General features: G+C 37.0%; 2 protein-coding genes across 2 annotated transcripts; both read left to right on the top strand.

The window, feature by feature from the left end:
* The first annotated feature begins 13225 nt into the window (after positions 1-13225).
* On the top strand, positions 13226-16089 carry LOC115925578. The gene is made up of 3 exons (XM_030989721.1): positions 13226-13497; positions 14546-14835; positions 15089-16089. Exons 2-3 carry the CDS (start codon positions 14599-14601, stop codon positions 15278-15280), a joined length of 429 nt encoding a protein of 142 aa, XP_030845581.1. The 5' UTR covers positions 13226-13497; positions 14546-14598; the 3' UTR covers positions 15281-16089.
* An 11553-nt stretch (positions 16090-27642) lies between these two features.
* On the top strand, positions 27643-45809 carry LOC105437780 (ankyrin repeat domain-containing protein 17-like). Its single transcript, XM_030988953.1, has 4 exons — positions 27643-28669; positions 32469-32595; positions 37849-38165; positions 45766-45809. The coding sequence occupies exons 1-4, from the start codon at positions 27643-27645 to the stop codon at positions 45807-45809; spliced, it is 1515 nt and encodes a 504-aa protein (XP_030844813.1).
* The last annotated feature ends 20541 nt before the right edge of the window (positions 45810-66350 follow it).

Below are 66350 nucleotides of genomic sequence, written 5' to 3' on the forward strand. Positions count from 1 at the left end.
AGGGTGCAAGTCTGCAATACATGGCTGCTATTGAAGCAGCGGTTTGCATCCCTAAGGGTGCTCTTTTGCACCTCTAAGGGTGCAAGTCTGCAAAATTGCACCCTATAGGTGGCTGCAATTGTAGCAGTGATCTGCACCCTATAGGGTGCAAATTTGTACCATTATTTTTTAGTGTGTAGTATTGTAAATGTCTTATCCTGTGATTGAATTGTACATAGACCATGTATACTATTTTTTTAAATGTTGTAGAAAGAAAATATGTCAGTTCAGTCAGATTATTATTTAGTTTTAAAGGTTATTATAATATTTTTAAAGATTATTATTTATTTTGAAAGGTTATTTCTTTGTTGTTCTTTCTTTACGTTTTCACTTCAATTATTTACATTGTATATTGTTTATATAGGCCTTTATATTTACGGATTAATTTTATGACAAGAAGTGAATGATATATTCTGCATCCATAATTCATAGTTTCATATGTAATCAGAATTTCTATATATAAGGAATTACAGCGTTATTTCACGACAAGGAAAAACAGATTCAATTCTATAAATGACACGATCGCAAATTTCTTTAGAAATTCCAATACCCTATTGTATGTCCCATGGAAATCATGTTCAGCTTACTTAATACGTCATGTTCGTACATTCCAATAGGTGACGCACAAGGCTATTGAAATTGCCTTGGGTTGATATTGCTATCGTATTAAAAGTTGATACAATCACAAGATAATTATATATTTAGTCGGTTATGCACAAGTTGCAGCCCTTCATCTTTTTCTTATTTTGACATCTTGATCAATACAATCACATGGACAGCTGAACAATAGCACGTCCATTTTGACTCTGAATGAAATGGATGCTGAACCCAAGATTTACTTCAACGGTCTTCTTCCTAGTTGAATAATAATGAAAGTAACTCGTGAACATTATTATCACAAACTTGGGCAATGTCGATTTTCAAGTGCTTTTTATACTGACCAGTGCTCTGTCATCCATGAACGAATTTCGATGAGTAGCCTACCAATGAAAGGAGACATTATTACGATAACTTTATATTATATTCCAGCAAAGTTTAATATTGGCTCTCAAATCTATCATAAACACCAACCTAGCCATTGTAAAAAAGAAACCTAAGGACATTGTATTCTTTTAAGAAGGCGGTTAAAACTACGGTTGTCCGAACAGTTTCTTTGAATACAGTGCCTTATTTGTAAATTATTGTAAATTTCCTCTATTCTAACAGGGTTGTAACAGAAAATAAGTCACTTTTTATCAAACCTATAAAAATGAATTTTGCCTTTAAACGTGGTTTAATTTGTGTTGGTATATTTCTTTCAATCGTTTAAATTGTAGACCGTCATACAAGTTTTTGTAATCCTTGTTTTTTCTTCTATTTAACCATTTATATTAAAAAAACAGGTGATGGGTTTAAACTTCATAATTTTCTTTCTGTGCATATCCGACATGTCCGATGAGCAATAAGCAATATACCTAATTGAACATCAAAGTGGAACGGGTGGAAACACTTACTCAGAATTGTTATTTCAGAGTGTTTTAAGCTTATTTCTATGTTTTTCTTCAAGTGTTAACATTACATGTATTAATAATTAAAACAAATATCTGTATCTTTCTACATTATCAGTCTAGTGCTAACATAATCATGATGGGGTAGTTCTTTTCCTATACTAGGTGTACATTCTTATTCATATCCAATTTACGATGATATACATCGTAATTAATGTATCCCTAAACAAAACATGGTCAAATAGATCACGGAAGCAACATAATTATGCTGTGAAACTAAATTATAATTTTTTTTTAAAGAAAAGCATTTTGAAATTATTCTCTTGTGAACAATGTATAAATTTACTGTTGTAAAATGGTGTGAGTTTAATACAAAATAATAACGTATGATTTGTGTCTGATGTAAAATAATCAAAACATTGCTAAATTTATCAATACCTTAGAGGAATCTTTCTTATTTTTGTTAACTTTGTATTACCTATACGCATTTGACCGAGAACGTATACGATTGTCATATGTAAGGTTCCTGATTTATATTTGCTTTGATTTTCTTTGAATGTCAAATTTAAGGCAAGTTCCAAAGAGCATGATTAACTGTAACATTATCAACTTCAAAGATTAAGCTGCCTTTCTTTCAAAAATAAAAGTTAATTTGTGGAACTGAAATTCATCGACTCATCTCTTCTTTTATCAGTTCTAATTACCCATGGTCTTGTGTGGTTGATGTTCGAGGGATAATAGAGCCATGCACAAAAGTAGACTGAGAGCAAACATTAAGAGAGACTGAGTGTTTACATGTAGTTACGAGAGCAGTGAGATAGTTTCCGTAACAAATATCCTAAAGCCTACATAATCATTTACATAAAATTCATGGAAGTCACGGTTCAAAAATAGATCAATTTTTAAAAAGCATTGTAAAATTATTCAGTTGTGAGTGGATTACTACATATACTGTTCTCAAATGGCGTCAGTTCAATCACAATAAAAAAAAAATTAAATTACACATGTATATCTTAATATATAATATATAAATATACATGTATATAACTGTATATATAGTGCTTCCCAACATTACATTTAAAGCAATTTTGGGTAGTAAAAGGGCACTAGAAATGTCATTAAGAAATATGACCAATAATTATGCACTTTTAAGGCATTGGCGGTCTTATAAAGAACTGAACTGTCTCTTTAATTAAGCAATACCCATTTCCAGGATGACAGGGGCATTAACCCTTAGTTTTCCCGAAAATCAGTTACTAACGTTAGAGCAATACAAATGTGTCCGTTCTGTTACTGAAAAGAGTACCAAACTGAAAGAAGAACAAACATATTCCGATTATTCATGTTGTGCCTACATGTGCCTATTGGACCTATACCTTTCTCCTCCTTACTTTGGTTATTGCTGAAATTTCACATTACTCCATGCCTTGCTCTTCTGATAAAGTTTCATTTCTGAAAAATGCAAAAACCTCTATCCATAACAATTAATGACCTCATTATTATCTTTATTGGGCTTGAAATTGTTGTTTAATCAAGTCATGCTTGCATGTAATCAGACATTTTTTTATTTTTCCCTCCCAAAGGAAGGTTTACATGCATTTTTCAATATAATGGTACTCAGTGCAGCGTGTTATGGATGGCTGTGGATAAATATATCATATGAAAGCACCCCGGCCCCTGGATACGTCACAGATGTCTTTCTAGTGTTCATGCATATCGATGAAGAGATTTTTCTCTACCTGCTTTTCAACTCGTCCACAAAAGCTCTCCTAGGTTAAAGTTCAGACTACAAGCCAGACGATTGGAATGATTTCATTCTATTTTTTTCTTCTCTTTCATCAATAGCAAGTAGTGCCTGAATTGCTTACACCAGGCATTACTTCAGTGGAGCGGTAAATTCCCACATTTAGGCAATTTACAAGGTTTATAATTTTCATGTCAATCTAACACTTGTCATTAAAGTAATATAAGCGCAGGAGGGCGTCCTTATTGTACTGTCCATAAATAGAGATCCAACCTTCATAGTAAAGAACTTTCAAAGAAAGCAGACAAATCAGGGAAGCAGACAAGTGAAAATTTGAATAAAATCGGACAAAAACTAACAAAGATTTGACTTTTGGAAAGTTGTAATCAGTATACGTATCTGAACTTATATTTTTCTGAATTGATAATGTATATGTTATGCATTGTTAGACAATTTTCTCATTTATTCCAAAACACAAAATTACTGAAATTTAAATTCATCTCTCTAAATGTATGACTCGGGATGGTCTTTTCCCTTTAAAAGGACCTATCATAATATATGATCTATAAGAGGCCTATAAGACCCAAGCGAGACGACGATTAGAACAAAAAAGAAATCAATGATATTTGTGTACTCGACTAACGGGAGTATTGTTAATCTATTGACAACATTGCCAATTGCCATCCGAGAGGGGAAATTATATTCCGAGAGAATGCCTGGCTCTACTGAAAAAGTTCCCATTTTTGAAAAATGCAGAAATGTTTAGTCATTACAATGAATTCCATCATTATTTAAAAGAAACGTATGAGAACTATCACTCATTGGGTTTTCATAGTTTTTATTTTCCTCCAAAATCTGGCTCAAATGGATTTGTACATGCCATGTTCAATACAATGGTGCTCCGTAAAGCGTGCTATGGAATTCTGTTATAAATATATCACGCAATAGAACCCCGGCCCCTCGATACGTCACTGATGTCTTTCTAGTGTTCATGCATAACGATAACAATTTTTTTCTTTACATGCTTTTCAATTCGTCCACAAAAGCTCTCCTAGGTTAAATTTCAGACCACAAACCAGACAACTGACTTAGTTTCTTTCGATTTTTTTCTTCTCTTCCATCAATAGATAGTAGTGCCAGAATTGATTACACCGGGTATTACTTCAGCGGAGCAATAAAATTCCATATTTAGGCAATTTACAAAGAGAAAGCAAATTTGATCTCACGGTGGGCAGGCGCGCCGGAAGCAGTTTGGGATTGGGGGGGGGGGGCAAACATTCCAGGGGGCTCACCTTCCAGGGAAAGTGACGTAACGAGCAAAAACGTTTGGTAGGGGGGGGGGGCAGAAGAAAAATCTGCATCACCACCACCACCAATTGGCGTTTTGTGAGTTAAAACCTAATTATTCTCAAGTTGAATTAATAGAGTTCGTGTATCTTCAGGAGCTTACATGGGTAAAAAAAAGTGGGGAACTATGGGTCCGATTAATGAGGAATTTTGAGCTGTTCCCCAAGGCGAGTATTCCGTAGTTAAAATAAGGTAAGATTAGTGTAGAGTTCAAGGTAAACAAGACATGGATAGGAAATGTGATTTTAAGTTAGCCGATGGCACCTGTATTTCTCGATATAAGCTAGTATGCTAATTGCATAAATGAAAAAGGTGGGTACACGGTACGGATGGATAGGTTGTGCAATTACAGCGCAATTGTTCTACCGAGGGTTCTAAAAATAATATGAGAACATGTGGCAAATAAAAGTAAATCTAGGGCGGGCAAAAATACTGAATTTAAACATTTTTCATTACACATCTAGCATTACATGAAATGATATATTCTTTTGGTATCGTACCCCAACCCCTACCCCTACCCCGGTCCCTTCCCTCCCCCACCGAGAAGAAAGTTTTAAAATATTATATATGTGTCCATTTTCGCTAAAAGTGACCATTATGACAGCAACACAAATTGCGATGGCCCTTAGACGGTATTCGTAGACTAGACACATATAATATAGAACGAAATCCTAAATTATGATGATGATGTGAATATAATGCTCCGTGATAAAAATAATAAATAACATATAAATAAATATAAAAACATAAATGAAAACTTGGGTGAATTCTAAATGGAAACAAACCTACACCATTAAACTTCAAGCTCACTCACACAAGATATAGTGTGACACTTTCAGGGCTACTTATTATTTCAAGTCCATATACAAACGGCAACAGCTTCATTATTAAATGTAAGTTCTTCTCACGTAAATCATTGGTCTGGAAACAATTATTTGCCCATTGTTGTATATTGTATTACGTTTTCACTAACGATGAATTTACATTGTAATGCAATTTTCAGGTTTCCCATGTTTATTTAGGACAATAGAAGATTGATATTGTTTAGTTGTTCGATAACATCACTCAGTTTGATTTGATTGGAGATATATCTCTTTAATGAAACAGTGTAAAGGCTATATAGTCTCAAACATACATACACCATTAAACTTCAAGCTCACTCACACATGATATATTGCGACACTTCAGGGCTACTTATTATTGTAAGTCCAAACGGCAACAGCTTCATTTTTAAATATAAGTTCTTCTCACTGAAATCATTGGTCTGGAAACAATTATTTGCCCATTGTTGTATACCATACAACATTTTCCTTAACGATGAATATACATTTTCACGAAAACCATACATGCCATTTGTTACATTTGTTATATGATACTAAAGAAAATCGTTAGCTTATCGATAGGATAATGTGAAGTACTTGTCAAATTAAAAAACATCATTACGTGCAATTATTAATCGGACTAGACATTTAAAATGTATGAAAGACGTATACACTTTTGCCAACAAGCAAGTTTTTTAACAAAGAATCCAGAAATTGAACAACATTGCATAGTTTAGTCAGGACAGAGTACAAGATGCTTTCAAGCAGGCGCGCCGGAAGCAGTTTGGGATGGGGGGGGGGGGCAAATATTCCAAGGGGCTCACCTTCCAGGGGCAGTGACGTAACGAGCAAAAATGTTTGGAGGGGGGGGGGCAGAAGAAAAATCTGCATCACCACCACCACCAATTGGCGGAAAACCAGGGAGCAGAGCCCCCGGAAGCTCTGACGTTTTGGGCATTTAGTTACGGTCAGATGAGCATCCAGGGCACCGCCTTATGGCCCTTGGTGGGGTCCAGGGGGTAGAGCCCCCGGAAGCTTGTTTTTTTTAGGTATTTAATAACGGTCAGATGAGCATATAGGGGACCAACTTAGAGGGCCCTTGGTGGGGTCCGGGACATAGACAGGTCACTTATTTTTTTTCTCTCTCTTTCTTTCTTTTTCTCTATAACAATTTTTTTTCAAAAAGTGAGGGGGGCTCGAGCTCCCGAGCCCGGCCGTTCTGCAGACCCTGACATACAGGTTTATAAATTAGCATATTTTTCGCCCGACTGTAAATTTGGGAATTTCTAATTTCCAACAAACTTTCAAAAAAATTGAGAAAAAATATGGGAAAATCATGTCATTTCAGCAACATTTGTAAATCACTGGTATCGAATAAAAATTACCCCCCCCCCCCCTATCAGTACGCCAGCGTTCAGGGGCTCATGTCTTCTCACCCCTATAACAAAACACAGACACGCTTTCCCATTCTCTCACAATATGTCAACGATATGCGCGCGCTATTATAAAAACCTCCATTGATAAATATAGGTAGCATGCGCAATGTTTAGGAAATTTAATTCCTGTTAACTTTCCTTTTCTTTGAATAGAATTGTATAAGTCATTTAATTCAGGTTTTTATTATTGTTATGTTCTTTGGGGTTAAAAATACAAACCATCTTTACTCCTTTTTTTTTTTTGAGGGGGGGGGGGGGCGTTCGGGGGGGGGGGCAAAATGCGTTTTGCCCCCCACTTTTTTTATTGGGGGGGGGGGGGGGCAACTGCCCCCCCCCCCCCACTTCCGGCGCCTATGACGGTGGGGGTCACAAGGTTTATAAAATTCATGTCAATCTGACATATTGAGTGTCGTCATTAAATTAATTTTAAGCGCAAGAGGGCGTCCTTATTGTATTGTCTATGAATATAAATTCAACCTTCATAGTAAAGAACTTTCAGAAAAAGTAGAAAAATCAGGGAAGAAGTCAAGATTTGACTTTTAAAAAGTTGTAATCAGTATACGTATCTGAGCTTAACATTTTTTGAATTGGTAATGTCTCTGTTATGCAGTGCCAGACAATTTTCTCATTTATTCCAAAAAACAAAATTACTGAAATTTAAATTCATCTCTCAAAATGTATGACTCGGGATGGTCTTTTCCCTTTAAAAGTACCTATCATAATATATGATCTATAAGAGGCCTATAAGACCCAAGCGAGACGACGATTAGAACAAAAAAGAAATTAATGATATTTGTGTACACGACTAACGGGAGTATTGTTAATCTACTGACAACATTGCCAATTTGAGAATCGCATAGTTACACTGATCTCATATTTCAAACATTCATAACTCTCCTATTATTAAGCTGATTGATTGTAACTTTCGCCATTCTGTTTTTCTTATTTTGTTTCGCTTTCATGCAAAGGGACTAGTTATAAAGATAGGAATGCCCTAATTAATCGTATGCATATGACCATTCGAGAAGGGAAAATTATATTCTGATAGAATGCCTAGCTCTTCTGAAAAAGTTCCATTTTTGAAAAATGCAGAATCTTTATTCATTACAATGAATTCCATCATTATTTAAAGAAACGTATAAGAACTGAAACTTATTGGGTTTAATAGTGTTCCTGTTATTAAGGTATTACTTGCATGTGATTTTAACATTTGCAGGGCTTTTTTTCTCCAAAATCTGGCTCAAAATGATTTGTACATGCCATGTTCAATACAATGGTGCTCAGTAAAGCGTGCTATGGAATGCTGTGATAAATATATCACGCGATAGAACCCCGGCCCCTCGATACGTCAATGATGTTTTTCTAGTGCAAATGCAGAAAGATGAAAATATTTGTCTTTACAAGCTTTTCAATTCGTCCACAAAAGCTCTCCCAGGTTAAAGTTTAGACTACAAGCCAGATATTTGCTAGTAGTGCCTGAATTAAATACACTGGGTATTACTTTAGCGGAGCGATACAATCCAGTTTTTTAGGCAATTTACAAAGGGAAAGCAAATTTGATCACACGGTAGGGGTCACACGGTTTGTAATTTTCATGTCACTCTGACATTTGTGTCGTCATTAAAGTAATTTTAGGCGCAAGAGGGCGTCCTTATTGTATTGTCCATGAATAAAAATTCAACCTTCATAGTAAAGAACTTTCAAAGAAAGCAGAAAAATCAGGGAAGCAGACATGTGAAAATTGGAATAAAATCGGACAAAAACTAACAAAGATTTGACTTTTGGAAAGTTGTGATCAGTATACGTATCTGAACTGAACATTTTCTTAATTGGTAATGTCTCAGTAATGCAGTGGCAGACAATTTTCTCATTTATTCCAAAAAACAAGATTACTGAAAGAGATTCATCTCTCTAAATGTATTACTCGGGATGGTCTTTTTCCTTTTAGAGGACCTATCATAAAAAAGGCCTATATTTTGAGAAGTGACCTAAAGGAGACGACAATATAAGAACAACACAAACATTAATGATATTGATGTACACGACAAACGGGAGCATTGTTAATGACTTATAATAGACTGTATGATTATTTAACAAAAAATGAACTGTTGTCTGAAAATCAATATGGTTTTAGAAAATTTCATTCAACGGAGTTCGCATTGTTACAATTATTTGATAGAGTGTCAAATGCCTTAGCTGATCATAAGCATGTTATTGGGGTATTCATGGATCTGAGCAAGGCATTTGACACTCTTGACCATACAATACTTATACGTAAATTGGAATACTATGGATTGAGGGGTGTTGCTATACAATGGTTTAACAATTATTTAACAAATAGAAAACAATATGTATGTTATGATTCAAATGAATCAGAATTAGTATATATAACTTGTGGAGTGCCACAAGGGTCAATCCCCGGCCCTTTGTTATTTTTGATATTATGTAAATGATATTTATAAATCATCAAATGCACTACAGTATATTTTATTCGCTGATGACACCAACGCATTTTGTTCCAATTCAGATTTTCAGATCCTTTTAAGAAATATTAACGCTGAATTACCAAAATTATCAAAATGTTTTAGAAGTAATAAACTGTCTCTTAACTTAAAGAAAACAAACTATATATAATTTCAGAACAGAAAAAAATTAACGATATTCCTGACGTTGAAATTACTTTGGATGGTGAATTATTGGGAAAAAAAAGGATAGTACACAATTTCTTGGTGTTTTGATCAATGAAAATCTGAGATGGAATAATCATGTGCAATATATTTCTAATACTATTTCACGTAATATTGGTATTCTCTTTAAATTGAAACATTATGTCCCTTCAAATATCTTGTTTATGTTATATAATTCATTAATACTGCCTTATATTTCATATTGTAACATTATATGGGCAAATTTGAAAAGAAACGTTGGCGCCATTTTACTGTTACAAAAGAAAGCCGTGCGTATATGTATTAATTCTTCCTATCGCGACCACACCAATCCTTTGTTTTCAAAACTAAAAACTCTAAAAGCTGATGATATAAATTGTCTACAAATAGCACTTTTCATGTTTCCCTTACAAAATGGTCTACTACCTTCATACTTTCCCGCATTGTTTAATTTAAATAAAACCATCCACTCTTACCCTACAAGGCAAACTGAAAAATTCCATTTAAAGGCCCACTGCACTACTTGTAGCTACTTGCGCCCTCTCTAGCCCTTACAAAAAAAATCTATGATATTCCTATGGTACGGCTCTATGGTGAATGGTATTTCTATGATATATTATATGGTAGAATATATTTCTATGGTATACCACACAATTGCTGAATGGTGGAGTTCTATGGTCAATGGTATATCATTGATGCCGTCCTATGGTGTATGGTATTTCTATGATATATTATATGGTAGACTATATTTCTATGGTATTTCTGTTGAATGGTATCCCTATGGTGGAGGATATTTCAGTGGTAGCTCTATGGTGGATGATGACTTTATGGTATATCTATGGTGGTTATATGACTCTATGGTGGCTCTAAAGTGAATGGTAGATCTATGGTAGCTCTATGGTGGCTGTATGGTGTATGGTATTTCTACGGTATGTTATATGGTAGACTATATTTCTATGGTATTTCTGTTGAATGGTATCCCTATGGTGGAGGATATTTCAGTGGTAGCTCTATGGTGGATGATGACTTTATGGTATATCTATGGTGGTTATGTGACTCTATGGTGGCTCTAAAGTGAATGGTAGATCTATGGTAGCTCTATGGTGGCTGTATGGTGTATGGTATTTCTACGGTATGTTATATGGTAGAATATATTTCTATGGTATTTCTGTTGAATGGTATCCCTATGGTGGAGGATATTTCAGTGGTAGCTCTATGGTGGATGATGACTTTATGGTATATCTATGGTGGTTATGTGACTCTATGGTGGCTCTAAAGTGAATGGTAGATCTATGGTAGCTCTATGGTGGCTGTATGGTGTATGGTATTTCTACGGTATGTTATATGGTAGAATATATTTCTATGGTATTTCTGTTGAATGGTATCCCTATGGTGGAGGATATTTCAGTGGTAGCTCTAAGGTGGATGATGACTTTATGGTATATCTATGGTGGTTATGTGACTCTATGGTGGCTCTAAAGTGAATGGTAGATCTATATGGTAGCTCTATGGTGGCTGTATGGTGCCCGGCCCCCCCCCCCCCCCCCCCCACTCAGGGGTCGGAATGACCGCATGCGTGTTGCCAAAATGTCCGGTAAAGGGGTACTTTTCGTGCGACAAAGTCCGGCCCGAGAATTGTAAAGAAAAGGGGTGTATTTGACTTTTCACCCGGAGATTTCTTTAAAAAGGGGGTGTTTTTTTCTTTTTTTCTCTCATCTCTTTGGACTCCTGAGAAATTATTACGAATTTAGGGGGGTACATTGAGCATTTTTCCTGATTTAGGGGGGTCTCCAAGGCAGGAAAAGCCCGCGAAAAGCCCGCGAAAGGGGGGTTCGAAAATGTTGGCAGTCCTCAGATAGGGGGTGCTTTTAAAAAGAGGGAACGAGCATATGCGTACCCTAAAAACACTGAGTGGGGGGCCGGGGTATGGTGTATGGTATTTCTATGGTATGATATATGGTAGAGTATATTATATGGTATTTCCGTTGAATGGTATATCCCTGTGGTGTAAGATATTTTAGCAGTAGCTCTATAGTGGATGATGACTTTATGATATATTTCTAGTGGTTAGTGACTCCATGGTGGCTCTAACGTGGCACTTTTTACATAAAAAGGGCCCCTTTACTTTAAAAAGTACCCCTATTATTTTTTTTAAAGTGCCCCTTTTCCTTCGATAAGTTCCGGTTTTCCTTTGCAATAATTGTCCATTTTCCATTCTCATAAGTGCCCTTTTTCCATCTCTAATAAGTGCCCCTTTTCAAATACGAGAAGTGCCCCTTTTCACTTTTGATAAGTGGCCCATTCACCTCTGATAATTTCCCTATTCAAATCTGAGAGGGGCCTTTCCCCTTTTAATAACTACCCCTTGTTTAACTCGGATAAGCGCACCTTATATTTTCACATGTGCCCCCTTTCCTTTCTAACAAGTGCCCCCATTTAAAAGATAGCCCCTTCCCTTTATCATAAATGCCCCCTTTTCATCTATATGAAAACAGTTACTTTTCATTCTTAAGTCCCTCTTCATTCTCATAGTCCCGTTCCATCTCTAGTAAATGACCCTATTAAATTCTGAGAGGTACTCGTTTTATTTTGACAAGTGTCCCTTTTCCTCCTGATAAGTGCTCTTTTCATCTTCAATAACTGCCCCTTTTATTTTGCCCCATTTAAAAGAGAGCCCCTTCCCTTTATCATAAATGCCCCCTTCCCTTCCTAATAAATGCTCTTTTCCCTTCTTTTAAGTGCCCCATCCCCTTCCCATAATTACCCCCTTTTCATCTCTCATAAGTGCCCCGTTTATCTTGAAATGTGCCTCTTTTCTTTTTAATAATAGCCTGCACTTCCCCCTTCTCATAAATCCCCCCCTTCCCCTCGTATTAAATGCCCCTATTAAAAACTGATCGGTGCCCCTTTTCGTACAACAAATGAACATTTCCCCTTATTATTAGTGCCCCTTTTTCATTCTCATAAGTGCCCCTTTTCTTTTCACCTCAGATAATTACCCTTTAACAATGATACGTACGTGCCCCATTTTCACCTTCTGATATTTACCCGTTGTAACTTGACATGTGCTCCTTTTTTTTCTAATAAGTGTCACCCTTTTCGATAAGTGTCCCCTTTTCCTCTCATCACGTGCCCCTAATTTCCAGCTACTAAGAGCAATATCACCCAAAGCACACCCGCATTTCTAGATGTTATAATTATGGTACTTATCAAAGGTCTTTTCAGTCTTCTGTTATGATAATGTAATAAACCCATCAGGATTGGGTTTTTCTTCTTTATAATTGATGTAATTTTTCGCACTGCGACCTCACAAATCTTATTTATAAAGATAAAAAAAATATTGAAATCATCCCTGATAATCTAATCACAATATAGGGGGTATATACAAATGTTTTTTTTTTAAATATATATTTTCGCTTTGAGATTTCCCTTTGTAGGTGCCCTATTTATTTTCTCCAGAAAGTGCCCTTTTTGTTGGTGCCCCCCCCCCCCCACTTTGGAAGTCGCTCCACTGCCTCTGTTTGCACTCAATTAGTCTCAATCAATTAAAGAAATCATTAAATGAAAAATTCTAAACCAAATTGTAACAAGTAATGTATATCAGCAGAAAGTAGATAACAAGGGCTGTTTGCTGCCACCTTGTGCCCAAGATTTGAATAACTCTTCTAGCCGTTGGTCTCCAATTTCTATTCACTGAAAATGCTTCGCAAAACTCCAAAATATGTGAGGAAGAGGAAGGTGTTCAAAGGAGATCAATACCAGATATTACAGAAGAGTAACATGAATGCTGGAGAGGTGCCAGAAGAACTAACAGCTAATTCAGAAATCGAGGAAGCTTTCCCTGAATAAGTGTTTGGACAGCCCTATTTTTGGCCCTGGTCCCACATGTGAAGATCCGCGTCATTAGTGGCCCACAACTTGCAGCTGCTTTGCAAAAGGCTCACGTGTGTCTGGGAGGTATGTACTTACTATCAAACAATATTTTTAGTTTGCAAACTGTTACTTTGAGATTGTATTGCATGCTCAAGGGGTGAATGGCTCAAAAAGCCAAGTCAAATGATTAAGAATAGAGTAAAGGAGGGGGTAATCGACCATCACCAGTTTTCGGCCGATCCGTTGGATGCATGGTAAAATCCCTGTAAAATCCATCGCATAACAGCATATCATATATCCCACTGGCCACACATACCATACCATGCCAGAGTCACTGAAGAACCACATTTGCAATGGAAAATATATCCTAAAATATCACATTTTAGCGATGTAATCGGCGGTCCCGCTCCCCGAATCTGAAAAATTAAGTATCTTACGCGTGTAAGGAATATGGGTACCATAAAATGAGCTTTATTTCACGTATTTTTCAGATTTAGAGTCCGATTTTGTGTGAGTCGCAAGCTCAAAAGTATCTCATCGCATGTATTTAATCAATGCAGCCGGATACCGCAGCGCACACACGATATCTCTGTCTAATTCAGATTCCAATTTCTGATCACCGCAGAGGTAGTTTCCGGCACGGGAAGCTCCGGCTTGGGATACCTGCTCCGGCCGCTAGTGCTATAGATCAGTGGTGAAACGCATGGCGCGCTTGCTTGCTTCCTATTGACTTTGTACATGCGGCCGAAAACTGCCTCGCTAGGCCGAAAACTACCTCCGAAACAGTGAAAATTGAAATGAATGTTGTCATGGCAATTCATAATTTTTTTCTGGGATTCTTTCTTTGTTTAAATAATAATAGTATTTGCTTCATGATTTGAACAAGAAATGATAATAAATAGGAAGTAAAGAGTCCAAAAAATAGGATTTTGTCTTAAGTGGCCGAAAAACCCCTCCTTTACTTTATGGTGAATCGAAGTGGGGCCATCGGAATTGTCGTGAAATCTGTGAAAATGTGTATTTGTGTAACATACTACATGTATGTCATAACTAGCACTTTGTTATTATTTGGGGATTGTGCTTTTCAAAATATTTTCCCTGTTCCATAAAGTGTTTTGGATATCTTTTACAGGGCATCTCATTCCTCTGGAGAATTTGTCAAAGAGGAATGAGTTGAACTGCGCCATGGTCCTTGGTTGCTTCATTTGCAAGAAGGAGAGGACATTCTCTTCATCAGAAAATGAATGCGAAGGACGTGGAAAGTCTGCAGAAATAAACCGCAGAGCTACTCTGGCAGCAACGGAGGTTGGTTTGGCACGGGATAGCTTGTGCGACTTGCTGACCATCCTCGGAACAGCCCCACTAGTCGAAGCCCCTAGCTACAACAGGCACATAGCCACTTTATCTTCCTTATCCCAAGAGGTTAGTCACCAGCCTTGTTTTTTCTTCATTACATTATCTTAGCTGTACGTACATTTAATCCAAACATATTTTTATTTCTTAGTTATGGTCGATAGACAGTATAATACATGTACATCAATATCCCTTCTTGTCAAATCAAGCCGGGATGAAAATTAATGAAATCTAAATATTTGTAATAGGGTCTAATAAGTAAGGGGCCTGAGGGAACTTGAAATTTACTTGTTATTTATTACAAACCCTTTTTTTTTTGCAGACCAGTAAGGATCAGAAGAAGAAGGTGGCAGCATGCCTACGTCAAAGGGCCATGGACAAGGATCTGACCATCAGGGAAAATGATCATGTGGACGTGGCAGTGCCCTACGATGGAACATGGCATAGACGAGGTTACACATCGAATCATGGGGTGGGGGTAGTGATACCGATCGATACAGGGGAGATTGTTTGACACAGATGGTCTATCAAAATCATGTAAACAGTTTGAGTATAGAAAGGGTTGGGCCTTCAGTGTTCTCAGCCAGAGGGACCTTGATCGCCTTCAGAGACTCCAAAAATGAGCAGCAAGGCTTGTATTTTCTGCTCCTCTTCGAACTCACATACAACCTCTTTGACTTGAACTTCATTGTACATGTTTATACAATGTTTTAGAACATTTCTGTGCTGCAACTCAGTGCCTTAGTTTTTATTGTACATGTTTATATATTTTTAACTTGCCTTTCATTTTAGTCATGTTTACATACACACTATATATGACATTTTAGTTATTTAGAGGAACTAGGGTGATATATATGTGGGTATTTATTACACCTTAGTAGAATAAGTCCAAGTAATATGTGTTGCAATTATGAACTTGCCTTTCATTTGAGTTTTTATTGTACATGTTTATACAATGTTTTAGAACAATCCTGTGCTGCAACTCAGTGCCTTAGTTTTTATTGTACATGTTTATATATTTTTAACTTGCCTTTCATTTTAGTCATGTTTACGTACACACTGTATATGACATTTTAGTTGTTTCTTTTTAACTTGCCGATTATTTAGAGGAACTAGGGTGATATATATGTGGGTATTTATTACATCTTAGTAGAATAAGTCCAAGTAATATGTGTTGCAATTACGAACTTGCCTTTCATTTTAGTTTGTAGTGTACATGTTTATGTGATATATTTTTTACTTGCCTTTTATTTTAGTTTTTAGCATATGTACATGCATACAACTTTTGATATAAACCAAATACATCCTGCCACTTTCATTCAATTCATTTTTTTAATAAGCATCATGTGTGTATTGTAAGTTAACATTTAAGTTTAGATTTCTCAAAAATTCAATATATTATAGTCACCATTCTGTGTACTATAGAATGCACTACAGCCATCATTCTGCTAACCATAGATCAAGATCCAAACTACCATTCTGAATTTACCATTTCAAAATGCTACAATTAAGCATAACATTTTGTTGCGTATTTTGAATGGTAGTGAATGGTAGATGAATGGTGGCTCTATGGTAGATGAATGGTGGCTCTATGGTAGATGAATGGTGGCTCTATGGTAGATAAATGGTGGCTCTATGGTAGATGAATGGTGACTCTATGGTAGATGAATGGTGGCTCTATGGTAGATAAATGGTGGCTCTATGGTAGATGAATGGTGGCTCTATGGTAGATGAATGGTGGCTCTATGGTAGATGAATGGTGGCTCTATGGTAGATGAATGGTGGCTCTATGGTAGATGAGTGGTGACTCTATGGTAGATGAATGGTGGCTCTATGGTAGATGAGTGGTGACTCTATGGTAGATGAATGGTGGCTCTATGGTAGATGAGTGGTGACTCTATGGTAGATGAATGGTGGCTCTATGGTAGATGAATGGTGGCTCTATGGTAGATGAATGGTGGCTCTATGGTAGATGAATGGTGGCTCTATGGTAGATGAATGGTGGCTCTATGGTAGATGAATGGTGGCTTTATGGTAGATGAATGGTGGCTCTATGGTAGATGAATGATGGCTCTATGGTAGATGAATGGTGGCTCTATGGTAGATGAATGGTGGCTCTGTGGTAGATGAATGGTGGTTCTATGGTAGATGAATGGTGGCTCTATGGTAGATGAATGATGACTCTATGGTGGCTCTATGGTATATGAATGGTGGCTCTATGGTAGAATATGTAGGTGTGGCCTAATTTGAATAAATGAATAAATTTGTCCCAATTATTTTAATTAGTTCTATGGTAAATGAATGGTAGATCTATGGTAGATTTGCTATGGTGTTTGTATGGTAGCCTATGGTAGATTTGCTATGGTGTTTGTATGGTGTACCATAGAGATTTTTTTGTAAGGGCTATATTAAACAATGCCTAATCGGTGACTATTGGTTCCCCATGATCCTTTCTTTCTTATGTTAACTGAAAGCTGAGTTGATGAGATAACCACCTGTCCAGTGACCTTGTAGGGCGGTCTAATCTCTCCTTTAAATAGTACTGATAAGCTTTAAGAAATCCAAAAACCGCATTGGCTCTCAAATCCATTAGACACGCCGGCCCAGACATCTGGAACTCTTTGCCCATTGTAATAACAAACATTAGGACATTGTATTCTTTTAAGAAGGCTGTTAAAACTATGTTATTCTCTAAGTATTGATCCTGTCGTGTGTAAGTTCACTGTACTCATGTTCGTGTGTACATTGACTTTATATTCAACAATGATGTGTAATCGTCCATGACCTACCACCGTTTATCCATTCATGAATGAACCTGCATTCAATCAGCAGATGTATGAGATTTATTGTATTATTACCAACACTCCTTCTCTCTCTTTGCCATTTCTTCTCTGCAAGTCACACTCTTTTTTATTTATATTTTTATTGTTGTATCTAAGTTGAGGGCTGCGGGCAAGTCAAGCTACTATAACAAACCAGTCTGTTACAATTGGTTATCTTGCAGAAAACGTAGAGGGCGCAGTAAGCTTTTGGGGCGTAAGAGTTCAGAGCGCTATTACGGACGGACCATGCGTAAAACAGCTCTCGGAGACTATAGATAGCGGTGTTCTACGGTGATTTCGCTACTCCGACGCTGGCTCTCGTCTTGGTCAGACAGCGAACTCTCCGCTCCGCTCCAACTGACCTAAAATAAGGAAAAGGATTGGAAACGAGGAATAGAGTTTCTACAAAAGGAAATCCCTGCTTTCTACTACTTCAGAGATTAATCCAGGTTATTGGTGTCGGTGTCAACTATGATAACGTGTTGGAGAAGTTGACTTATGTTTGTATTATTAAAGTATACAGTTAAACAATCCATCGTTTCATAACGAGTTATTAGTTGAGTCTCCATAGACTGACGTAATATAACCCTGTCATAGAGAATACGCATCCAGCTATTCAAAACACCTCTCATCTCCACACCCATATACTTTGGGAAAACGGAGCCACGTCCGGGCCTCTAAACCACAAGCCAAATATAAACCGCTCGCATTAGTCAGGATGGCAAACTCTTCGTCAGATGACGGTGATAGAGGCAAGGGACAGGCCAGCCCTCCAGCATCCAGGACCCGTTCTAAGATGGAGGGCCGTGACACTACTTTGCTCATTTCTGTAGCCCTCCTGCATCTAATGTATGTTAATTACGCATTCAATATATTTGTTTAATTTCGTATATTATCTGTATAAAATTATATACACTTAAAATATTTGATCAAACCATATAATCGAAAATAATATCGCTACTGAAATTCGTTTGTCTCGCAATGTGGTCAATAAGGAATCTAAAAGATCACGACGTTTCGTGCGCTTCTGCAACACTTCGTCAGGTGATAAAAACTAATGTAAGCAAGGGTCTTTTATACTGTTCGGGAGGACCGGCGGAGCGGTCAATAATTCGATCGATAATTGGAACAATAACGCACAATGCCTATTGGTCGACGCACACGATGATCGACTAATCACCAGGCCGCTGGTTCGGTCGCTGGTTTGGCTAATGCACCAGGCCTATAAGCCAGTTCACGGTTATAGTCTGAGCATGAGCAGATAAAGGTCATTGCAGAACAAATTGTGAAATATACAGAGACAGAAGACTGGATACGTGCTCATGAAAGTTATGTAATCATTATTCATTTATGCACAAGTAGAGCACTCCATGATATACAGGTGGAAGTATTCTTTGTAAAGGGGAAACAAAGGCTAAGTATGTAGCATCTCCGTCGCTTTAGGAGTGATTATTTCAAAATGTACAAAGTAGGACCTCTTCATGTTTTGAAGATCTGTGGATATTCGGGGTCATTGCAGCCATGTGCTAACCGTGAACTGGTCTATTGGCCGACGCACAGGGTGCTCAATTTTTCAACGGGCTGCTGGCCGGGCCCGTCTGCTGAATGGAATCGACCGGTGCTGGCCGGCTGGACGGGGAGTGTCATGGCGGCGAATCGTACGCATCCAAAATTCGGGGATATCGATCCCGTTGTCTCTGTTGAAATTATTGGGATTGAGACAGATTTTGATAGCTTCTTTTACCCTCTGTGTGTACCAATGCCGTTCCTGGGAAAGGCACTGAACCCCGTCCCAGTCTGGTTGATGCTGGTTATCCCAAGCATGTGCGGCTACGGCTGAGTTGTCAGTTCGGCGGAGCCTGACGTCCATCTTATGCTCAGTGATTCTTTCTTTTATCGTACGGGCAGTTTCACCGATGTAGGATCTATCACATCCTTTACAAGGGATGTTGTACACAATGCCGTCCCGTCTATGTGGAGGAATTGGATCCTTCGGGCGTGTAAGTTGTTGACGTGGGGTGGTATCTGATCTGAAAACCGTTTGAATGCCATATGGTTCTTTAGGCGGCGCTTGAGTTGTTGGGAGACACCATCAATGTACGGCAAGACTGTAAATGTCTTGTATACCTTCTGATCCCTGGGTTTCGACGATCTATTCTTGGTATTGTGTATAAAACGGCGTGGGTAACCGTTGAGACTCAGTACACTGTGAACATGGGTCCGTTCTTTGCATGGCTGTTGTGGACTTGTCACAATGCGTGAAGCTCTGTCAAATAGACATTTCACTAGACCTATTTTCACCGATATGGGATGGTGAGAGTCAAACGCTATGTACTGGTCTGTGTGGGAGAATTCCTATAGATTGAGGTGGAGAGCCTATGGTTGTCGTGTCTAGTAATGCTATCTTCCCTTTACACTCTATCTCTGATGTGAACTGGATGGTTGGTTCAAGACTATTCATGTGTGCTTACATTAGTTTTTATCACCTGACGAAGTGTTGCAGAAGCGCACGAAACGTCGTGATCTTTTAGATTCCTTATTGACCACATTGCGAGACAAACGAATATCACTAGCGATATTATTTTCAATACTACATCCGCAATGAATAATATATTTAGCATTATTAAACCATATTATGTTCATGAAAATGTATGATGAAAAAGAGAAAAAAGTTGCAGAAACCAATAAATCAAATCAAATCAAATCAAATCAAAATCCACTGACAAAATTGCCCATTTGAGAATCTGATGTCATATTTTAAATATTCATACATTTCCTTAAAGCTGATTGATTTCTAACATTTGCTATTCTGTTTTTCTTATTTTGTTTCACTTTCATCCAAATGGACTAATTGCAGAGATAGGAATGCCCGAATTAACAATTTGCATATGACTCATGCTCCGGTGACCATTGCCCATAGGTCAATGTCGTACACTTACTGAAGTTCTAACTTTAAATATAAGTTTCAAGATCCAAATAATTTTATTTTTCATGGAAAACATAATACAATACAATTACAGTGTTATTTGCAATCATACCTAAACGTGACCCTAACTCCTTTTTACGTATAGCTTTGTTAGCATGAAACGTCTTGGTATGGAATAATGTAATCGGAGTAAAATAAATGTTTCCCAGGGAACAGGTAAAATGCCCGAGGTAAACATTGAGAGGTAAAATGTTGCATGTAAAAATGTCACATGTAAACATGTCACAGGTAAACATGTTACATGTAAAAATGTCACATGTAAACATGTCACAGGTAAACATGTCACAGGTAAACATGTCACAGGTAAACATGTCACATGTAAACATGTCACAGGTAAACATGTCACAGGTAAACATGTCAAAGGTAAAAATGTCAAGGCAAATATGTCAGAAGTTTAAAGCATTTTCCATTTGTTGGTCATTGCACCGTCAAGCGGGGAAGAAGTTAAAAAAGAAAGAGACGAATAAAGAAGAGGCGTAGGGGGGCATTGCTTGTCATCTTTAAATAGGTCTAATCACATACATATAGAAAGATATGAATTAAATATCGAATTTTGGACTCTATAAGCAATTTGAATATGGAGAATTTGCTTTTAAGTCTAGTATTTTTTTTCTGGTAGGTAGTTGCATCTTAAAGCTTAGGTGTATAGAAAAGAATTCTGATAACAAAAGATGGTGTGGCATTTTGTGAGTCTGATAATCTTCTTGTTTAAAGGGATAGTTGAGTTCTGTTTTCAGACCGCAAATGCCTTCAAAGTGCATGGTTATTGCTCTTATTCTTATCTATGACATTTCTAGTGCCCTTTTAGAACCTAAAATTTCTATGAACGGTTAATTTTAGACCACAAAATGTGTGAATTTAGCCAATACGATCATACCAATACAGCTCCATTTTTAAAAAAACACTGTGACCGTTAATTAATTTTTTAATTAAAAATAACAATACACGGTCCAGCTGGTTGTGCGTAATATAAGCAACACGAAAATGCCAACAAAAAAGATACAGCGGCATTGGCTGAAATACGACGTAAAAGCCGTTATTTCGTTTTTTTCAACGGTTTTTTTCAAATTTTTCAAAATATCCAATATTTGTGGTGGTACGAAATCGTTATATTTATGGATATTTCAGCCGTCTCTGAACCGATTTTGATCAAACAAATATGAACTTGTCATTTTAATATTATGTTCTTTCAAATTTGACACTCAGATTTTCATTATTTTTGTTTTAAATGATATTTTATTTCCTTCCTCATAATTTCATATAACAAGAAATTCACATAACAATAAATTATCAAATTAAGCAATATAAAACAAGATCTTTGATACAAGACACTTCATGAGTTACATCAATCAATGAACATAGAAAAAAAAAAAAAATCTTGCATGTAACAGTGTATAATCAAAATAACAGTAGAGGAAGGTTTAAAGTGTAGATTTTTTTGTTTTAAATGATATTTTATTTCCTTCCTCATAATTTCACATAACAGGAAATTCACATAACAAGAAATCATCAAGATAAGCAATATAAAACAAGATCTTTGATACAAGACATTTCATAAGTTACATCAATCAATGAACATAGAAAAAAAAGGGGGAAAAAAGTCTTGCATGTAACAGTGTATAATCAAAATAACAGTAGAGGAAGGTTTAAAGTTACATATTACCATCCTATCACAACACTCTCACACCCCCCCCCCCCCCCCTCTAGCCCACCCACACCACACCCCCTTTCACACACATAAACAACCATGCAAACACAAACACACACTGCATGCAACCTGTTCCCTCAACTCACACCAAACAAATTCTTCACCCCCCCCCCCCCCCCCCCTTCACGCCGACACACACGCTGCATGCAACCTGTTCCGGTTTGTCCACCTGTACACGAGAGAGAATTAATAATACTACTACTAATAATAATACCCACATCCATTAAAGTAAAAATGCATCGATTTGTTCCCATTTCTGTAAGTGCATCCCCAGTTTCTCCTTTTTGAAGGCTATTTTGTATTCCTCGTCTTTGTAATTTTTAAGCATATGTACTGTTTTCTGTACAGATGGCAAAGTTCCTTTTTTTTTCTAGAAATAAAAATGATATACTTTACTAAAAATATGATACAATTTATTACAAATATTCTAGCAGTATTGCCGGATATTCCCATAAATATGGGTTTTCAATCATCAATGTCAATTTCGATTAAATGTAACTTTTGAATTACCTCCTGCCATAATCTTTTAACTTTAAGACAATCTAAAAATAAATGTTGGTATGTCTCTACTTCTAGTCTACAAAAGGAACAAAAATGGTCTGACTCAAAACCAAATTTAAAGAGCTCTCTTTTCGTATATACAGCCCCTTGTCATTATTTGTATTGAAACTCTCCATGTTTATTACAAAGCATTGCACATTTTATCCTTGTGAATGTTTTTTTCAACTCCGTCATTCCAAGATCAAATTGACAGTTGCCATCTGTAACATGTAATGTATACTCTTTTTGAAGGTCTTCAATGAAGTAATCATATACCCGCCTAGATTTTATATCACATAGTTTCTGTAAACGTCCAAATATCATCAATTCTATTTCAAAATTTTCAGTGTCCACTTCCATAAAATCACTTTGTATCCATTCGTTTTTTTATTGCTGAAAGGATATTTTGAATTCTAAGCAAGCTTTTAGTTGCAAAACCCAAATTTAAAAAATGTAAGATCGGTTTTAAATGACCTCTAACAATTATTTCTGATGCTTGAAGTATACCTTTTTGTAATAGTTCGACATCAAAAAATGTTTTATTGCTGAGACATATACACTTATTGCTAAATATAATCGGATTATTCTTATTTTCTCCAAAGTGTCTGCATTTGTCTAATTTTTGCCATGCCTTCAACATGTCTTTATAAAAAGATGGTATACCCTTCAAGTCCATTTTATTTATATCATAATTACAAAGAAATATAATTCGACCCCCCAGTGATCTGAAAAAGTGGTCAAAGGTTACTTTCCAACCTGAATACTTTTCTCTATGGAGCAACCGTTTGATCCACATTATTCTCTGAGTCTTGATAAATATCTTAAAATTCGTTACTCTGAGTCCCCCAGCGCAGTAATCTTGATATAATATTTTCCGTTTTATTCTGTCTCTCCCTCCCCAAATAAAATTAAAAGAAATCTTTTCGATTTTTTCAAAAATGTTTTGTGGGACTGTCATAAGAGACGAAACATAATTTAGTTTTGAAAATACATATATCTTCAACAATTTAATTTTGCCAAACATCGTTAAATCTCGTTGCTTCCACCAACCGATTAGTCTTTTGATTTTGCTCAAAATTTCCTCATAGTTCATTATCTTACAAAAAAATTATTTTGTATAGCGCCCTCTGCAACAGAACTCAACTATCCCTTTAAGCTTCAGCAATTCATTATAGTTATGGAGTCAAGACGGCTTTCTCCTTCTTCTCCTTTTGGTCCTCCTTCTTCTTGCAAGGGCCGGCATAACTAAGATTTTGGTCCTTTAACGCTGGTCTTCACAAGACCTGTTCTCTATCTTCTTCTGTTTTCATACTCTGAAATAAATGTAATTTCTACATTGCAATTATACATTATTTGTTTTCGATTGAATAAACTCTGACTTTTTAACTATTCTGTTTGAAAGTATAGTTAGGGCAAGAATATGAACGAGTTTGCATATAGGACAACAAGCTGTTGTTTTTTCTTCTAAAAGAAAATATCAACAAACGGCGAGCTAATTATTTAAAGCACCAGACGAAGCTTCCCATGTTAATTTTGTCACTAAAGTAACATGCTGCCCTCTTGTGGAGTTGATTTAGAATGTCATACTTTGTGTCATTTCTCCCTGACAATCCATTACAGAAAAACAAGATTTGGGGCATGATTAACCTAGTGCCGTGTAGAAAATACTGTTTTTAGTCTCCTTGTAACACCTGGGTTATGTTTCGTCTTCATTAACAACTAAATTTTATGTCGCTCAAACTGCCGAAAACTCGAAAGCATCTGAGGGCTCTACTCTGCCCCTGGATCCTATCCGGAAATGCCCGTGCGTTTTGCATAATTTGGCTGCAAATGTTCAAAGTAGTTTTTCTTCACCAAACAAACATTTTCAGCCAAAACATTTTATATAAAATGCATACAAACAATGGTTTGCCCCTATGATATAGACCTACGATTTTCGCACATTTGATCAAAGTTGACATTTTCCTATGGAATCCATGATTAAACATAATTGTGAACACCGTTTCCCTGTTGGAGCAATTTATGTACTTTACTATCATGTAAGCAATGCAGGCACTAATTTCTAAAAGTACAATAGTCTGGCTTTTATTCTGGAATTTAACTCCGGAGAGCTTTGTTGGAAGTGTTGAATAGCAGGTAAAATAAATATCTTCATCGTTTTGCTCGAATAATAAATATACATCATTGGCGGATACAGGGAGCAGGATGCACCTGCTTATAGCCCCCCCCCCCCCCAACATAAAAAAGAACGAAACTAAAATGGGGATTAAAATAATAAAAAGATGAGTTGATGATGACCATTTATAATTGTATTTTATTTGTTTATAGTTTGCTTGATTTTTGGACTTAAGACCACCACCCCCCCCCACCCTATCCTGAATCCAACACCAGGAGAGACATCATAATAAAAATGATTAATGGGATATAGACCACTTTGCATTCTATTAACAAAACTGTGGCAAACTGAAATATCTTGATTGTATAATTCCTCTTGTTTCTCTCTAATATCACTTAAAGAACTCTTAATGCAAATTTGGTCCAGATTATTTGCTATTACGAATATACACGACTTTATAAAGGGAATGATACAAAATAATATAACTTAATACGTTAAATCATAACATAAATGCCATACCTGATTTTTTAATATCTTGAATCCATTAGTTGTTGAGAATTGTGACAAACTTAAATTAGTTGACATTTATAGGTGGTGAAAATATCTTTATAATGCTACCAAAATACTACAGATATGTTAATAATTTCCTTTAAAGGGATCCGGTAACTTTGTCTCAGATTCTGAAACAAAATTCTGGATTTAGCTCATGATGCAATGATAATTATAAACCTTTAGGTCAGTCAGGAACACCATGACTTTTACAAGCCGATCGCCTGTCTGATTATCAAGATATTTATGATTGGAATTACAAATTTTGAAAGCCGTTCCCCTGGACGGTTTTCATACCACTACAGTCTATTGGGGAAAACGAGTATGGTAAAACTGGTCACTCAATTTTTTTTACTTTTTTGAGGTACTTCTTGATCATTTTGAGGCGCAATTTTTTTAGGGCTTCAATATTACACCATATCACAGACACTGATAACACGAAGGGCCGTGTATCTCAGATTTAACATTGTTACATGATCCCTTTAAACAAAACAAAAAAATATTTCGAAATCTCACATCTATGTTCATTGCAATCGTGTTATCTGCGATTGCTAATCATTAGTATAGGTGCATCAATTCATGGTGCTACTTTATCACTAATCATCATCGTAATCATCATGTGTTTTGTGTGAATGTGCGCGTGCGTCAAAGTAGTCTGCAGGCACAGACTCCGAGTTGACACTTTACAACCATTCCTAATGCATTGAGCAGAGCCATTCTCTGTCAGTGTGTGTGTTTGTGTGTGTATTGGGTTTTTACAGACGTGTATCAATCAGTCTATGGCACCCAGCTTAAGTACAGAGCCTATAATAATATAGGCAATATAATGTCAGCGCAGATGTTATTACGCACAATTTGTATACAATGGATTGTGCCTGCAAACGATGCGTGAACCAGTTAATTGGACAGACGACATGATACAGAGGGATATTGAAAGAGTAAAGGAGAGACAACACACACATACACACACACACAAACAGAGAAATGTAGATGAAGACAGAGAAGAGAGAGAGAGAGAGAGATTCCTGCGTGAACGTAGACATAAATTATCGCTATGTGCGTATGTTAGGTTGTGCCATCATAGTTTTTCATTTGCTTATAATATCTGTGGTTGTGGTTGCCACAGCTGTAGGAACATCAATGAACCAATATCTCAGCTTTTACTCTGGAAGCCTAAACACGGGAAGAAGAAACCTGGAAGACCTCATCTTACTTATACAGACCTACTCAAGAAGGATACGGGACTTGAACTGTCAGAGATAAAAGCAGCCATGCTGGACAGGAATGTGTGTATGGCCATCACAGCTCGGGCAGTTGACCCGACTTAAGCATGTGCGTATGCTTGTGCTTGAGTGTGCGTTCTCTTCATGTACTTTTGCATTACCAGGGATTTGAGAGTTTTTTGGCATTACATTGCAGCGAAGCTTAGAACAGGTCACGATGACGCACGTATCATGATGATGTTCTACAACACAACGCCCGTTTCTCACAAAAGGATCCGCCATTTTCTCCATGACTGTTACGTCGGTTAGTTTGAACGGGAAACTGTGAGCACATACAAATAACATATTTAGTTCTTACCTGTGTGTCATATGCCATCGAACACAAGGTAAATTATTCGGATAAAAAGTAAAGAGCTACATTTTAAGAAAAAATATTTTTTATTGTGGAACAATTTTATGCACCGATTTGTGAACTGATTTGGCAATCTACAATTCATTTTTGAATCAACAGACCTTTCATGCATGTTATATTTGGATGGACCGGAGCACGTTGGTTATATAAAGGAAATCAGACCAATAAGCTGGGTGAAAATATCGAACTTGTACTGACACCGCCAGGACTGTCCGAGACGGATTCTTTAATCATAGAATTGGAATTATGCTCGCAAGTATTAATTTATTAGATTAGAATTATTGCTCTCCCGTAGTTTCCAATGTATAATCATTAGTAGGTTTGAACAGTTTAAACCTGCAGGGTAACATAAAACAAATATATACCTCTCAGCCTGTAGAGCGGGTAACTTCATTGACGTATTTAGTCTATTTCAAGAACGATTCACAGAACGCAAAGGTGCCTTTGACAATTACGAAATATAAGCTTTAGGACGGGTTAAGAAATATCCATAAGGATTGCCCCCCATACATATCAAAACATGGCTGAAAGAGCAGCAAATAAGCCTACTGAGGCCGATAAAGCCCTGGTCTTGGCAGCTTCTAATGGCTATTTAGATGTAGTTCAGTTTCACGTTAGTCAAGGAGCACAGATTGACACGTGTATTAATGATGGTGAAACACCACTTCAGTTTGCATCACACAATGGTCACATCAAAGTAGTTCAGTATCTCGTTGGTCAAGGAGCACAGTTTGATAAGCCTAGTAACTCTGGTAACACCGCTCTTCTTCTTGCATCACTCTCCGGTCATCTTGATGTAGTTCAGTACCTCGTTGGGAAAGGAGCACAGATAGAATGGGGCAATATGACAGGTCGAAGACCCCTTCATAATGCATCAGCCAAAGGTTTTCTTGATGTAGTTCAGTACCTCGTTAGTCAAGGAGCAGAGGTGGAGAGTGGTGATACATATGATACCACACCACTTCATCTTGCATCATTCTCTGGTAATGTTGATGTAGTTAAGTATCTCGTTGGTAAAGGAGCACAGATTGATAAGTCTAATAATAAGGGTAATTTGACGGCAATTCACATGTCATCAACGGCAGGCCATCTTGGGGTAGTTGAGTACCTCATTGGTCTAGGAGCACAGGTAGAGATTGAGAATAATGTTGCTATGACATCACTTCATATGGCATCAATGGAAGGTTTTCTTGATATAGTTAAATACCTTGTCAGTCAAGGGGCACAGGTAGAGAAATGTGATAAATTTGGTTTCACAGCTCTTTACTGGGCATCAGTCTATGGTCATCGTGATGTAGTTCAATACCTCTTTGATCAAGGATCACAGGTTAATAGCGATGGCCTGGACGGTTCCACACCACTTTATGCTGCATCACAAAATGGTCATCTTGACGTAGTTGAGTACCTCGTTGGTCAAGGAGCACAGGTTAAAAGAGGTGCTAATAATGGTTCGACTCCGCTTCTTGTTGCATCAAGCAATGGTCATCTTGATGTAGTTCAGTATCTCACGAGTAAACAAGCAGAGAAGGAAGAAGCATCACCTGAAGGTATGATTCTCATTTTAACAGCAATCACTATTTCATTTAAACAAGTGATGTATTTATAGGGACGAATCTGCCATAATACTCTTGTTTTTAAGTTTGATTTTATTCCACATTTAGTTTAAAGGTATATTTAAATTTTCCCATTTAAATTAATACAATGTAATATTTTCTTCTTCAATCTTTTAAATGAACTTTTTACCCCGACTTACCAAGATTGCAGAACCAAATATTCCTGATCCTATAACTGAACGAGTTGTATGCAAAATAAATTATATACATGTATTACCGTTTGGTCCAATGCCACTTGGTCCTATAGCCAGTTTGTCCCACTTCATTTAGTCTACACCCAGTTTACATGAGTGAACCCTATATATACCCTCTATACATGGTCAATCAACGTTTCAGCCAATCATCATGCCAGTCAATTTACCGGCAGCGACTTTGCGTTTTACACCCTGGCCTGGACATTTTCCCGGTAAATAGCAATGAAACTGCTTGAATGAGTCTAGTCTACGCTAGTCTAGTCTAGTCATGAATTGAGAGCTAGAGAGAGAGAGGTCTTAGAAACAAATATCAAGAAATGAGAAAGAGAGGGGGGGTCTTAGAAACAAATATGAAGAGAGAGATAGAGGCCTTAGAAACAAATTTGAAGAGGGGGTTAATGAGAGAGAAAGAAAGAGGGGTCTGAGAAATACATACGAGAGAGAGAGAGTGGGTCGAGAGACTGAGAGAGGTCTTAGAAAACAAATATGAATAGAGGGGGGGGGGGGCGGGGGAGAAATGGGTCTTAGAAAACAAATATGAAGAGAGATGAGGGGGGGGAGGTCTTAGAAAACAAATATGAAGGGAGAGGGGTCAAGAGAATTAGAGAAATTAGGTCTTAGAAACAAATGACATGAATTTAAAAAATGAAAGACGTGATCCCACAATAATAGAAAATGGTACGAGTGCAATATTTAAATCACAGTTTATGTATTACATTACCATTACACATATTATGTCGAGTGTAGTCTGTGTATGTGTCGATATGTGTACACGTGTGTTAGGGGGGGGGGGGTCCGAATCAGCAAATGGTTTGAAAGTAGGCTACACGTCAAAAATTGAAACCCTGAAGAAGGCGGAATTAAACCACAAAAACCATAATATTATTTGGTTTCTCTCTTTCCTTACTTTGATTAATTCCTTCTCTAATTTCTCTCTTTCTTTCAAGTTAGTTTTTGTTTTCTCTCTCTGCTTATGACATTCTTTGTTTCCTCTCTGTTCTTTAATTATTTATTGTTTTTCTCTATTTCCTTCTGTTGTTATTCGTTGTTTTTCTCTCACTCGTACGTCTCGATACAAAAGTACATGTACCGCGTACCGCGACACTGGACATATATAGGACGTACGTTGAGCATTGCAGAAGAGCTACGTGCGCGCGCAATATCTTGTCATGGATAGACTTTTCCCAGTCGGTTCCTTGAAATTTATTGGGAAAAGGTCCAGGCCAGGGTGTAAAACGCAAAGTCGCTTACCGGCATGGCCAATAGCCACTTGTCTGTAACAAATTGGTAGAATGGCCGCTTCATCCAATATTTCTTTTCATTCTGGTCCCATAAACATTTGGTCTATTATAATTTGGTCCAATTGCCTTTTTATCTATATCTATCTAAACCAAATTAGTCCAGTTTCTATTTGGTCCAAGCATCATATTCCCGTCTGTCTATAATTTCATTTCGTGTAGGCCTATCTCGATTCCTTCTAATCCCATTTCGTCTAATAACCATATGGTCTAATCATCATTTGGCTATAAATATTATTTTGTATAATTGCCAATAGGTCTATTTCCCAGTTTTGTCCATTACTGTTAGCCTTATGTCTAAATGAACGATTAGTCATGGATTTTGTTTATTTGTTATTGTTGCTTTGTTGACCAAGAAGAAACTTATAGGTTCCATTAAAGTTCCACAGTATTCTATAATTATATTCGGATTAACTTTCTGTGTTCTTTCTGATTCTGACAGTGTATCCGGGGATGGAGAGGAGTAGGTCATGCCAAAAAGCTGCATGTTCTGACAATAAATGCTGGGACTTGTTTCATAAAACTTGTTATCAATACAAAATGCTAACCTTCTATGACAATTTTGCTCTCAGCCAATCAAATGCGATGTTTTCAGTAGCTTGTAACAGTTATTGTAACTTGTTACAGTCCTGATTCGTGTACTACTTTACGAATTAAGAACGAATTAAGATTTAAATACAATCTTTGTTGAAGAAATTGGATTGTTTAATGTGCATCTGTGACAAAATGAATTGATATTTGAAAGTATTATACCTAATGGATATAGTACTCAGTGACTATTCCCGATTGGGGGGGGGGGGTGCCTTCTAATTATTTGTTCATATTAGCACGCGCGAGCCACACGATAACAAGAGAGAGACAAAGAAAAACAACTTTTTTTGGTTAAAACGCATAACGCTTACACAAAATTAATGATTATTGGACAAAATAGTTGATGGAAAAAATGGAGTTGGACGAAATGATGTAAGATCATATGAAACTGGGACCAAATGGTAATTTACACCAAATTTTCTTTCTGTGTTCATAGGGTCTGCAAGTGTTTCAGAGGCGTCTACCGCGATGGAATCAATGAATTTGAATTTCGTTACTGATGACAATGTTAAACAGAAAGGTACACAATCTGTAATACACCTAAATTTAGTCTAAAAAACACGAGACTAGAAATGACAAGATATCCGAAGGTAGAGAATAAAAATAAATAAAATACAAATTCAATAAAAATTTGAGTGTATATCTTTTGCAGTAAAGTGTACGTTTGGTATGAATTTCACGGTAACATTAAAAAAAAACATATACATGTATATAGTTTTGTTATTTTTTCCTCAAAATTAAGCACAATTAGTTGGATAAGTGCACAATAGTAATCACCATAGCGTATTTTAGAAAGATAGTTGTGACACGCGCACACGTACTCGATCAAAACTCAATTTATTGAGCTCCAAATAATTCCCTCTCATATACAATAATGTGGAAGGGGACTACTTTAGCGTTCTATGTCTTGAACCTTAAGTGCGTACACGTGTGTTTGCCACAATTATCTCTCTCAATACAGTTTGGTAATCGCTTCGTCGTTCCATAATAAACATTTCCGTTAACTCTTATCATGCCACAGGGCTAATCCCCATTGTGCCAAGCCCCAAATCATCCCATGCCAGGTTGTTTTGGAAATAATCTAATTAACGCAAGGGTTCTGTGAATAGCGAGTGCAAAATACACAGCACATTCCAATGAGCATGAACAATAACTGCTATTACGAATGCTGCATTGCACGCACATGGCACTCAAGCGATAGCTCTCTCGCATGGACAAAGCAGTATAACGATAGCGTGCATGCAGCCTCATGGCAGGCTATGAGTTAAAAGCCTTTCTCGGGGAAATTACTACCCAAAGTGTTCAACTCATACAACTCGTCATATTTTTAATTAGCATGTAAGCTGTCTACTTTAGGAAACAACTAGCATTTTCCCTATCTTAACTTTCTAAATTATTCGACTCCTCAAATAGTGCAAATTTCAAATTAGAAAGCAAACATCTACTACGATCCTTCAACTTTTTTTTTTTTTTAATTTAATGCATTTAAATTAATTTGGTTACTACGGCCTCTGAGAAATTTATGATTTATTAAGTAACCTTTATTGCATTGTAGATGCAGATAAGGTGACAAACGAACATATCAAGAACTTGTCAAAACTACCAGATATAATCCATTTCGACTCGATCGTTTCCCATTCTTAAACTTAGGAATAACCGAGGCATCACTTGGAAACACAAATTGTACATCTCCGAGACCGTTGGCATTCAAAGTAGTCGACATTCCTCTTCAAGCTGCATCAGCAGCAGTCGGTGAAGTATCTACTTCTACAGCAAGGTTAGATTTTTTCTTAATTGCTAATGTGCTTTTTGATCATTCTTGATTAAAATCTCATTGATGTGATAGGCCAAAACTTAGGGAACAAATCGATATTGTTCTTAGATATCAACCATATGCCAGCCTAGATCAAAAGGGTATAAACGAGATCTTTGTTACGTTCTGGTACAGCGATTATGCAATGTCTCTATCAGCGCCCATTGTGACTATAATTCTGATTTATACTGAAAGGTGTATGGGCTTATCCCCGTTAAAACACAGAAGGAAAAACAAAGTGCGGAATAAGATTTGTAAGAATTCGACAATATTCAGCGTCCATTTCCAGTAGTATATTCAACGTAGTTGATAGTCTTTGACCAAATGACGACACTCTGAGCATGTCAGAGTACTGAAACCAGGAACGTGATAGAGAAGGACTGGAATCAAGCCGCTCTCCTTTGACCCCATGCTCCAAGCCGCCTAAAAGCTATGCGCTAATCTGCAACTGTTGACCAGGTGGTGGGATAAAGAGCGCATGAAATTTCAGGATTTTGAATTCCTATATCACAAAATGGTATCACAGCAACTGTCGCTGTCCCTTAAATGATTTCTCATTCATTGTTGAATGTGTAAAGAGTAGAACAAGCGAACACAAACTTGTGTAATTTCATGCTTTTTCCAACTGCAAAAATACAAAAAACACGCATTAGCAAATGTATAGCTATCGAAGATTATAAATCTTGAATAAAACATGCATAAATTAGCGCATTATCCTATAAGATTGAGTTTTTGTAAGGTTCTAATTCTCCTTTTACCAACTGTGGCACACAAATTATAGAAAGGATGGAGTCCTAAATTTGTAATATTGTTTGATGCACTTTTCCCCATACAATCCCCATAAAAACTTTATAATTTACACTGAAATTTTGCCGGTAATTTAATATTTTGTAATAAATGTGAAACTGGTGCCTGGCCTCCAGAATTCACCGCAGTAGAAGCGTGGCTCGGAGCATGGAACTTCAAAGCCATGTGGAATGTTACACATCCCATTGTTACGCTTTAGAACTCACGAATGCGTTTGAATAAATTACAAGAGTTTCCACTCCTTTCTTTCACCTCCCTGCTGAAACACACCAATAGGTCGAGGCAGGTCTTAATTAGATTGAAGGGATATCCCACCCAATAGACAACTATTCTAAACGAAAGCAGACAAATCAGAGAAGCTAACTGATGAAAGTTTCAATTACATCTGACTAAATGTAATTAAGTTATGAATTTGTGAAAGTTGTAATCACTATGGACACTTGAAATTGGCTGAAGGGGTATATAACGTCAATCTGTTCCAACATAAAATGACTAAAAAAATTATTCTTTTTTGAAGACCTACACTTGCATGCTATCTATAATATATTTTAAGTAGTGCCCCAAGGGAGAAGGAATTTACGAGAACAAAAACAAAAAATTATGGATATTTGTATACACGGTAAATGGAAGAGTTACCCACGTCCTACGTTATAATATACTAACCAAACTACCAATTTGAGATTCGCATAGACTTAGTGATGTCATATTTCAAACATTCATAACTTCCTTACTATTGGTCCAATTCATTTCAAACTTTTGCCATTAAGTTCTGTTATTTTTCTGCTTTCATACAAATTAACTTATTAATAGGGTTGGATTGCCCTTTAAGGTTTCCCTCACGAAAAAAAACTGTTATTTTACAAGGCATCTAATTTTTGAAGAGAGGAATGAGTAAGTAATTAATTAATACTTAAAAAGGGAGGGAGGAGGATGGGGGTGTATTCAACCCACTCCCCCTCTTATTGTTGTGGGTAGTACATTTTCGAAGGAAAACACATCGTAGCACCCCCCCCCCCCCGGCACTGTTAAGGTTAAAAGGGAAGTCCACCCTGATATCAAGTTGGTTTATTAGAAGCAGACACATAAGAGAAATAGTCGGGGAAAGTTTGGGCGAAAACAGATACAAAACAAGAAAGTTATGATTTTTGAAAGGTGCGATCGTTCAAATCCAAATTGGCCACTCTGTGACGCATATTGGGAGGTCCCCTCCCATTTCCCCTGTACTCTTTATAATGTGTAAACAAATGTTTCATTATTTAAACATTGTTGTAATAACTTATAAATTCAATAGTAGGAACCACTTGAGCCTTGCCCTTCTCCAACAATACTGAAATAATACCAGGGGCGTAAATCCGTACCGAGGAGTGGGGGGGATGATCGGCGATAGCCATCACATACTAGCAGTAGCACACGCCCACACTAATTTACGCAAGCGCGCGAGATCGCGCGCGCACAAACACACAACACACACACACACACACACACACGCACTCACACGCTCGCTCATTAGGGGTGTGTGGGTGATAGGCCTACCGCGCGTAGCGCGGAAGCTTAGACGTTTCCTTAAATTATTAGTAAAACAAGGCGATTTATTGTACCGTTCTCTACTGTTAACCCTTGTCTGAATAAATCAACCCCCCTCCCGCGCGAAGCGCGAAACCTTATTATAAATTATTATAAAAAGGGGACGATTTGCTGTACCGTTCTCGACTGTAAATCCTTATCTGAATTCAGTTCCCCCCCCCCCCTCCCGGGCGGAAGTTTTGGCGTTTAATTAAATTATAAGAGAAAGTAGACGATTTGTTAAACCGTGCTCGACTCTTAATCTTTGTCTGAATTCGGTTTTCTCTTAATAAGCCTTATTTCTCTGAATTCAGTTTCCCCCTCTCGCGCGAAGCACGGAAGCCTTGACGTTTCCTTAAATTATTAGAGAAAGCAGACGATTGGGTGTACTGTTCTCGACTTCTAATTCTCGTCTGAATTCAGTTTCCCTTTCCCGCGCCAAGCGCGAAAAGTTTAGACGTTTGATTTAATTATTATAGGAAGAAGACGATTCGTTGCACCGTTTTCGGATCTTAATTAGCCCTATTTATCTGAATTCAGTTTTCCCCTCTCGCGCGAAGCGCGAAGGCCTTGACGTTTCCTTAAACTATTAGAGAATGCAGCTATTGAGTGTACTGTTTTCGACTCTTAATTCTCGTCTGAATTCAGTTTCCCCTTCCCGCGCGAAGCGTGAAAAGCTTAGACGTTTGATTTAATTATTATAGGAAGAAGACGATTCATTGCACCGTTTTCGGATCTTAATAAGCCCTATTTATCTGAATTCAGTTTTCCCCTCTCGCGCGAAGCGCGAAGGCCTTGACGTTTCCTTAAACTATTAGAGAATGCAGACGATTGAGTGTACTGTTTTCGACTCTTAATTCTCGTCTGAATTCAGTTTCCCCTTCCCGCGCGAAGCGTGAAAAGCTTAGACGTTTGATTTAATTATTATAGGAAGAAGACGATTCTTTGCACCGTTTTCGACTCTTAATAAGCACTATTTATCTGCATTCAGTTCCCCCCTTTCGCGCGAAGCCTTGACGTTTCCTTAAACTATTAGAGAAAGCAGACGATTGGGTGTACTGTTCTCGACTCTTAATTCCCGTCTGAATTCAGTTTCCCTTTCCCGCGCCAAGCGCGAAAAGCTTAGACGTTTGATTTAATTATTATAGGAAGAAGACGATTCGTTGCAAGCCCTATTTATCTTAATTCAGTTTCCCCCTCTCGCACGAAGCGCGAAGGCCTTGGCGTTTCCTTAAACTATTAGAGAATGCAGACGATTGAGTGTACTGTTTTCGACTCTTAATTCTCGTCTGAATTCAGTTTCCATTTCCCGCGCGAAGCGTGAAAAGCTTAGACGTTTGATTTAATTATTATAGAAAGAAGACGATTCGTTGCACCGTTTTCGACTCTTAATAAGCCCTATTTATCTGAATTCAGTTTCCCCCGCTCGCGCGAAGCGCGGAAGCCTTGACGTTTCCTTATTGTGACATACTGGATACGTGTAGGCTATACATAAACAAAATAACTCATTTCTCATGCATTATGCTGCAATTGAAACAATCACATTTTTTCTTCTTCTTCTTCTTCCTTTTTTTCCTCTCTTTTTTTCCTCTCTTTTTTTTGGGTAAAATCAGGGAGGGATGATTGTACAGGCCATCCCCCTACTTCAAACCAGGGGGGGGGGGTGCAGCCCCCCCCCACCCCCCGGGATTTACACCCCTCAATAATACAGTGCGACCCAGAAAAACGAATTCGTTTTCACTAGCTGCCTGCCGTAGCAACAAACGGAATTGATAAAAGACTTAACTCCGTTTCGTTGACGATCACACATAGACGAAATACTTTATACATGGCTGATCGTCAATGAAACCGAGTTAAGTCTTTTGTCAATTCTGCTTGTTGCTTTGCCACTGAATCATGACTGTACGCAGCGGGGGCTAGGGAAGCGGGCAACCCCACAAATAAATAAAAAGATTGAAAATGCAAAAAAAAATCTCAATAAATCATTGCATTTTACCCCGGTCCCCGACAGGAAAATTCCTCTGGACAGCCATGCATTATGGTTAAAAATAAGAATCGAATGAAATAATTTCAATTGTCTGGCTTGAAGTCTGAACTTTAACCTAGGAGACCTATTAAGTGATACTGATTATATTGTCCATCTATTTGAAATATACTGACATTTCTGTTTTGTATTCTTCTTGTTCATGTTGGTGTTGCTGATGTTTGTATTCATGTTCTTCTGCTCTTGTTGTTGTTATTCTTATCCTACTACTACTTCCTCCTTTTCTTCTTCGCGTTCTTTTTCTTCTTCATTTCTCTGTCGTCTTCTTCTTCTGTTGAAGTTTTTAAGAGAGCGCTGAGAACTCACCTCTTTGATGAATGCTTCGAGTAATTATTATGTAAACATACATTGTACATTGTAAAGCGCTTTTAGAGGGCATTCGGTCCTGAAATGCGCTATAAAAGAACGAACTATTATTATTATTATTCTGCTTCGTCTTCTTCTTTTGTTTCATCATTATCATCATCACCATATACTATCTTCTTCTTTAACATCAACCTCTTCCTACTATTCCTCTAACAATATTCTAAAGGCTCTGCAGCACTATCCCTAAGATGACTACAGACTGCAAGTAATACAAGGAGCATTATGCATTTGTTTAGCTTCAGAGTAAAACTATTACATGTCTTAGGAGTACTTCCTTGATTTTCTGAGGAGTTTCGATACATGTGCATGGCTCCCGGAATCTCACTTCATAATAAACCATTAGTGTAACTTCTAGACAGTTTCAGATCAGTTAAACTACTAGAATAGTTCAATACTTAGTCCACATACTGAGTAATGTTATCTACATGTCTTTAAAGGAGTCATCTCGAACGAGAAGAGGATTTTGATGAAATCTTGAAAAACGTGGCGCGTCTCATCCCAGACAACACGAAAATAGATTCTCTCGGCAAGGCCCTTGGTTTTGATCCAGCCGATATTGGGAGGTATATAGCCACGAATAGCCGTTACCAGCATGTGACGTATGATGGTACATTGAAGATGCTCCGCGATTGGCGAGATACCCAAACAGATGCAGAAGAACGACCAGCTCTTGCAGATGCCCTGAAGCTAACAGGGCTTGAAAGACTTAGTGACATGTTCTTGAGGAATTCTAAGGTTCCAGATCTCCAAACCGGTGAGTACTTTCGAACAATTTGTTTTTGTTCTTTCAAGTAATTCGTCAAACTCATGGGGAAAAGGGCCGCCTATACAAGCCTTGAAATTAGCGGCCAGGAACAAGGGGGAATTTATTTTTTAAAAGTTACCCCTCGCCCACGGGGATTGAACTAGAACCACGGAAAATTTTCAAAAACAGATAATGAAACCAATTACGAAAGTTAAATAGGCTTAAACATACAATGTTAATTTCATAATGTGAATACTATCAATTTTAATAACTTCTTTATCTTAACAAAATTTACCCCTCGCCTACGGAAATTTAACCAGAACCAGAGACAATTTTCAAAAACAGATAATGGAACCAATTACGAAAATTAAATAGGCTCAAACCTACAATGTTAATGTTATAATGCGAATACTATCAATTTTAATAACTTCTTAATCTTAACTAGATCAACAGTAAATATTATCATCACGATTTAGAACATCAAATTGCACACCAAACAGTATTTTAATGAAACTAAAAATACCGAGGAGCTAATAAATGAATAAATCGTCAATTTAACGCACATTGGAAGTCGGAAGGATTTGACAAGTCTATCCCAAACCGAAATCGCAACTTCCACACAAACCTTCCGCCACACTCTGGGCGGATCACGAACAGTTTGTGGTGGCAGGCAAGCAGGCTGGCAGTTTGACAGACTACACCGCGAGATCCGCTGCACCCATAATTGTACATTAATGCACACAAGCAAGCAAAAAACACTATTTTGGTTCGCCCCTGCAATTACTTATTATTTTTCCACCGTAAAACGAGATTTACAGAGTTGAACTCAATGTGCGGGAGTGAAGAAAAAAAATAAAAATATAACAGGATTGTCCCTTTGTTCTTCCCCTGCCGGAATGCAATGTATCGAATGCATTTTGTTTGGTGTGTATTGTTCCTGTTGATAGTGTAGTACTAGAATAGTTACTGTAGTAAGTATTATTTGTGATTGGTGCTCCTATTCGAATCTGATAGGTGCTCCTGTTAGTTGGACAATTGACTTTTCCTTTTGTAATAAGTGTCCTGTTCCCTTCCGATAAGTGCCTCATTTACTTTGACACAGTGGCGGATCCAGGGGGGGGGCCCCCCCCCCCCTTGAGAAAAAAATCATGTAAAATCACGTGATTTTTACCTTTTTTGGGGGTTGGGCCCCCCCCCCCCCCTGACGCTCAAGGGGGGGGGGGTGCAAATTGAAATTTTTTTGAGGATCAAAAAAAAAAAAAATGTGCTCACTACCCCCTTTTGATAACAACCCATTTGCTCCCCTTGATTTTGACTGATGTAATTGCCCTTTGCTACGTGCCACTTTTGGCCTATATCTCCCGCTGTTGCTTACAGACTGTGCCATTTTGTGGTCGTCTGAAGTAACATATCTAGCCGGGGGGCACAATTATCAAAATGTCATACAAACTAACTGTGCCCCTTTCCGAAATATAATCGTGCTCGTTTTAAAAGCTATCGAACCTCCCTTTTCTAGGCTAATGTAATCGATAACCCTTTGTTCCATAATATACCTATTCATACTACATTATCATTGTGTGTCATTCGTGTAAAACAGACTGAGATATGTAATTATTTTACGTGCTATATTACAAGATGTTGTTATCACCCCCTCATTTCCCCAGAAACAATATATTTACCATAGCCCCTTCCCTAACTTGTACTCTAATTCACATGGACTAATCGGTTGCAATGTGACCACAATTGTTTTTTAACAGTATTGCTCGCTCGTTTGACTCGCTTGCACATGAACAGCAAAGTATAGCCTAGATCAAAAAGGTATAAACGAGATTGTTTGTGTTTTGGTACAACTGTTTTGCAACGTCTCTATCAACGCCCATTGCTACTACAACTCTGATTTATACCGAAAGGTGTATGGGCATATCCCCGTTACGACACAGAATGGAAAAACATAGGGCGGAATAAGATTTGTAAGAATTCGACAAAATTACATCGTCTTTTTCAGATGTAAATTCAATATAGTTGATAATCTTTGACCAAATTACGACACTTTGAGCATGTCAGAGTATTGATACACACTAATAGGTCAAAATTGATCTTAATTAGAGTAACGTTTCCCTCGCGAAAACAAACTGATGCTTTACAAGGCATATAATATTCGAAGAGAGGAACGAAGTCGCAACGAGGAAGGGTTTGATATTTTCAATGAATAGGTAATGAATGAATCCTCCAAACGCGAGGGGGAGGGAGAGGGGAGGTGGGTGTGTGGATTCAACCCACACACCTTTATATTTTTGGCTGGTACCTGTTCGAAGAAAAGAGAAACGTCGAACGTACCGTAGCGTGCGTTCGAGGGAGGGGGTGGGTTCTTACCCGGACCTTAAGGGATAAAGGCGAAGTCCACCCTTTAATGAGAGAAGAAGTGAATTCGGTGAATTTGAGCAAAATCCGATAAAAAATAAGAAAGTTATTATTTTTTCTAAAGTTGCGATCGTTCAAACCCAAATTGGCAACTCTGTGACGTTTCTTGCTGTGAGATCATTCGCCCTGTACACTTTAGAATGTGTAAACAAATGTTACATTATTGAAACATTGTTGTAATGCCTTGTAAATTTGCCAATATGAATTATTTGAGCCTTGCCCATCTTCAACAAATACTTAAGTAATATAAGGATGATGATAATTTATAACTGTTTTGTGTAGCTCCCTACTTAAACGTAACAATGTAATAAACAGGTAAGTGACAGTTTGATCACTACTAGATACACGTTACAAACCTTGGTGTTTGAAGTATTATTACCCAGGTCACAGGACCCAATTCCCATTCTGCATTTAAAGGGTAAGAGGAAGAAATAGGTCAACGAAAGATTCAACAAATCCGATTGAAATTAAGAACGTTTAACATTTTGGAAGGCGCGATAAACCAAATACAATTTGGCAACTCCGTGACAGATCTCCCGTTTGCCCTTTACTAACAAACTTCCAAAAAACAAAATGTATGCAACCTCTGTATGAAACAAATCTATTCCATCATCAATAACTATAGCGATGGCAGTTCATGAAATATTCTGTACTGATGAAATAGGAGAGGAGCTCGCAAAATACGTCACAGTGTTGCAAATTTGTTTTTCTGATCTCAACTTCAGAAACTCATTACTATCATATTTTCTTAATCGGATACTGTTCAAACTTTCATTAAATGATTTGTTCTACTCTTTGTTATGCTTTTATTAAAACCAACTTTATATTAGGATGGATCTCTCCCCTCAAGACATGAATACACTTTTATCAGAATATTGTATCATGAGTATCATGAATACGAATTTTTAATTAAGAGTACATAACAATTCATATAGACAATACAATATGGATTTGCAATCGTGGTATTTAAAACTAAAATAAAAACGAAAAAATAATTGATAAAATTGTACCAAAAATGATACATAATAATACAAATAGCTGCATTAAAAATGAATGCGGTACCACGCAGCTCATCGCAAAACGTAGGTTTTATAACGTTATGATCTATATTTCTGTATTCTTATATATATATATATATATATATATATATATATATATATATTTATATCTAACCAGGGAAGTGAGCGACGAAATGCTAAATACATTGGCACAAGAAATTCCATGCGACGACTACTACAAGTTTAGCGCAAAGCTTGGAATCAAGCGAAACAAGGCCAAGAACATTCTTGCAGAGTGTCTCAACAACTATGAGAAGGCAACGAGTGAATGCATTGCGAAATGGAGGATTAAATCACCCCGTACTGTGGCTGACTTACACGAAGCTCTGAGAGAAGCTGAATTAGAGACTTTAATTGTTTACTGTAATTAACATCAATAACATGTTAGCCGTGTGGGAAAAATGTGGTCAACGCACACACACAAATTCGTGAACGCTTATACTAGGCATATATATATATATATAAGAGAAGATTGTGTTCCGCGACGGAGGAGATACGCATACGACCAAAATGCTACTGTAATAAGAAACTATCGTAGAGTTAAAATACCAAGATACTGGCCAAGTTTAGGGGGGATCCAAACAAAATTAGAAAAAAGCGTTTTCGACTCAAAATTTATATTCAACAAACTAACATAAATCTATGAAATGGATGTCAACTTAAAGGTATTTTGATTATCCGTCATATGACATCAAATCCATGGTGAATTAAGGTTTTACTTAAAATGTATCTTTAAAAATCGATGTAAACCTACCAACCACGTCCTCAATACACTAATACAAATATATACATTAAATACACATATGGTGTATTCTCCTATACTTTGAAAATAAAACGTGTTTTTAAAGATTTGTACGAGGTTGTCAATTATGAAGTACAATGTACTGTTTTCATTTATTTTATTTTGTTTGAAGATGAAATGTGTTGAATCAACTGACGCAGAGATTATCATTCACAACACAATCCATCCTCCATTCAAATGAGGAATTTATTGTTGACAATAACAATATATTTTGCAACATTTCATTTTTGACTTAACCCCATATTCAGGTGTACTGCACATCACATGATTATGTAATCTTTAAAAAAAATGGAGCATCATTGTAAATGGGAATAAACAGTACTTAACAAGAGAGATATCAACGCTCAAACCTGAATGTTAGAAACTTTTTAGGATTTTGTATCCATCCTTATCATTATAATTTTGTGAGGGATAAGTATAGTCGTGATAGGTACGGTTGGACACGCAGATGGAAATATACCTGATCTAGCAGTGTACATATCATACTAAAAGTGCATCTTGTCAGGGTTTGGTAATAGTATGTGTGTAGGGCCATGTTCTGAGCTTTGCCCTATTTGTGTTTCACCTCAATTGTCCTGTTTAAAGAAAAAAAATGATGTAAAGTTGTAGTTTTGAATACATTTCTATGAAATGTTTGTATGTAATTTCGAAAATTAAGATGTCATTGAGAAAAGAGAGATAAGGATGATTTATTGTTTAAAAAAAGTATTTGATTTGACTGTTAATGTTAAAGTTGTGTTTTTGTATTGAAATAACAACAACTTATACAAAGTGTGATATATCTCTGTGTAACAGCTAAAATTTACAATAGTGGTACATTTCATACATGTTTGTTCATATACAGGTGAAGGCAAAGATTGTTCCGTTTGTAATAATGTACATTAAGTCTAACGAATTTGGCACTGGTATCGTTTGTAGAATGATTTTGCCGTTGGGGAAAACTGAATATTTTGTAGGAATTCGATGAGTAATCACTAAGTAATGTATATATTTCAAGAATGTTTTAATGGTTTATTATGGTATTGATAATGAGGTGCACTGTCAGGAAACTATGATCAGTTAATTAGTTAATCAGTCAGTTTAAAGTCAGCAGATGATGTTTTTTTCCTTCTAGCTATACGATTGTTGTAGCTGCAGAGTAATTAGCTGAGAGATACCGGATTACAGTCCAATTTCAATTACACCAATTGTTTATCTGCATGGTTATCTAACGTAATGTTAATGGTTACTTTAAAGATGCTTTCATGCTATAATAAAATGATGTATGAAATAAGTTATGGCAACTTAGTCCAATCTATATTGATTTGCCTTTTGGACCATAAACATTTGGTCCATTATCATTTGGTCCAATTTCATTGTTGTCTAATATCAATTGTTCTAAACTCAATTAGTCCAGTTCCCATTTTGTTCCGAGTATTATATTTTTGTTTGTCTATTTCTTTAAACCAAAAGGAACAGTAGGTTTCTATATAGTTCCACAGTATTCTCTGGTTATATTTGGAATAACTTTCCGTGTTCTTTCTCATTCTGACAATGTATCCGGGGATAGTAGCATGTTTTAAAAATAAATTCTAGGTCCTGTTTCATAAAACTTGTAATACATAATAAATGCAAAATTTAGATGACAATTTTGTTCTCAGCCAATCAAATGCCATGATTTCAGTAGCTTATAACTGTTATTGTCACTTGTTATTGATATTTAGTTTTGCGCTATCATACCCCCACCTCACAAACTCGTCAACGATTTTAGATTTGAATACAAACTTTGGTGAATATTATTATTGTTCAATGTGCATCTATAACAAAATAAATTTATATTTTGAAGTATTAGACCTAATAGATATTGGTCCAAGAGTCTAAACCTATGGGGGGGGGCTGTCAAATATTTGTAATATGCCTAATCTGTATTTAATACGCCTATATTACAAACTAAAACAATTTTCTAAAACACACGAGATTTTAAATGACAAGATATCTGAATGTAGTTGCTATCGTATTGGACATTGAAGCCATCACAACATAATTATAGATTTAGTCGGGAATGCACAAGTTGCAGTCTGTCATATTTCCTTTTGTTGACACCTTGTTAATAAAATCACATCACAAACAGTTAAACAGTAATAGCAATTGTTCATTTTCCAGCAATACTATTTCTATTCATATCACGTAAGTAGTACGTGTAGATTTTCCTAATTACAAAGAGGGCCCTACCTAGCAACATATAAAAACAAATGATAATTTTTTTGAACACAGTGTCTTATTTGTAAATTATTGTAAAATTGCTCTTTTCTAACAGAATTGTACATAACCTGTTCGAGAATGGCTGAGAAAGTAAATAGGTCAGTTTTTATCAAACCCATAACATGTATTTTGCCTTCAAAACGTGGTTTAATTGTTTTAGTATCTTCTATGCAATCGATAGTCATACAAGTGCATGTACGTGTGATCCTTGTATATTTCTGACTACCCATTTACAAACAGGTGGTGAGTTTATACTTCATAATTTCACAGTCTCATTTTCTTTCTGTGCATATCCGACAAAACAAATGATTATCAGTTAGTTATTTTCATATACCATTGTAGTTTTTCTCCAGAATTGTACATAGATTGTTCTAAACTTTAAAGGTTGAAACCACTTACTCATAATTGGTATTGCAGTGTTGTTAAAGCGTGTTTTAAGTGTATTCCTATACTTGTCTTCAGGTGTAGAAATTATATATAAGTACCTTTATCTTTCTACTTATCAGTCTCGTGCTAACATATGGTGGGTTAGTTTTCTGTGTATACATACATACAAGGTGTCAATTCTTACTCATATCCAATTCACAATGTTATACATCGTAATGTAATTCTTAAAAGCGTACATAATTAAATAGATAATTTCATAAAAGTCAAGATATGTCGTGAAAACAAAGTGTAATTTTTTAAATAAAAGCATTGTACAATTATTACCTTGTGAACTGTTAAAAACGGTGTGAGTTTAGTAAAAATAATCACGTACGATTTCTGTCTTTTGTGACATAATCAAAAAAGTGCTTAATTTGCTGGTGAAGCGCTGGTATATCCCAGATCATGAGAGGTTATTTTATTTGTACTAACTTTGTATTGTCCGAAAGGCAGTTAACCTAAGACTTGCACGATTCTCATCTGTAAGCTTCCTGGTTTTTTTATAGATACATTATTGTTCGTTGTTATGTAATTTAAGGCAAGGGCTAAAAAGCACAATAAGCTGTAACATGGTTAACTTCAAAGATTAAGCTGCCTTTCTTCCAAAAATAAAAGTTAATGAATAGAACTGAAACCCATCGACTCATCTCTTTTTTACCAGTTAGAATCACCGATGGTCTTGTGTGGTTGATGGAGGGAGACTAGAGCCTTGTACAAAATGAGAGAGAATACATTGTGAAAGACCAAGTGTTTACATGTAGTTACGAGAGCAGTGAGACAGTTTCTGTAACAGTTATCCTGAAGCTTACATAATTATTTACATCATTTCATGGAAGTCAAGGTTTGATCTGGTGTGACAAAAAAAAAATGATAATTTTGATATAAATCATTGTAAAAATATTCCGTTGTGAGTCAATCTGTTTATGTTTATATCTTAATTGTTGTCCTTTAGAATTATATAAATATATATATATATTTAAAAAAAAAATATATATATATATATATATTTTTTTTATTTTAAATATATATATATATATATATATATATATATATATATATAGTGTGTCCACCAAACCCCGACAAGTAACGCTTATTGTGAGCAAAGTACAAGTTTTTTTCAGAAAAAGCTTCTTGCTTTTCATCATGTAGAAATAAGATTCTCTTAACTGATACTATGATTACTAGATTTTGGTAAAACAGTGAAAAGTGCGAACGTGCCAAATTTCCATGGTGTGCCAATATGTTTGTTAATTAAGCAATACCGATTTCCGGGATGACAGGGGCACCCTTAGTTTTTCCCAAAATCAATAACTAACCCTAAAGCAATACAAGTGTATTCCCTTTGTTATTGAACAGGGTGCCCATCCGAGAGGGAAAAACTAACATATTCCGATAGTTCATGTCGTACCTACATGTGCCCATTGGAGTATACCTTACCCCTTTATCAAAATATACGGTCCTTGCTGAACATTCACCTGACTGTATGCCTTGCTCTTCTGAACAAATTTCATTTTTGAATAATGCAGAAATTTCTCAATGTCCTCATTACTTAAAGAAACGTATGAAAGCTACCACTCATTGGGTTTTCAAGTTTACATTTTATTCAGGTCATGCTTACATGTAATCATAACATTTTCAGTTTTTTTTCTTCTCCAAATAAAATTTCTACCTGTCATTTTCAACATAATGGTGCTCAGTGAAGCGGGTTATGGATTGCTGCGATAAATGTATCATTTGAAAGCACCCCGACCCCTGGAAACGTCATGCACTGATGTCTCTCCTAGTGTTCATGCATAACAAATGGCAATATTTTTCTTTACAAGCTTTTCAATTCATCCACAAAAGCTCTCCTAGGTCAAAGTTCAGACCACAAGCCAGACAATTGACATTATTTCATTCGATTTTTTTTTTCTCTTCCATCAATAGCAAGCAGTGCCTGAATTGCTTACACCGGATATTACTTCAGCGGAGCGGTAAAATCCCACATTTAGGCAATTTACAAAGAGAAAGCAAATTTGATCTCACGGTGGGGGTTAGAAGGTTTATAATTGCAAAGTCAATATGATATTCGTGTCGCCATTAAAGTAATTTTAAGCGCTAGAGGGCGTCCTTATTGTATTGTCCATAAATAGAAATCCAACGTTCATAGTGAAGAACTTTTAAAGAAAGCAGAAAGATCAGGGAAGCAGACAAGTGAAATTTCAAAAAAATCTGACAAAAACTAATAAAAATTTGACTTTTGGAAAAGTGGAATATATACGGTAAGTATCTAAACTTAAAATTGTCTGAGTCGGTAATGTCTCTGTGATGCAGTGTCAGACAATTTTCTCATTTATTCCGAAAACACAAAATTACTGAAATAGATTCATCTCTCAAATGTATTACTCAGGAAAGTATTTTTCCTTTTAGAGGACCTATTATTATAATATTATTATACTATCTATAAGAGGCCTATATTTTGAGTAGTGACCCAAGAGAGACGACAATAAGAACATAACATAAATTAATGATATTTTTGTACACGACAAACGGGAGTATTGTTAATGACTACGTCAAAATCCACTGACAAAATTGCCAATTTGAGAATCGCATAGCTACACTGATCTCACATTTCATTCATTCATAACTCTCCTACTATTAAGCTGACTGATTCTAACTTTCGCCATTCTGTTTTTCTTATTTTGTTTCACTTTTATACAAATGGACTAGTTACAAAGATAGGAATGCCCTAATTAACCGTGTGTATATATGACTCATGCTCCGATGACCATTGTCCATAGGTCAATATCGTACACTAAATGAATTTCTAAGTTTGAAATATTAGAGCCAAGATTCAAATGATTTTATTTCCAATGCAAAACATAATACAATAACATTTCAAACATGGCCCTAACTCTTTTTTTTTTACATATAGCTTTGATAAAATGAAACGTTTTGGTTTGGAGTAATGTTTCACAGGGGATTGGTAAAAATGCCATAAAGACGTAAACATGCCTCATTATTTCGTATCGATTGAATAAACTTTGGTTTTTTAACTATTCTGTTTGGAAGTATATTCGGAGCAAGTTTGAATACTGTACGATAAGCTGTTTTCCAAATGGGAGTATCAAATGTCAACCAGGCGAATTGTTTGAAAAAAGCATCAGACGGAGTCCCCTATGTTAATTGTGTCATTAAAGTAACATGCCGCCCTCTTGTGGCGTTAGATTCAAAATGTCGTAGTTTGTCTCATTTCTCCCTGTCCATTCATTACAGAAAAAACAGCATGTGGGGCATGACTGACCCAGTATACCTGGGATAATTGAAAGAAAGAAAATATCAGTCTCCTTATTACACCCGAGTTATGTTTGACTTCATTCGCAACTAGATTATCTATCGCTCACGACGGCTATCTTTAAGGTTCTGAATTGCTAATATTCGATAGATTCTGGGGGATCTGGAAATGCTCGCGCGTTTGCGCATACTTTAGCTTCCCCACCCCCGTTTGGAAAATCCTGGATCCACCTCTGCTAATTACCATTCCACTTTTTGCGCTTGGCAAACAAACCCCTTTTGTAACCACTTATTTCAATATTACTTTTAAATAGCTAGGCTCGCTTGAATGTTTTACATTATTCTTTTATTTGCTCCTGGAAGCTGACACAATAGACATGTTTGGTGTTCGGTTTCAAGATTGAGGGTCCATGAGGCTGTTCACACCGCATTGAGATAGCGCGGTCTATCGTAGCACCCCCTTTTTTTCTAGCGCGCGCTAGACCGCGCTCTCTCTCGTGGACCACCCCCAAGAGGTGCTCCAGTGGCACGCCATTTTGGCTCGCCGTGGCTCGCTGTTGGGCGGACCGAAACGACGTTGTACCTTCCAAACCGCAGAGATAGCGCGGTCTAGCGCGCGCTATCTCTGCCGGTGTGAACAGCCTCCATGAGGCTGTTCACACCGCAATGAGATAGCGCGGTCTATCGTAGCACCCCCTTTTTTCTAGCGCGCGCTAGACCGCGCTATCTCTGCGGTTTGGAAGGTACAACGTCGTTTCGGTCCGCCCAACAGCGAGCCACGGCGAGCCAAAACGGCGTGCCACTGGAGCACCCCTTGGGGGTGGTCCACGAGAGGGAGCGCGCTGTAGCGCGCGCTAGAAAAAAAGGGGTGCTACGGTAGACCGCGCTAGATAGCGCGGTCTATCGTAGCACCCCCTTTTTTCTAGCGCGAGCTAGACCGCGATATGGACCACCCCCAAGAGGTGCTCCAGTGGCACACCGTTTTGGCTCGCCGTGGCTCGCTGTTGGGCGGACCGAAACGACGTTGTACCTTCCACACCGCAGAGGTAGCGCGGTCTAGCGCGCCATCTCTGCCCGTGTGAACAGCCTCTTAAGTTCACGCATGGGTGCGGGCCATAGAGCGATAAGTGTTGATCTTGACTCAAAATCTTGTGTAACTCTAAAATACTAGCAGGGCATACGTTTTGACAACGACTAGTATTTATTTATTCTTGTATTCATTTTGGTTTATTTATACTGCGAGGACGCAATAAGATTCGTTTACTTAGCGCTATATTGAAAGAACATGCAATTTATTGTATACTCCAATGCTCTTTTAGGCAATGTTTATCGCTTTATGGAAAGCTCGCAAATTATAAACGCTCATATTTGTCATAAGCTTGTATTACTTTACTTATCCACATCGTACTTTGTTAGGTTCTCAGGCTCAGGTTCCCCTAAATAATGTAATATTGGTTGAATTGACAAGTATCTTAACTAAAACACACTTCCAAATGTCTTCAGATTTGTGGAACCTAAGACATATTTAGCGTTCAAAGCCTCATACCAAAAACGTATCACGATGTTTTGGTACCGAAATAAAGAGATTTACTGTGCTATCATTACATTAGGAAAGGTTTCAAGCAGTCCTCTTGACGGTCGTGAGTAGCTGGTTCTTTGGGCCCTTTTGGAGCAACGGGTCCGTGTAGTCTGTTATTTTGTATTGTTCATAGTAGGTTTTCTACACCAAACAAACATGTTTAGCAAAAATATTTGATCTAAAATAATACATTATTATGTGCATGTAAATCTACAATAATATGATTTTCGCATTTTTGACACATTTGACAACATTTCAAATTTTACACTGGAATCCATGATTTAACAAAAAGAAACTCCGTTTCTTACTCGGATCAATCTAAAAACCTAACTACCATGAAAGCAAAGCAGACACTACTTGCTACAATTACAGTTGTCTTGCTTTTACTCTGGACTTTAACCCAGGAGAGCTTTTGTGGGGCGAGTTGAATAGCAGGTTTACAACAAAAAAATCTCTTCATCGTTATGCATGAACACTAGTGGTTGATCAAGGGACCAGGGAGCACATACTTCTAGCCCCCCCCCCCCCGCCACTAAAAAAAAAAAGAACGAGGACAAAAAGGGAAGGAAAGACTTAATATTTGAGTTCATGACCTTTTATTGTATTTTTTTTTCTTTCGCTCGCCTGGTATTTAGAGTTATACCCCTCCACCCCAAAACCCATCCTGGATCCGCCCCTGGGATAGACATTGTTATGAAAATGATTAATTGGCTTTATACCACTTTGCAAGTTGTTAACCAAACCTTGGCATACTGAAATATCTTGAATGTGGAATTCTCTTTTTTCTCCAATATTCCCCCGTGGAAAAAAAGGGAGATACAAATTAAATCCAGATTACTCGCTGTTGGGAGTACACACGACAATCATTAAAATCGTGTTTTCCGCGAGTACTTGTCATGAAAATAGGTGCATCAATACATGGATCTACTTTATCACTAATCATCATCATAATCATTATATCTGTATTGTCATTTTTTCGACATTATAATTGTTCAATTAATGGAGGCATAACATATGATGTTTACATATTTCGAAGTCCATGAGTCAGCAGGATAAAAATACCCAATTTCTCTGTTACAAACTGATGGACTGATTGATTTTTGTTTAGTATTCTTTTGGAGTTCAGAATGAAGCATGAAAACATGTACAGAAAATGGAGAATATGTACAAATGCATGATGTGTGCCAATGAGCGCATATGTACATGTATATGAAAACTTAGGGTGATGACACCGTTGCGCACACCAACAATGGATTGTGCCTGCAAACTATGCGTGAACGTAGACCTTTGGCTGTGTGCGTGTGCTTATGTAGGTGTTTGTGCGAGAAGTCTCGGCGCCTGATTACGATCATTCCCTCCTCCATAGACGCGCCCCCCCCCACCCCCCACGCCCTCCTCGGAAAAAAAGATTTATGCCAATTTTGTGTTCTCATTTGTGTTCTCATTCTTGAAGCACATCTTAGAGTGCAAATACGGGTTCGTTGCTTGGGGGAATACACAAGTAATTGAAAACAAGCCAAACAAAATCCAAAATTTACTCAAACTTTTGACTGGTGAAGCTGTAAATAAGCCAGGGTGTTAGCGCGGTAGAGTATATGAGGCATCCAGCAGCAATTTTGATGTAAATGTTCATGTAAGTTGACCCGGTTGAGAACTGAGGAGGGATTGGGGCTGATACGTACATCCAGGGAGGGAATAAAGCTTTGTTTCAAATTAAACATATCTAAAAACTGTTTATGCAGAAAGCATTTGTTCATTGTATTCCTACTCTATGTAATGTAAGGTTTAACAAATAAACACCGACAAAAGTAAATATTACACTACACCAAAGGCCGACCCTGGGTGCAGCGGGTGGTCGCAGGATCGCCTCGGTCAGTTCAGGTCAGCCTACTTGTGCGAAAGCCCACGACACCAACATTAACAAAATATACATGTAACGAGCCAAGCAATACGGACGCAGGATTCAATTTAATGATTCCATTTGGTTCCATCTTTATTGATTCAGGTGCAAGGGACACACCCAAATCCAACATTGAGTCTTATATTGTCTCTAAACACCTCCTTTCTCAGAGCCCATCAAAACATGTGTCTCTCTACAAACATACCAACATGACCAGCATACCTTCTCTGCATACACTGCCATGTACATTTATTTATATATTCATGCCCAATTGCCCATGCTTGAAGTGTTTACCATTGTTTAAGTCATGGCTTCCACAAGGTGCAGTGGATGCATATTTGCATACACACACTCAAGAAAGCAGTAGATACATGTACATGTATGTGCATATTTGCATAAGTGTACAACACCTGTAGTCATATCACTACATATACATATCTGACAGTCCACTAGAGCGACAGCCCCAGGGACCGACAATGACACAAGCTTCAAGAGACCAATATTGACAAGACCGCGGCTCCCCAACTAGATCCGATCTGACGGTTCACTAGAGCGACTGCCCCAGTGGCGGATCCAGGGGGGGGGGGGGGGCCGGGGGGCCCGCCCCCCCAAAATTTAATTTTTTTTTGAGGATCCAAAAAAAAAAAATGTGTCACTACCCCCCTCCCCCCCCCCCCCCCCCCCCCCCCCCCCCCCCCCCACTGAGCAAATTTTCGGCCGGCGCGATTTTCAAATTTTCGGGAGCAAAAAAAAAAAAGTTGGGCCCCCTCCCCTAAGAAATCCTGGATCCGCGCCTGGACTGCCCCATGGACCGACAATGACACAAGCTTCAAGAGACCAATATTGACAAGACCGCGACTCCCCAACTACATCCGATCTGACAGTCCACTAGAGCGACAGCCCCAGGAACCGACAATGACACAAGCTTCAAGAGACCAATATTGACAAGACCGCGACTCCCCAATTAGATCCGATCTGACTGTTCACGAGAGCGACTGCCCCAGATCCTCAAATTTGTGTTAACCTTGTTTTTAACTAGATCATAATTCAGCTTTTGAATAACAAATTGTGTTACAAAAAGGCTATAGGCTCAATTTGCTAATGCTTATTAATTTTGTTTGATTGCACTTACATTTGACTGTTTTACTCATTAATTTGTATTGATAATGCAATTAATATCCCTCCATTATGATTTATGATTTTTTTTTTTGTATATCAGACAGAGGATTTGACATGATGAAGCTCTTTAAACTAGATAACCAACCTCCATGTTTGCAACCTGTTCCAGTAAACACTCCTGAAGCTCTGAAGAAAGTTATGACAGATTCATGGAATATGAAGCGAAGGATCGTCCGAATTTCGGAGGTTTGTTCATACTTGATTGACCTTAAAGGCAGTGTATTCTATTGATAGTACTTCATATTTATGTGTACTGCCATCTGGTGCTCAATGTCCCGGTGCGTTGATAGCCATGTCCCACAAAGCATCACCATCTACATGATGATGCTTAGGTACATGACCGGAATCGCTCTATGCGTACGCCGTAACCGAAAGATTGCGCAATTGAAAATACGTAGTGGTAGCGATGTCAGTAAATACCCTGCATTTATTTGATATATCACAGTCTTTATACATACATTATTTTGAATTCGACATTGCTATGACTGAAGTAGGATACAGTGATTTGTCGTTTTTATTGTCTAATGAAATGTATTATTATTTAACAATCTTAAGAGGAAATGCCATGAACAGAAGGGAATTTGTTTAATATTTGTTTTAAAGCAGTAAAGAATTCTGTCATTTCTTTTTAGAGGGAGGAATATTGACTGTGAGATTGTGGAAAAGTTGATATTACCATTTAAATCTCAGATAAGAACTTCTAAATCGATTGCCAACCTATAGATAGTTGTATGAGGGAGATTTGGTTAACTCATCAAAGATGGTTGTTATCTGGGGGTAATTTTTCTTGAGGATAATTGTTCTAGGAGGTCATTTCCATGTTGTAAATATCCCAAGGGCTATCATACCCTCAGAAGTAAATTTCCAAGTTGTAAATGTCCAGAGACGTTTAAAAGGATATCGGTTGTCCTATGGGTGTGTTTACCAGGGGTAGTTGTCCTGATCATACAAAATACTTCCATTACAGTTAAGCTTGAATTGCCCATTTGCTCTCAATTAAAGGGTATGACGTAATATTAAACATGTCTCCTGATAAGGTCTTGATTAGGTCTAGACTAAAATTTATGTGCTTTATTTCTAACCATTCACACATTTGTTGTTCTTGTTTTGTTATCAGAAATTACAGATAGGGTAAATAAACTTGATACTGAACCAAGTTATGACTCACTTCGACCCTATTTACGATAGGTAAGTCTATTTGTTGTTCTGTCCCTTTTTTCTTGTACTTTAGGCGAAGCAAAGTTAGTTTTTACTATTTATTAGAGGTCAATCTAAGAATATCAAGTAATCATTATCTGATGTAATGTTTTACAATTAATACTGAATACATATAAATCTGTGTGAATAACAAAATGAGAGAAAAAGAATTCAGGAAATCTGTATATTATTTCCTATGAACACTAAATATTTTATTAATTTACATAGTAGGCCTGTTGACGAGGTGTTCGGCCATCTTTGTTTTGATTTTCCTTATCTCCGTGTGCATTTGTAGGATTTGAAATATTGCGTCATCCAGTGGCTTGTGCAAATACAAAAATTGTTTTCCTTCCAAAATCTGTATCACACATTTTTTTTTACATTTTCGAGATGTAGCTACAGTGTTCTTATTTTATAAGATAGCTTTTATTTTGTCTCAAAATTTCAATTATACAGCGAAGGTCTTAGAAGAAGAAGGATGGAAGACTTAACCGTGTATGACCACATCCCTGTCGAGCAGAGTAACATCAATACAGCAATACCTATCACTAAAACAGTGACACAAAATCAGGTGGAAGTTCATGAAAGTCAGCCTCTCTCTCTCTCTCTTTCTCTCTGTCTCCCTTTTACTTTGTGTTACACAACGCAATGGTCGTCATGCTGTAGTTCAGTGTGATGATGATGATGATGATGATGATGATGATGATGAACAGCATTTGTATGGCGCCATATATATCTGTTTAAAAAAACATCCAAAGGTGCGAGCTCCTCCAATAAAATTAGCGTTTAAATGTCTGAAGGAAGAGTGAACAAGCACACAGAAGGGAATTGATTGTACGGTTCTAATAATATTGAAATCGGATTTTTGTTTTGTTTAAGCGCTTAAAAGTAAAATCAATAATTGACTGCTTTATTACATTTAATTATGAATTAACTTGAAATAGTTGTTACACGATCGCAACTACTAGAAATCATGTTCAGATCGCGTAATACGTCATTTTAATGTTCGCGTATTTCTAGAGGTGACTGACGATGATATTGAAATTCTCTGAAGTTGGCGGTCTGCTGCTTTCACAGATACTGTAGATTGTAAAATTATAATTTCCCATATGTGTTTTTTCTTTTTTTGTTTAAAATTAATTTGTTTATATTTGGAAACATATTTTTAATGTAATATTCGATTATTTTGCATTGAATTATTGAACGCATATATGTTTTTTTAAACTAACAAACAAAGTAATCGATTTGTCTAAAGTATTTGTGATCTTGTTTTTGTCTAGTATACATACATTATTTCATATGCATTATTGATTGCCATTGTTATATACATGTATCTTATACACGTTATGTTTGCGAATTCTAAATATTAATTTGCTTTAATGTCATACCTTCCTAATCTGTACATACCATTCGTATTCAGAATACATATGTGTATTATTATGGTGTGAAAATAGAGGAATATTTTGTTTGTTTTAAGTATCGTTCACAAAGAATTGTATATAAAAAATTGCTTGTCACTGAATTGTACATACAAAATATTGCTTTGAGAAGGGAGGAATAATATCTAATCAGAATTTATACGTCAAGTTAAAAAGGAGTGTTCTAAGTTTGCGTCTTATCTTGACTATCTACATTGTATAAACACGCCTAGTGAGCATTGCGGAAGATTTACAACTATCAATAGGGGGCTACATAATACCGTGTAGAAATATTTTATTTGCCTGTGAAAGCAAATGAACAATACATTGCCTTATTAACATAGAATTGTAAATGTCTTATCTTAAACTGAATTGTACATAGACCATGTAGACTATTCTAAAATGGTGTAGAAAGAAGATAATTGTGTTAGTTTTTGTCACATTTTTATTTAGTTTTAAAGGTTATTATTTTAGTTTTAATGATGATTTTGTTAAACACTTTCACTTCAGTTGTTGATATTGTATATAGCTTTTACATGTATAGGCATATATTTTACAGATTATTTTTTATGACAAACCGGTGATAAGTTTATTCCGTATTAATAATACATAATTATATTATGTCATTTTTCGAAAACATATCTAATTACAGTTGCTATAGATTTGCATGCAGCAATATCTAACAAACAAAGTTCCATATGTACAGCGTAAGTCACAAAAAGGAAACACAGATTCCATTCTATAAATAACACGACCGCAACTATTTTAGAAAACTCAAGTCAAAGGCAATTCCAATACCCTATTGTATCTCCCATGGAAATCATGTTTACTTGATACTTCTGTTCGCACATTTCAATAGGTTACGCACAAGGCTATTAAGATTGCCTTGGGTGAATATTACTTAAGTAGTTGCTATCGTATCAAATATTGATGTAATCACAACATAATTAGGTGATACGTACGTAGACGTATCACCTTTTGATTTCGTCAAGATTTTCTTTATTATTTTTATTATTCTGCCATGAATTTGTTCGCAGGATATCTCAAGAATGAAAAAAGCCATAATCATGAATCTTTCAATGATGATAGATCGTAGTCTAACTTAGAACTGTGTGACTTTTCAAAGACTCAAAGTCATCGTGACGTCATCCAGGCGCCATTTTGTGAAAATCAACTCATGATCATATCTTCATAACAGAAAGCCATTTCTCATTCATATTTATCACGATCAAGGTCAATATCTGTCCCGTCAATTTCAGGTCAATAAATGCGTTCAAAAATGCGCGTACGCGTACGTGCGCGCGTTAATGCGCGCGTAAAATTTTATATTGCTCAAAATCGTCTTAAATTTTTTTTGCATACGTTTCAGGCCATTGTAAGCATTCATAAAAAATCGCGCAAAACACGCATTTTTGCGCGTTTTCGTTCGTCACGGCCGAACAAAAAATAATTCCTCATAATTTTCCGAACAATTTGATACCAAGTTTATCTCTTTATCACTATTAATAACGGAATGAGCGTCCGTTCAAGATAACCGTCCGCACTCGCGATTTTTGTAATACATAGCATATACGGGCAAAAACATGCCTATAAAAAGTCCATTGGGATGAATAAGGATTGCCAATTTTTTTTCATATTTAGATAGAGTATGAGTCGAAGGTATGATTTCATATCTCATTTGGCCATTAAGTACATCTTGACGTCATCATAATGGCCTTGGAAGTCAAAAATACAAAAATGCATATTATGACGTCATTATGTTTATGGGAAATTTAGTGTATTTCTCTTAATATTCATCGATTCTCTTCTAGATTTTAATATGTTGTAGTCGAGGCAATCGTCTTTGAGATCAGTTTACACCAATTTTCATTTAATTGATGTCATCATAGTACAAAATTCAATTAAAGGCCACATGTCAGAATTTTCTTAATTTGCGTGTTATGTCTATGGAAGGTGAATTTTGTTCACATCATGAATATTCATGACATTGATCTTTGAGCACTATCTAGCTTATGAGTACTCTATGTTCTCCCAAATTTTGATACGGTGTAGCTAATAAATTATCTTCAATATTGACGTACATCATTTATCATTTTGATGACATCATCTTAGTGAAAATTTCAATTAAAGGCGACATGTCAGAATTTTCTTAGTTAGCGTGTTAGGCGACTTTTTCTGAAATCCTGATTCTACAAATCTCTATCGAATACCTGAAGTGGGCGCTATACCACTCTTAATCATGGTCTTTATCGTATTTATGATCATTATCATTAGATCATCATCGGCACAATTTCATGATAACAAAATAGCACGTATCACCTAATTCGTCAAAGTGACGAATTAAAGTCTAGTTATAGATTTATTCGGTTATGCACAAGTTTCAGCCCGTCATCTTTTCTTTATTTTGACACCTTGATCAATAAAATCACATAGACAATTGAACATAAGCAAAAATGGTTTGGTATCAATACTATTCCTATTCATATCACGTTAGTAATGTGTGTAGATTTTCTAAGTACGAAGAGGGGCCTACCTAGCAACGGTGAAAACAAGGAATCATTTCTTTGGATACAGTACATTGTAGATTTTTGTAAATTTACTCTCTTCTAACAAAATTGTACACAGACTGTTCTAAAATGGCGGAGAAGGAAAATAAGTCAGCTTTTATCAAACCTATACCATGTACTTTGCCTTTTTAAAATGGTTTCATTTATTCGGTATCTTTCATTCAATCATTTACATTGTATATAGTCATACGAATGCTTGCCTTTTATATTTCGAATTACTCATTTATTCACAAACAGGGGATGGGTTTATACTTGATAATTTCCATCATATTCTTTCTGTTCCTATTCGACATGTCCGATAAGCAATGCTATACCTACTTAAATATCAAAGTTGTACACAGTGTGAAACAAATGATCGTCATATTGTTATTTTCACAAATTATTGTATGTCTTTTCAAAATTGTACATAGATTGTTCTAAACGTGAAAGTGTTAGAGCACTTAATCAGAATCGTTATTCCAATTTTTTAAAGCGTGTTTAAAGCCTGTTTTTATATTTTTTTTCAAGTGTCGTCATTATATATATGATTTGAACAAGCACCTTTATCTTTCTACTTATCAGTCTAGTGCTAACAGATAGTGGGTTAGTTTTCTTTGTAAATTCTTATTCATATCCAATTCACAATGGTATACATCGTAATGTAATTCCTAAAAGCGTACATAATTAAACAGATCATTTCATAAAAGCCAAGATATGCCGTGAAAACAAATTATCATTTTTTAAAGAAAAGCATTGTACAATTATTACCTTGTGAACTGTTAACAATGGTGTTAGTTTAGTAAGAATAAACACGCACGGTTTGTGTATGATGTGTCGTAATCAAAACATAGCTAAATTTTCTGATGAAGCGCTGGTATCTATATCCAAGATATTGAGAGGTGATTTTATTTGTGTTAAATTTGTATTGTCCGATACGCAGTTGACCTAAAACTTTTACGAGTGTCATTTGTAAGCTTCCTGGTCTCGAGTGATACATTATTGGCTACATTTGTGATATTCTCTTAATGTCTAATTTAAGGCAAGGACTAAAGAGCAGGATCGACTGTAACATCAACTTCAAAGATTGAGCTGCCTTTCTTCCTAAAATAAAAGTTACTAAATGGGCATGAAATTCATCGACTCATCTTTTCTTTTACCTGTATACTCACCCACGGTCTTGTGATGTTGATGTACGAGGGAGACTAGAGCCTCGTACAAAATGAGAGAGCATACATTGTGAAAGACTGAGTGTTTACATGTAGTTAAGAGAGCAGTAAGACAGTTTCGATAACAGTTATCCCGAAGCGTACATAATTATTTACATAATTTCATGGAAGTCAAGGTTTGATCTGGTGTGACAACAAAATGCTCATTTTGATAAAAAGCATTGTAAAAATATTCCGTTGTGAATGGATTATTACAAAGACTGTTGTCAAATAGCGTCAGTTCAATCAAAATAATTATCCTTTAAAATTACATATGTATACATATAAATATATATAGCGCGTCCCCAAAAAACGAAACCCGAAAAGAAACGGTTATTGTGAGCAAAAATAGAGCTGTATAGAAATAGCTTCTTGCTTTTCCTTAGGTAAAAGTAAGATTCTTTAACTGATACTGCGATTACAATAACGTATACACGTTTCACAAGCAACATTTGGAAATAGCATGTCAACATTTGTTTTGTGCCAGATTTGGGTAAAACAGTGAAATTGGTATGCAAACGTGCCAGATTTCCATTGTGTAGCGATATGTTTGTTAAATAAGCAATACCCATTTCAAGAATGACAGGGGGATACACACTTAGTTTTCCCCAAAATTAATTAATCACCTTAGAGCAATGAAAATGTGTCCCTTTTGTTATTGAAAAGGGGTGCCCATATTCCGATAGTTCATGTTGTGCCTACATGTGCCCATTAGAATATACCTTTCCCCTTTTATCAAAATATACGATCCTTGCTGAACATTCACCTCAACAGTATGCCTTGCTCTTCTGAAAAGGTTTCATTTCTGAAAAATGCAGAAATCTCTTGTCATAACAATTAATGTCCTCATTATTTAAAGAAACGTATGAAAACTACTACTCATTTGTTTTTAAAGTTTCCATTTTATACAGGTGAAAATTTAATGTGATCTATACATTTTCAAGGCTTTTTTCTCCACAATTCGGCCCGAATGGATTTGTACATGCCATGTTCAATACAATGGTGCTCAGTAAAGCGTGCTATGGAATGCTGTGATGAATATATCACTATATAGCACCCCGGCCCCTCGATACGTCACTGATGTCTTTCTAGTGTTCTAGTGCAAATTCGATCTCACGGTGGGGGTCACAAGGTTTATAATTTCCATGTCAATCTGACATATTTAGTTTCGTCGTTGAAATAGTTTTAAGCGCAAGAGGGCGTCCTTATTGAAAGCAGAAATATCAGGGAAGCAGACAATTAAATAGGAAAAAATCGGACAGAAACTAATAATGATTTTGACTTATGGAAAGTTGTAATCAGTATACGTATCTGAACTTAACATTTTCTGAATTGATAATGTCTTTGTAATGCAGTGTGCCAGACAATTTTCTGAAATATAGATTCATCTCTCAAAATGTATGACTCGGGATGATATTTTTCCTTTAAGAAGGCCTATCATAATATACGATCTATAAGAGGCCTACATTTTGTATAGTGACCCAAGGGAGACGACAATAAGAACAAAATAGAAATTAATGATATTTGTGTACACGACTAACGGGAGTATTGTTAATCCACTGACAAAATTGCCAATTTGAGAATCGCATAGCTACACTGATCTCATATTTCAAACATTCATAACTCTCCTATTATTAAGCTGATCGATTTCTAACTTTCGCCATTCTGTTTTTCTTATTTTGTTTCGCTTTCATACAAATGGACTAGTTACAAAGATAGGAATGCCCTAATTTACCGTATGCATATGACCATCCGAGAGGGAAAATAATATTCCGATAGAATGCCTTGCTCTTCTGAAAAAGTTTCATTTCTGAAAAATGCAGAAATCGTTATTCATTACCATGATTTCCATCATTATTTAAGAAAACGTATGAGAACTATCACTCATTGGGTTTTATAGTTTTCATTTTATTAAGGTAATACTTGCATGTGATTTTAACATTTGCGGGGCTTTTTTCTCCAAAATGTGCCTCAAATGGATCGGTACCTGCCATGTTCAATACAATGGTGCTCAGTAAAGCGTGCTTTGGAATGTATTACATCAAAAAGTACCAAGGCCGCTGGATACGTCACTGATGTCTTTCTAGTGTTGAAGCATGAAGATGAAAACAAAATTCTTTACATGCTTTTCAATTCGTCCACAAAAGCTCTCCTAGGTTAAAGTTCAGACCACAAGCCAGACAATTGACTTTATTTCATTAAATTTTTTCTTCTCTTCCATCAATAGCAAGTAGTGCCTGAATTGATAACACCAGATATTACTTCAGCGGAGCGGTAAAATCCCACGTTAAGGCAATTTACTAAGAGAAAGCAAATTTGATCTCACGGTGGGGCTCACAAGGTTTATCATTTGCATGTCAATCTGACATTAGTGTCGTCATTAAATTAATGTTAAGCGCAAGAGGGCGTCCTTATTCTATTGTACATGAACAGAAATTTAACCCTAAACTTTCATAGAAAGCAGAAAAATCAGAAAAACAGACAGGAAAAATTGGAATAAAATCGGACAAAAACTAACAAACATTTGACTTTTGGAAAGTTAAAATCAGTATACGTATCTGAACTTTAACTTATCTAGAATGGTAATGTCTCTGTATTGCAGTGCCAGACAATTTTCTCATTTATTCCAAAACACAAATTTACTGAAATATAGATTCATCTCTCAAGATGTTTGACTCGGGATGGTCTTTTTCCTTTAAGAGGACCTATCATAATATACGATCTATAAGAGGCCTATATCTTGAGTAGTAACCCAAGGGAGAGGACAATTTAAACAAAAGAGAAATTAATGATATTTGTGTACACGACGAACGGGAGTATTGTTATTTCACTGACAACATTGCCAATTTGAGAATCGCATAGCTACACTGATCTCATATTTCAAACATTCATAACTCACCTATTATTAAGCTGATCGATTTCTAACTTTCGTCATTCTGTTTTTCTTTTTTTGTTTCGCTTTCATGACAAATTAACTAGTTACAAAGATAGGAATGCCCTAATTAACCGTGTGCATATGACTCATGCTCCGGTGACCATTGCCCATAGGTCAATATCTTTCACTAACTGGATTTTAACTTTAGATATTAGATTCAAGATTCAAATGATTTGAGTTCCCCATTTTAATTTTGTCATTAAAGTAATGTGCCGCCCTCTTGTGGAGTTTGATTAAGAATGTCATAGTTTGTATCATTTCTCCCTGTCCATTCATTACAGAAAAAACAACAGTGAATTGCATGATGTGCCAATAGAGCGCCATAGTAAACCAATCTAATAGCGTCCTCGTAGTATCATCAAACAAAAATAAATAGATGAAGAAATAAATACTAGCCACTGTCAGAGTATTAGCGTTACACAAGATTTTGAGTCAAGATCAACACTTAGCGCTATACGATCCGCTTCCATGCATGAACTTAATTAGACCGTCAATCATGAAACCGAAGACCAAACATGTTTATTTTTGTCAACTTTAAAGAGCAAATGATGTAAAACATCCAAGCGAGCATAGCTATTTAAAAGGAATATTGAAATAAGTGGTGACCAAAGGGGTTTGTTTGCTTAGCGTAAAACATGGAATGGTAAATAGCAGAGGCGGATCCAGGATTTTCCAAACGGGGGTGGGGAGAAGCCACAGTATGCGCAAACGCGCGAGCATTTTCAGATCCCCAAGAATCTATCGAGTTTTAGCAATTCAGAACCTGAAAGATAGCCGTCTTGAGCGATAGATAATCTAGTTGCGAATGAAGTCAAACATAACTCGGGTGTTATAAGGAGACTGATATTTTCTCTCTTTCAATTGTCCCAGGTATACTGGGTTAGTCATGCTCCTCATTCTGTTTTTCTGCAATGAATGGACAGGTAATCATTGACCAGTTTAATTCCAAATAAAATGTAATAAATTATCAATAATTCATTGCATTTCCCCCCGGTCCCCAACAGAATTTTTTTTCTCTGTGTGGCCATTCCTTTAACCATAATGGTTAAATTGTAAAAAAAAAAAAAAAAATCTTTCATTATATTTGTGGGAGCTGCCCGCTACCCTAGCCCCCGCTGCGTACAGACAGGATTCAGTGGCAAAGCAATGGTCTCGTAACTGTGAGACCTCAGGATCAAATTCGTGTTGATGTGCTATATTAGTGCCCTTTTATGAGGCATTAATCCTCATGACTGTCAGTTACTACTTAAGGACGTAGGTCCTCTAGTTGATAATCATAGTAGCATACACGTGCTTTAGCAGTCACGTATAACAAACACTCGCAAATTATTATTTACTACAATCTGAGAATGCGTACTATTATTTAAATCTGTTAGGAATGTATCATTGTCAAAATCATTCCATAAATTGAGGTAAAACAAAATTATTCCACGTTTATGACCAACAGCATATATCTCTTTAAAACGCCCGACTATTTTGAAAAATTATCTCGAAGGTCATAACAAGTGAAGAATATATTGTAAAGCTAGTTAAGCTACTAATGTTAAATTATTATTTACTGAGATCTACAGTACAGTGGCGTAATGAGCAAAAACGTTTGGGGGGCTGACAAAAAAAAAAATCAGAATCACCCCACTCTAACATGCAGGCCCCGCTGAATTACGTTTCTCAAAGTGGGGTCTAGGGGCAAAGCCCCGGTGGGGTTCAAGGGGCGAAGCCCCCCGAAGCTCAAGGGGTACGGGCCAGGCGCGGGGTGCAGGTGCAGGTGCAGGGAGGGGCGAATTTCCCCCTCCATCCTCCGCGAAACTCGGAAGCTTTGACGTTTCATTTAATTATTAGAAAAAGAAGACGGTTCGTTGTACTGTTCTCGAAAATAAATCTCGTCTGAATTCAGGTCCCCCCCCCCCTTTTAAGATTCTCCCCCGCGGGCGGAAGCTTTTACGTTTCATTAAATCATTAGAGAAACAAAACGATTCGTTGTACAGTTCTCGAAAATAATTCTCGTCTGAATTTAATTTTTCCCCTCTCGCGCGAAGCGCGAAATTTTTTAGGATTTATTAAATTATTAGAGAAAGAAGACGATTCAATGTAGAGTTCTCGACTCTAAATTTTCGTCTGAATTCAGGTTCCCCCCTTTTAAGTTTCCTTAAATCATTAGAGAGAAAAGACTATTCGTTGTACCGTTTTCGAAAATAATCCTCGTCTGAATTTAGATTCTCCCCCTCCCCCCCCCCCTCCCGCGCGAAGCGCGGAAGCTTTTACGTTTCATTCAATCATCAGAGAAAGAAGACGATTCGTTGTACCGTTCTCGACTCTTAATCCTTGTTTAGATTCAGTTCCCCCCCCCCCCCCCCTCTCCCCCTCCTGCGCGAAGCGCGGAAGCTTTGACGTTTCATTAAACTATAAAAGAAAGAAGGCGATTCGTTGTACCGTTCTCGAATATTAATCCTCTTCTGAATTCAGTTCCCCCCTCCCCCCCCCCCCTCAGCGCGAAGCGCGGAAGCTTATACGTTGCATTAAATCATTAGAGAAAGAAGACAATTCGCTGTACAGTTCTCGACTCTTAATCCTCGTCTGAATTCAGGTCCCCCCTCCCCCTTCTCGCGCGAAGCGCGGAAGTTTTTAAGTTTCATAAGATTATGAGAGAAAAAAGACGATTGGCTGAACAGTTCTCGACTCTTAATCCTCGTCTGAATTCAGGATCCCCCCCCCCCCTCCCACGCGAAGCGCGGAAGCTTTTAAGTTTTCCGTAAATCATTAGAAAAAAAAGACGATTCGTTGTACTTTTTCGAAAATAATCCTCGTCTGAATTTAGATTCTCCCCCCTCCCGCGCAAAGCGCGGAAGCTTTTACGTTTCATTAAATCATTAGAGAAACAAGACGATTTTTTGTACAGTTCTCGACTCTTAATCCTCGTCTGAATTTAGTTTACCCGCTCCCCCTTACTGCGCGAAGCGCGGAAGCTTTGACGTTTCATTGCTCTCATTCTATTTTATTTCTCTTTAATATACTTTTTCAAAAAAAGTGTGGGGGAGGGGGGGGGAAGCTCGAGGCTCCCGATCCCCGCCGTACCTCGGGCCCTGACATGTAGGAATCTCAAGAATCATATTTCTTGCCTGGCTGCAAATTTAGGAATCTGCATTTTCCAACAAACACATACAAACGTATTATTTACTAAAAAGTGAGGAAAAATCTCGGAAATGATCTCATTTCAGCATTATTTGTAATCCACCGTTGTGGAATTAGAAATAAACCACGTTTGAATTTGATTTCCACTAAGCCCCCCCCCCCCCTATCAGTACGCCAGTATCTCCTCTTTTCCTTTCCCTTTCCTTCCTTCTCTCTTATTTGTTTTATGGGGGGGGGGGGGGTCAACAGCCTGGGAGGCAAAGCCCTTTCGGCCCCCGATCTCCTTCTTCCCCCTTTTCTTTTCTTCTTTCTCTTCTTTCTTTCCCTTTCTCTCCTCTTTCCCTTTCGCTTCTTTTCCTTTTTTCTCTTTTTTTTTTTTTTTGCGGGGGGGGGGGGCCAAGGCCCGCTCGCCCCCCCCCCCTGGATCCGCGCCTGGAATGGGCATCAGTGGCGGATCCAGGAATTTCTTACGGGGGGCACAAAATGGCATGGGGTGAAATATATGTAAAACGATGAACAACAGAACGAGGCTTTAACGGCGAGGGAGCGGAGTGACCAAGCAGGGGGTGGGTCTGGGAGGGGGTTCTGGCACTCTCCCAGTGTAAGAAGCATTTGCAATTTTAGAATCAAATTAGATGCATTTTTCAGGCATATATGACGTAAAATTGCTTTCTCCTACCCCTTCCAAGAGTAGGAATCTTTTGCAATTTGAGAACTACATTTGGCGCAATAATGTCCACCGACACTTCATGGAAAAAAAGAGGCCCTCTGATTAGTTAGAAGTTAGAAAAAAGTGATCTGTCACGTCGTGAGACGTTGTATAAATTATGCTTTGATGCCGCACAATGCACAAAGACGGTGGGCCGGTACTTCATCAGTAGTACT

The sequence above is a fragment of the Strongylocentrotus purpuratus genome, unplaced genomic scaffold (assembly GCF_000002235.5).
Source record: "Strongylocentrotus purpuratus isolate Spur 01 unplaced genomic scaffold, Spur_5.0 spur5_scaffold_18, whole genome shotgun sequence".
NCBI lineage: Eukaryota > Metazoa > Echinodermata > Echinoidea > Camarodonta > Strongylocentrotidae > Strongylocentrotus > Strongylocentrotus purpuratus.

Bases quoted from the DNA above. Each gene is read 5' to 3' on its own strand.
- LOC105437780 (XM_030988953.1), top strand. From the start codon at position 27,643: ATGGCTGAAAGAGCAGCAAATAAGCCTACTGAGGCCGATAAAGCCCTG. The intron at 28,670-32,468 runs GTATGATTCTCA...TCTTAAACTTAG, and splicing joins GGAAGAAGCATCACCTGAAG to GAATAACCGAGGCATCACTT. The intron at 32,596-37,848 runs GTTAGATTTTTT...ATGTCTTTAAAG, and splicing joins GTATCTACTTCTACAGCAAG to GAGTCATCTCGAACGAGAAG.
- LOC115925578 (XM_030989721.1), top strand. From the start codon at position 14,599: ATGGTCCTTGGTTGCTTCATTTGCAAGAAGGAGAGGACATTCTCTTCA. The intron at 14,836-15,088 runs GTTAGTCACCAG...TTTTTTTTGCAG, and splicing joins TATCTTCCTTATCCCAAGAG to ACCAGTAAGGATCAGAAGAA.